At 36.0% G+C, this 72,089-nt stretch overlaps 3 protein-coding genes, 3 long non-coding RNA genes and 1 pseudogene across 6 annotated transcripts; 4 read left to right on the forward strand and 3 right to left on the reverse strand.

The window, feature by feature from the left end:
• Positions 1 to 10,939: 10,939 nt before the first annotated feature.
• LOC136210655 (uncharacterized) lies at positions 10,940 to 14,130 on the reverse strand. The gene is made up of 2 exons (XR_010678138.1): positions 13,678 to 14,130; positions 10,940 to 11,456 (listed from the first exon to the last, which is right to left on the reverse strand). It is a non-coding gene; the product is annotated as an uncharacterized lncRNA (long non-coding RNA).
• A 2,841-nt stretch (positions 14,131 to 16,971) lies between these two features.
• LOC136210654 (uncharacterized) lies at positions 16,972 to 25,454 on the reverse strand. Its single transcript, XR_010678137.1, has 3 exons — positions 25,261 to 25,454; positions 24,814 to 25,018; positions 16,972 to 17,560 (listed from the first exon to the last, which is right to left on the reverse strand). It is a non-coding gene; the product is annotated as an uncharacterized lncRNA (long non-coding RNA).
• On the forward strand, positions 21,007 to 22,170 carry LOC136211149 (PR5-like receptor kinase). Its single transcript, XM_066002698.1, has one exon. It carries the CDS (start codon positions 21,022 to 21,024, stop codon positions 22,168 to 22,170), a length of 1,149 nt encoding a protein of 382 aa, XP_065858770.1. The 5' UTR covers positions 21,007 to 21,021.
• A 6,646-nt stretch (positions 25,455 to 32,100) lies between the features above and the next one.
• On the forward strand, positions 32,101 to 39,393 carry LOC136210656 (LEAF RUST 10 DISEASE-RESISTANCE LOCUS RECEPTOR-LIKE PROTEIN KINASE-like 2.1). Its single transcript, XM_066002019.1, has 2 exons — positions 32,101 to 33,039; positions 38,135 to 39,393. The coding sequence occupies exons 1-2, from the start codon at positions 32,181 to 32,183 to the stop codon at positions 39,322 to 39,324; spliced, it is 2,049 nt and encodes a 682-aa protein (XP_065858091.1). The 5' UTR covers positions 32,101 to 32,180; the 3' UTR covers positions 39,325 to 39,393.
• Positions 39,394 to 46,895: 7,502 nt separating this feature from the next.
• Positions 46,896 to 55,931, reverse strand: LOC136210657 (uncharacterized). The gene is made up of 3 exons (XR_010678139.1): positions 55,741 to 55,931; positions 55,238 to 55,364; positions 46,896 to 46,983 (listed from the first exon to the last, which is right to left on the reverse strand). It is a non-coding gene; the product is annotated as an uncharacterized lncRNA (long non-coding RNA).
• On the forward strand, positions 47,034 to 50,207 carry LOC136210651 (subtilisin-like protease). The gene has a single exon (XM_066002014.1). It carries the CDS (start codon positions 47,692 to 47,694, stop codon positions 49,999 to 50,001), a length of 2,310 nt encoding a protein of 769 aa, XP_065858086.1. The 5' UTR covers positions 47,034 to 47,691; the 3' UTR covers positions 50,002 to 50,207.
• LOC136211150 (subtilisin-like protease 4) lies at positions 52,287 to 54,718 on the forward strand (annotated as a pseudogene).
• Positions 55,932 to 72,089: the final 16,158 nt, after the last annotated feature.

The raw sequence follows: 72,089 nt of genomic DNA on the forward strand, positions 1-72,089 counted from the left end.
ATTAGTCTACACAGTAATATGTATTATATTAATTAGTATATCTGTTTTTAAAAATATATATGAACTCTGAGTTTTGACAAAACTAACTATTAGGTTCATATATTTAAATTTTATATAAATAATGTATTTATCTTTTTACCATTAATTAATATAGATATTAGTTTTAGAATGCAATTGGTTTTTTTAAAACTCAAGGACTTTAAATTGTGTTTTTAAAAATAGAGGAATAAACTACTATAATATAATATGTACAAACCCATAAACTATTAAAATATTCACCTATTAATTTATATAGATGTTTTTTTAATTAAATTTTAATAAAAAAAATGAAGAAAAGTTTTGTATTGAATTTTTTCTTATATTAATGTGAGTACGAAAACTAATATTAATTATAGGATTATATTATTATTTAGTATATTTTAATTAAAAATATGGAATTAAATTTATAATAATATAATATTTTAATTTAAATAATAGTAAATATATTTTTTATATGATATTTTATTTACGGTGTTTGTAATTTATGTATCATTATATAATATCTTAAATTTTTTAATAAATAATTATAAACAAATAATAAATTTATTTATCTATCATAAATTAGTTTAGTATTTTATAATATTCAATAAATCAATATATATTCCACCAAAAAAATAAATCAATATATATATATATATATATATATATATATATATAAAAATAGAAGTAAATACCTTTTATTGAATAGGAAGTTGAATCTCCTTACGAATTACATCAGAGAGCCAATGTGGTGCTTCTGTCGAAAAGAACTCGCTAGCATTGGAACGGGCATGCCTAGCCGTAAGGTGGGCTGCCTCATTCGCTATACGAGGAATAAATGAAATATTGAAATCAGAAAAGCTACTTAAAATAAATTTGCAATCTTGTATTAAAGAGCCAAATTCAGATAGATCTTCAGATGAGAGCTGGTCTTGTCCGTGATGGTTTTCGCATCTGTTTCAAATAGAACCTGCCTGAATCCCATCCCTGCCATCCATAGTAAACTTGTTCTAAGAGCAAGGGCTTCGATAACCTTCGGTTCTTTCATGCCACGGATGAAGCTACTACTGCAACAGATTAGATGACCTATTGAATTTCGAACAACAACACCAACACTACATGATCCTTCTGATTCGAACAGTGCACCATCGACGTTGCATTTTACCCAGCCGTGTGGTGGGGGACTCCAGCAAACTTCGACTCTTCGTAAATCCCGATCTGAGTTTCTGATATGTGTTCCCTTGTTCTGATATGCCTTCCAGTCACGAACCAATTCTCTTGTCCCGTGTACCACCTGTATAGCCGACAATAAGTTTCCCGTCCAGACCAGATGGTTCCTACGATACCATATGGCGTGTAGAGCAATTAACAATGTTTCCTTCACTCCTTTTGCTGCTCGACTCATTTGTGCTAACATCCATTTGCCTACTGTCGTATTAATCAGTTGTGGGGCAGCCATTCCAACTTCGCCCCAAATCTCAGCTGCTGCAGTGCAAGCGGTGAAGAGATGAACATCATTCTCGGTGCTCAACCTACAACATGGACAAACATTAGATAGATTGATTCTTCTCAGCACCAGCCTATCACAAGTTGGAAGACATCCTCTACATATTCGCTATAGGAACGATCTCAATTTAGGAAGGACTAATAGGTTTCACAATTCCCGCCACCCTTCACTGTTAACACCCGGATTTACTCTCTCCCTCCCCGTCTTATATCCTGATTTGACCAAGTACGTTGCCTCCTTAGTCCAATGCCAAACCATTTCATCCTCCTTTGCTTGATAAGGTAAAATAATATCTAAGATGGCTTCAGCTTCCGTTTCATTAAAACAACCCATGATCTTGCCCCTATCCCAAACTTTCGATACTTCACAGATTAGGTCTGCTACTAACATATTCTCCAACCCCGAGATTCGATACGAATTGATACGGAACCCCTCCAAATTCGGGCCCAATCAATATATTAATTTTTTTTTATAATATTTAACTTTTTTTCATTAAACCAATTAATATTGATATTCGGGAAAAAAAAAAAACATCTAAACCTCTTAAATTTCACTTCCTCAACCATGCCTTAAGTCTTCCAAATTAATCATTTCCTCAACCTGAGAAAATTAAAAAAACCTTTCAAGCACTTTTTATTTTGGATTTTTTTTATGGAAAAGTATATACATTTCATTAAAGAAAAATACAGAATGAACATGAGAAATAAAACCTCATATAAATACAAACTAAAGTTAGCATAAGATCCATAAAGAAAATAGAAAAGACCACATAAGACAATAAAACCAAGGGAAAAGTACGAAAAAAATATATGTGGTTTGCCTATTTTACAAACAGAGATATGTGGTTTAAAAGTTTACAAATAAAGGTCTGTGGTATGTTTTATTTACAAAAAAAAAGTATTATAATTACACAATTAAGTTATGATTACAACTAAAGATATTTTTATTTTTAAAAAAATATTATTACATATCAGCAAAACATAACAAAAAAAAGAACTTCCTAAATCGAAATAATAAATAATATGGTGGAATTTTACGTTTTTTACTAAATTGATCTTTAAATTTATTTTACACCGTTTCAATTTGTTTTTGGGATTTTTATTTTGTCAATATATAAATATAATTGAAAAAAACTAAAAAATGCTCTTATTGTCATCAATTACTTAAAAGGAGCGTGGTTTACGACATGTATTTCAGAAAAACCCATGTGGTTTGTTTTTACCAAAAAAAGAGAGCGTGGTTTACGCCGTTACCCGAAAAACGGAAAATGGCTTAATACCGTTAAAAAAGTTGACGTGACACATGGGTAAAATGGCTTAAGAGCGTGTTTTCCTTCTTCTTCTTCTTCTTCTTCTTCTTCTTAGAGAGAGAGAGAAAAAAATAAAAAAATAAAAAAAATCGATTTTTCAATTTTACCCCTGTGCCACGTCAGCTTTTTTAACGGTGTTAAGCCATTTTCCATTTTTCGGGTAACGACGTAAACCACGCTCCTTTTTTTTGGTAAAAACAAACCACATGGGTTTTTTGTGAAATACATGAAACCACAAGGGATTTTTTTGGAATTTACCCTTTTAAATACTTTGTTTTGTAAAAAAAAGCATATCACATACCTCTATTTGAAAACTTTTAAACCACGAACCTCTATTTACAAATAAGGTAAACCACGAGCATTTATTTCGTACTTTGCCCTAAGAACAATAAAAGGAACATCTAAAAAAATTATAAATAGACCACTAACCACGTAGATATGGTCTTCTTTATTTAGGACATTTCAGGCGTGCGGATCTACGTCATTTCTACTACAACCACGTAGATATAATGAACCACTAACAAGATAAAACGTTGCTCTTGCTAAACTCGATATAGGTATAAATAAAAGAATTATAAATAACAAATGCAGTTCAAACAGAAAAAAGAGATTTGATAAAATATATGGATTCACAGGGGCGAAGCCAGCCTAGAGCCCGGAGGGGCTGAAGCCCCCTCGACCACCGACTCTATCATTGAGTTCCGATAGTTTGGCCCCTTATAGCCGCCTTAGTATTAGTTTATATACACTCTATATATTATTATTTCAATATTTTAAAGTAGATTATATGATTTAAAGTGCATGCTTTAATTAAAGAGGCTTAGGTTCAATTCTCATTAAGGACTCTAATAGCCATAATGGATTTCTCTAACCTCTAAGGGATGGGTAATGAACCCGGATCTATCAATAAATAAATCAACAGATTTAGGCTTACCTCTTGCAGTGCAGATCCGTTGAACAACGACGAAAGTAATCAACCTTGACTCTGTATCACCGATCTAGGAAGTCACTACCCCGAATGAGCAATCTCCGTTGTTCCACGAACTAAAAACGCTACCCGATAACAAAGGGGGGAGAGTGGGGGCTAAGAGAGAGGGAACTGCCGAATTACCTTAGTGCAGTCTTTGATATTTTAGTTTAGGGTAAACTAGTATAGGTAGTATATTATGTCTTTGGTGTCGGTTAGGTTTAGCCTCCATAGCTATCTATTTATAGCTAGGCTAAACCTTAACCCTAACCCTAACAAATCAGGTTATAGGGACATAAATGGATTATTAAATGGACCAGACCCCGTTTACTTTATTTATTCCTACACTCATCAACCTAGTTTTATTTTATAATTTTTTTATTTATTTAAATTTTATTTTGCAATAATTATAGAACTACGTTACCATTATTATTTAATTTAATGGACTCTTTATTTTCATACACTTTTTAACTCATTTTTATTATGTATTTTCCATTAAAAAATTGATTTTTTATTTTTAAAACTCAAATAACTTAATTTCTAAATTAAATTTTAATTTATGAAAATATAAAAAATTGAATCGCCGATGGCATTGTTTTTTTCATTAAGTTTTTGGACATCATTTATCTTTTTCGGTGGTTCCATGTTAATGATAGCCTAAATTTTGTTTAGCTCACTTCAATTCCTCTTTGAGAAAGCATAAACCCTAACTATTTGCCCGAACCTACATCAAAGGTGCATTTTTTCAAATTCAGCTTGAGCATGTACTCTCTCTGTCGTAATGCCTTGAATCTGTATATCCTGTTTCCTATTCGGAGTAGTATTGCGTTTCGGATTCCTAGTTGGATTAGGATTCGTGGGGACGTTATGGGATCATGAGTTCCTAGTTGGATTAGGATCATGGGTTCCTAGTTGGATTAGGATCATGGGTTCCAAGTAGGAGTAGCTTAGATTGGGTATTATATATAAATACCCCATTATGTAAACCTAATCATGTAATCTATTTTTCTGCCTCCTAATAAATATTATTCTCCTTTCTGCCCGTGGACTAGCCAACACAATGTTGGTGAACCAAATAAATCTATTTTTTCGATTGTTTATTAGTTATCTTTCGTTAATTCCGCATAACAAACTAGTATCAGAGCTTTCAGTTTCCGATCGGGGTTTTGTTTTTTGGAGAGAAAGATGTGTGCGATGAACGTGAAAATCGAAAAGTTTACTGGGAGAAATAATTTCAGTCTATGACAGATCAAGATGCGGGCTTTGCTAAAACAACAAGGTCTATGGACGTTGTTGAAGAAGTCGACGGGAGAGGTCACTGCTGAGATGGCAATTCTAGAAGAAAAGGCACATTCGACAATTATATTGTGCCTCGCAAATGATATCATCACTGAGGTCTCAGACGAAGAGACTGCTGCCGGTCTGTGGATGAAGTTAGAGAGCTTATACATGATAAAATCTCTAACGAACAAACTTCTTCTGAAAGAACGTCTGTTTGGCATGCGAATGCAGGAAGGTACGCAAATCAGGGATCATTTAGATCAATTGAACGCATTATTACTAGAATTATGTAATATTGATGTGAAAATTGAAGATGAAGATGCTGCTTTGATTCTGTTGGTAAAGATATTGTGACTTTGGAAGAAGTTAGTGTTGGTCCCGTGTAACGTAGTAGGATTAGTTCCAGGGGGGTTAGGAACTAATGTAATTTTTTCGCTTAATAATGCTGACTTAATTAAAGGTTTGATAATTTAACTCAGCTTTAGGTCAGCAAGGCTGAGTGAGGTGTGAGACAGCTTTAATCAGATACTGACTAGAGCTGTTTCAATTGTGAGTTGGGAAATACCACTTTGAGTTAGCTTCCAACTCAGCACTCAGATTACTCAGCGTCGGCTTATACAAATTATTTACTGAGCAATTTAAGCAAGCAACACACACACACACACACATACACATATATATATATATATATATATATATATATATATATATATATATATATATATATATATATCAAGAGAAAGGGTTAGAGATTACTCAGCAGACTTATCCTTCCGAGCTTTTTCAATCCTCTACTGAGCTCTTTAAAGGTAGAGCACAAACCTTTTACAATAGCAACTGAGTATGCAAGAGTATTGTCCTCTATTCGTCTACTCAATCCTATCTACCACTGAACACTATAACCGAGTATTCAGATTTTCTCTACCACTGAGTACTATAACCGAGTACTCAGATTTTCTCTACCACTGAGTACTATAACCGAGTACTCAGCTTCACTCTTCTAACCTTTACAATTGATACAAGATTGTTCTCACAAAACAAAGAACACTTTAGATGAATAAAATTCACTCTAGACTTTTACACAATGATTGGAATTTGGTGTAAGAACTTGCTTTTTCTATTCAGACAGCTTCTCTTTTGGATTTTTCACTTGGTGAAGATTTTGCTTGTCTGTATCTTTCTTGTATGTGTTCGGCAATGATCCAAGTGATGAACTTGTCCATTTATAGTGAATTCTGAAGCTTCAATGATTTGAATTCACACATATCCGTTGAGAGTAAATGGTCTTCTTTTGTCATTGATTGGTCAGCTTCCAGAACCGCAGGCCAATCCTGTCGTCTGTTTTTAGCAGGAGCCAGGTTTGCCAATTTCGTCTTCTTACGCCAGGTTCATCTTCTAGCGCCAGGTTTGTCTTCTTGCCAAACGTCAAATGGTCCATGCGTCTCGAAAAGGTCCTTGAAATGGATTTTTGAGGCTTCTGAAATGTGTCAGACTTTGTCTTACAAGTTGACTGATAATTGGACACTGACTTGATTATCACTCAGCTAGACTTAGCGGCGACTTTGATATCTACTCAGCTTGACCTTAACAGCTTTGCCTTCAAGCTTTTCTGAAGAAGACATTTCTTTCGTAAAGCTGAGTTGTATTCTACTCAGCTCTGCTGTGTGACTTGCTCATGCTGACTTTGTTCTGTCTTTCTTTTAGAGACTTTAAGTTCCTGTTCTCGTTAGTTAATGTACTCAACATTGAACAAACACATTAGTACAATTAAATCAAAGCACTTAAATTTAATTGTTTTAATCATGGGATTAACTTAAATAATTTTGTCAAATCAAAATCATGTGGAAAGGTGTTTCAACAGTTAGGTCGTCTCTTCATAGCAGGGACTTGTGCCATAAGGCGAACAATACAGGTACATATAATCAGCCCTCTAGACTGTTTGCCAGAGGCAGTAAAAGAAAGGGAAATGGTGGAAAGAAGAAGTCTAAGAATCCATTCTCAAAGGGTCCCAAGCCAGACGACACATGTAATTATTGTAAGGAGAAAGGACATTGGAAAACTGATTGTACAAAGAAAGCAGATGGCGACACCAGTTCTGAAAATGATACTGCTCTAATTATTGATGGACACACTCATCACTCTGATGTGTGGGTTCTTGATTCAGGAGCATCTTACCATATTTGTCCAAGGAGAGAGTGGTTTTCAACTTATAATCAGGTAGATGGAGGTAGCATTTCAATGGCTAATAGTCCTGTCTGCAAGGCATTTGGAATAGACTCGATCAAGTTGAGGACACATGATGGTAAGTTCTGCATGTTGAAAGAAGTCAGGCATGTTCCGTTGATGATGAAGAATCTGATATCTCTGAGTCTGCTAGACAGCAGGGGTCTCAGCTGGTCAGGAAAAGATGGAGTTCTGCATGTTTGTAAAGGTTCTGATGTGATTCTGAAAGGTGTGAAGCATGGTACTTTGTATTTCCTGCAAGGTTCCACTGTTATAGGTTCAGCTAATGCTGCATCATTAGAGATTGACCAGGAAGATATGACAAAGCTATGGCATATGAGACTTGGTCATATGGGCGAAAGAGGGATGCCGATTCTATCAAAGGATGATCTTCTTGGTGGTCATAAAATCAAGAGTCTGGAGTTTTGTGAACACCGTGTCTTTGGGAAACTACATCGCAGCAAGTTTTCCAAAGCTATTCATATAACAAAAGGCACACTTGATTACATCCACTCTGATTGTTGGGATCCATCTCGAGTTGAGTCTTTGGGAGGTCACATATATTTTATGTCTCTGATTGATGATTATTCAAGGATGACTTGGGTCATCATGATGAAGCATAAAAGTGAAGCTTTCAAGAATTTCAAGGAGTGGAAAGAATTGGTGGAAAACCAAACAGGAAAGAAGGTAAAGAGGCTGCGAACTGATAATGGTCTAGAATTTTGCTCGTCTAAGTTTGATCAGTTCTGTAAAGATGAAGGGATTACTCGACATCACACAGTCAGGAATACACCGCAATAGAATGGTGTAGCTAAACGAATGAACCGGATATTACTGGAGAGGGCGAGGTGCATGCTCTCTAATGCTGGGTTAGGTAGAAGATTCTAGACTAAAGCGGTGAACACAACATGTTATCTGATTAACCGTGGACCACACACCGGCATACAGCTCAAGACGCCTACAGAAATGTGGTCAGGAAAGGTTGCTAATTACTCAAATTTGAAAGCTTTTGGGTGCACTGTTTACTATCATATTAATGAGGGTAAACTAGAGCCAAGAGCCAAGAAGGGAGTGTTCGTAGGCTATGGAGATGGAGTTAAAGGCTTCAGGATCTGGTCTCCATCAGAGAAAATGGTCATTCTAAGCAGAAATGTAGTATTGAAAGAAAAATATGTGCTTAGGCCCATTATGAAGCCTACAACTGCAACAGAAACTGATAGCATTGATAAACAGGTGGAGCTTTAGGTCATACAGAGTGAGAGTAGCTTGAAGGAACAAGAGTTAGAAACAGAAATAGAGCTACGAGAATCTACACCATCAGTTTCTCAACCATTTGAAGCTACACATCGTAGCTTAGCTCAAGATCGACCAAGGGGGGTTGGAGTTGGGCCACCTAAGAGGTATGGTTTTGAGGATATGGTGGGCTATGCATTACAGGTTGCTGAAGAGGTGGACACTCATGAACCATCAACTTACAAAGGAGCTGTTTCAGGCATCGATTCTGAGAAATGGCTTGCTGCTATGGGAGATGAGATGGAGTCCCTTCACAAGAATCAGACATGGGATTTAGTCACACCACTTCCAGGGAGAAAGATTATAACTTGCAAGTGGGTTCTCAAGATGAAGGAAGGGATATCACTGGCAGAGGGAGAAGTCTGTTCATCTAGCACTGTCATGGGTGCATCTGTTATGTTTTCAGGAGGATTCAAGTCAAGGTGGACATTTGTCGTAATGCCTTGAAACAGTGTATCATGTTTCCTATTCGGAGTAGTATTGTGTTTCGGATTCCTAGTTGGATTAGGATTCGTGGGGACATTGTGGGATCATGGATTCCTAGTTGGATTAGGATCATGGGTTCCAAGTAGGATTAGGTTAGATTGGGTATTATAAATACCTTATTATGTAAACCTAATCATGTAATCTATTTTTCTGCATCCTAATAAATACTATTCTCATTTCTGTCCGTGGACTAGCCAACACAACGTTGGTGAACCACGTAAATCTATTTTTTCGATTATTTATTATGTATCTTTCGTTAGTTCCGCACAACACTCTCAATGTTGCAAAGACTGTTTAGATCTGAAGTATGCTCTGCCACCATTTTATTATTGATTATGATGTCATTTACATATATTTCAATTTTATTATCATTGATGCCATTAAAAATTCTATTCACCATCCTCTAATACGTTGCCCCAACATTTTTTAGATCGAATGTCATGACCGGGTAACAAGAGGTCCTTCATGTGTGGTGAAGCTTGTTTTTCCATATCTCCTAGGTTTATTAGGATTTGATGATATCTAGTCGCAACGTCCAAGAATGAGTATATCATATATCTGGAAGTGGAATCAATTAACATGTCAATGCACGTGAGAGGGTAAGAATCCTTTGGGCAAGCTTAATTCAAGTCTGTGAAGTTAACAGATAACCTACACTTCCCGTTGGACTTCTTTACTAAGACTACATTGGCCATCCACTTTGGATAATGAACTTCCTCAATGTGGCTACAGTCTATTAGCTTTTTCACTTCATCCTTAATCACTTTTTGACATTATACTCCATGGTTCCTCTTTTTATACTTCACACAGATGGCCTTGGGATCCAATGTTAGTGAATGCATCATGAGTTTGGGAGAAATGCCTACTATATGTCGGACACCAGATGAAGATCATGATTTTTTCACTAGCTTATGCACATTTTCCTCTCATTTGCTTCTTTCGGCACTTCACCTAATAGATTTTCCCTCTACAGGCCACACTATTTTAAGATCACCTATTGGTTCACCTCTTTTTCTTGCTTTCTCGATATGATTTGTTGATTGGGGCATCATATTGAGGGAGGCCATATATGTCTCCTCTACAATCACTTGGTTATCATGCACAATAGCCATGCCATTTGTCGTAGGTATTTGTTGGGACAAATGATAGATGGCTAGAGCTCCGGTGGATTTGAATAGTAACAGTCTTCCAACAATATTTGTTGTATGACAAGACTGTATGAACTATGGGGAACACTATTTTAGTATGCCACTTCATTCGGCCATCCCCAATTGTAACCTTCATTCTCATTTTTTCTAAAAAATGGTATCATGTGTTTGTTAATTCCCATTAGCGGAGACAATTTCAACATCAGTCCTTCGGGATCTAGTTGAAGCAGGGCCAACTCCAGTATTTTAGAGGCCCTATGATGTGATATTGGTTATGAAAGAGAAATAATAACCAAATCAATAAGTTTTCCTGATCTATCTTAAGGAATTAACACCATCAAATAACAAGCATAAACTGGTGATAACAAACCAATCCCAAAGAATTAAAGACAATGAAAGGAGATTTAACCTTACACCTTCGAATAATTAAATTGGAACCTGAGTGTTTGGCGATTCACAAGTACCTTACCAAAATACTTGTTCACGATCAAGATAATATTGCAAGAATGATGACCCGGTCTCTCAAGCTCACAATAAAGAATTCAATCCCGGATTGAAAATAATTCCCAAAGGAAAAGAAGAACTTTTGTTCATAAAAATATTGATGTCTGATTGATGAAAATAATGAAGAATACAAGCCTTTATATAGGCTACAAAATAAACCTAAACCTAAACTAAAAAGGAAGTTGAATCCTAGTGCACCAAGGTAAAAGAAATCCTAATTAGACAAGGAAAAACATTAAATTCGTTTTTGTCCTTTAGAGCCCAATTTCAGCCCACTAATTAACATTATTTGGGCCTTTTAATTAGCTAGAAATAAGCCCAATCAAACCTATAAGGTTATAGCATTAATTTTAATGAGTCCCAATGGGTTTTGCACATGCCAAACACATGCAAGTCCAAAGCTTCTCTTAAAACATGATCAACCTTTTTACATATCACTATTATGGGCTTGGGCTTGGATACAACATAAAAACACACCATCTTTAATGACTTCGCTAGAATTCATTCCTTGCTTAAAGAAGCTCAAGATGAGTCCATTAAGCATTTGTTGGTCTTTCTTTGCACGATTCTTCGTCATAGGTCCAATTGACAGCTCCAATGGATCCCTCATGCTTCTACTGGGCTCCTTAACTCCAAGCTCATTTGTTCCATGCTTTTGTGCTTTTGATATCACATCATTCCCTCTCTGTTGAAAAGGATTTGTCCTCAAATCTTCATCTCCTACATCAAACAAAGATAAATCAGCCACATTAAAAGTTGCATGCACACTATACTCACCTGGCACACCTAGCTTTGATTTTCTCTGAGTGGGGAACCTTTCCTTGCGCATATGCAACCACACCCAATCACCGGGTTCAAATAGAACACATTGTCGACCCTTGTTAGCTTGCTTTGCATAATGCTCATTCTTCTTCTCCAGTTGTGGTTTCACTTGTTCATGTAACTTAAGCACCATTTCTGCCTTTTTCTTTCCATCTAAACTTTTCCTTTCATCAACAGGCAAAGGGATCAAGTCTAATGGTGTCAAAGGATTAAAACCATAAACAATTTCAAATGGTGAGAAGTTAGTAGATGAATGTATAGCCCTATTATAAGTGAACTCAATAAATGGTAGGCATTCTTCCCATGACTTAAGATTCTTTTGAATGACTGCCCTAAGAAGTTGTCCTAAAGTTCTATTTACTACTTCGGTTTGACCATCAGTTTGAGGGTGACAAGAAGTAGAAAACAACAGTTTAGTCCCCAATTTATTCCACAAAGTCTTCCAAAAATAGCTTAAAAACTTAGGATCTCTATCACTAACTATACTCTTTGGCATCCCATGCAGACGAATAACATCTCTAAAGAACAAGTTAGCAATATTAATAGCATCATCAGTTTTATGGCATGGTATGAAATGTGCCATCTTAGAAAAGCGATCTACAACCACAAATATGGAATCATTACCTCTCTTAGACCTAGGTAAAGCCATCACAAAATCCATGGATATAACAGTCCAAGGTTCATTCGGCACAGGTAATGGAGTGTACAAACCATGAGGCATAACTCTAGACTTAGCTTTCTTACAATTAATACAACTAGCACATATTCTTTCCACATCATGTTTCATATGAGGCCAAAAGAAATGTTCAGAAATCATGTCCAAAGTCTTAGCAACCCCAAAATGCCCCATCAAGCCTCCACCGTGGGCTTCCCTCACAAGAAATTCTCTATGTGAACATTTAGGCATGCATAATCGATTATCTCTAAATAAGTAGCCATCATGTCTATAAAATTTTCCAAAAGCAGTAAGTTCACAAGCTTTATAAATAGATGCAAAGTCTAGATCATCAACATATAATTCTTTGATATACTCAAATCCTAAACACTTAGCATGCATCACATTCAATAAGCTAACTCTCCTACTTAATGCATTAGCAACTACGTTTTCCTTCACTTGCTTATACTTAATCACATAAGGAAACGTCTCTATAAATTCCACCCACTTGGCATGTCTTCGGTTCAATTTTTGTTGACCCTTAAGATGTTTCAAGGATTCATGATCGGTGTGGATCACAAACTCTTTAGGCCATAAATAATGTTGCCACATTTGCAAAGCCCTAACTAATGCATAGAGTTCTTTATCATAAGTGGGATAGTTTAAGGTTGCACCACTAAGTTTTTCACTAAAGAAGGCTATAGGTCGACCCTCTTGCATTAAAACAGCACCAATCCCTACTCCCGACGCATCACACTCAATTTCAAACGATTTATCAAAGTTTGGAAGTGCTAAAACGGGGGCAGAAGTTAGTCTTGCCTTAAGCATCTCAAAAGCATCCTCTTGTGCTTTGCCCCACTTAAAGCCAACATTCTTTTTTATTACCTCGGTTAGTGGTGCGGCAATGGTACTGAAGTTCTTCACAAACCTCCTATAGAAACTCGCCAAGCCATGAAAGCTCCTCACCTCGGTAACTGAATTTGGCGTTGGCCACTCTTGAATGGCTTTCACCTTTTCAATATCAACAGAAACTCCTTGTGCTGAAACAATAAAACCCAAAAACACAACTTTCTCCATGCAAAATGAGCACTTAGAAAGGTTAGCATATAATTCATGTTCTCTCAAAACATCTAATACAGCCTTAACATGTTCTATGTGTTCTGCCTCAGATTTAGAATAGATAAGAATGTCATCGAAATAAACAACAACAAATTTACCTATAAACTCTCTCAAAACATGATTCATTAATCTCATGAAAGTACTAGGTGCATTTGTTAAACCGAAAGGCATAACTAACCACTCATATAAACCATGCTTAGTCTTAAAAGCCGTTTTCCATTCATCTCCTAATGACATGCGAATCTGATGGTACCCACTCTTAAGATCTATTTTAGTGAAAATAACAGCCCCATTTAGTTCATCCAACATATCATCTAACCTAGGGATAGGATGACGATACTTTACCGTGATTTTATTGACGGCTCTACAATTGATGCACATCCGCCAAGTTCCATCTTTCTTTGGTACTAGGATGACTGGTACAGCACACGGACTCATAGATTCACGAATCAACCCTTTTGCCATTAGTTCCTCGACTTGCCTTTGTAGTTCTTTTGTCTCCTCAGGGTTACTTCTATAGGCTGGTCGATTTGGAATTTGTGCTCCGGGAACAAAGTCAATTTGATGCTCAATTCCTCGAATCTGGGGTAACTTATTAGGCATCTCTTCGGGGAATAAATCCTTGAATTCCTGCAAAAGAGGGGAAATACTAGAAGGAAGGTTAGACTGACTTACAGAAGATAAACAAAAACTCTTACAATAAAATAATAATAAATTTTTGTTTTCAAAATCAGCTTGCTTTACATCCCTCAATTTAGCATATAAAGATAGATTTTGGCTTTTGTTAATGCTCCTCTCTTTTTCTCTCCTCTCACCCTCATTTCTCGACCTCACTAATGCCTTTTCACTCACCTCTTTTCTCTTCACACCCTCACTGGTTTTATCACTCTTATTTTCTCTCGCCTTAACCTTTTCCCTTCTCATAGATTGTTCTTGTAACATTCTTTGCATGTAGAGCTGATCTTCAAACACTTCAGCAGGTGATAAAGGTGGCAAAATATACTTCTTCCCATCCTTAGCAATAGTAAATTTATTTGTTCGACCATGATGTAGTGCTGATCGATCGAATTGCCAAGGCCTCCCCAATAACACATGACATGCTTGCATAGGTACTACATCACATAATACCTCATCAGAAAAAGAACCAATAGAAAAGTTCAGAAGCACCTGTTTAGTAACTTTGAGTTCGTTACTATCATTCAACCATTGTAACCGATAAGGATTGGGATGTGGAATTGTTGATATTCCTAATCGGCTTGCTAACAGATTGCTTACCACGTTGCAACAACTTCCTCCATCAATAATTAGTAAGCATGTTTTTCCAAGTACGTTGCAATGAGCATGAAAGATGTGCTCTCGTTGCTCAATGTCACCACTCACTCCCATCTTCAATGTTCTACGAGTGACTAAGTTAACTCCATGTCCTCCTTTACTATCCACCTCTTCTATATCACTACAATCTTCTAAGGTGGGCATATCATCTGATTCATGTTCGGACTCACTTTCGGATATTAACTCACCATGCTTCATAACCATCGCCTTTTGATTCGAACACTCTCTTGCATAGTGCCCTCTTCCTTGGCACTTAAAACACACAATTTCACGAGTTCTTGTGGGTTTTTCAATAGTTTTGTATTTTGGAGTAGTTCCACCAATTTGCAACTTCCCAAATGCTTTTGAATCAACCTGAGGCTTTTGGTCACTTTTAGAGCTAAATTCAGATTTAGTTTTGAAATTACCTCTTGGATCTGACTTCCATGGAGTGGAAGTAGTGCCTTAGAACTTTGATCTCCCTTTCTCAACCTCTTGAAGTTGTCTCTCAATTTTTATCGCTTTATGGAGCATCTCGTCCATGTGGAAATAAGTTTGTAGCTCAAGAGGGTTGCGAATCTCCCTCTTCATTCCCATGAGAAATCTAACCATGGTAGCTTCCTCATCTTCTTGTATATCAGCTCGGATTAGTGCCATCTCTAATTGTTTGTGATAATCTTCAACAGATTGGTTACCTTGAGACATGGATTGGAGTTCTTTCAACAACTCCTTATAATAGTGAGCCGACACAAATCTCTTTTTCATGACCTTCTTCAATTCACCCCATGTTCTTATGGGTTCATCACCATCTCTTTTTCTTGTGCGCTTTAATTGGTCCCACCAAACAGCCGCATATTCAGTTAGTTCGGATACTACAAGTTTCACCTTCTTCTCCTCGGAATACTCATGTATGTCAAAGATTGTTTCAACCTTTCGTACCCAATCAAGATACGCCTCTGGGTCACTAGCTCCTCGAAAAGTAGGCATTTTAAGTTTGATAGCATTAAGATTATTATCTTTTCGATCGTTACCCCTTTTTCGGTATCCAAACTGCTCCTCCTCTTCAGACTCGGATAGTTCATCATCAAAATTCAATCTCCCCCGCCCTCCTTTCTTTTGGCTTGATTTCTTTTGGTTTGAAACCAAATCGGCCACAATAACCCCTAACCTCCTCATCTCACCTACAATAGCTTGTTGCCATTCTTTAGAATCAACGTTGTTAACGTTGTCCTCTTTAGGTCCGTTAGACATAACAAAATATATAAAGAATGAAAGAGAAATGAAATCTAGTCTAAAGCAGGAAAAGAAGAAAAAGAAAGTAAAAGAAGTACCTCACAATCGGTTCAATCACTCTTTTATATTATCTTGATAGATCACAAGGATTATCTCGGGTAATATAAATGCCAATGAAGCAACAGAATGACAAAATAAAGTAGGGCAGAAACTAGAAGCAAAGAAGACCAATATTGTAACGATAACCAAAGTTTAGCACACTAAGAATAGAATAAAAGACGATTTTCGAAGAAGAGACAAAGGTTTGAAAGAAATTTTAAGAATGTGTGTTTAGCATGCAAATTCTAGAAAACTTGTAACTTTAGTACAAACAATGAGCCGATTTTTTTTTCTCTTTTTTTTCCCTTTTTTTTCTCTTTTTTTTCTTCTTTTTTTCTTCTTTTTTTTCCTTTTTTTTTCTTTTTTTTTTTAAACTAGACTGAAACTAATTAACAAATTAAATTTGCACTAATGATATAGCATGCAAAAACTTGAAGAAATTCACACACACATGAATAGGGTTGGCTAGTAAAAATAGAATCCAAAAATCAATTCGCTTACAACTAAGAACCTAAATAACTAGATACAAAGGTATGAGGAACTCGATCAAGAATTAAAGACACTAGATTGAGGTTTTTTTTTTTTTTAATTTGACAAATTAAACAAAAACAACAAATTCTTTAAGAGCCAAACTCTGATACCAATTGATGTGATATTGGTTATGAAAGAGAAATAATAACCAAATCAACAAGTTTTCCTGATCTATCTTAAGGAATTAACATCATCAAATAACAAGCATAAACTGGTGATAACAAACCAATCCCAAAGAATTAAAGACAATGAAAGGAGATTTAACCTTACACATTCGAATAATTAAATTGGAACCTGAGTGTTTGGCGATTGACAAGTACCTTACCAAAATACTTGTTCACGATCAAGATAATATTGCAAGAATGATGACCCGGTCTCTCAAGCTCACAATAAAGAATTCAATCCCGGATTGAAAATAATTCCCAAAGGAAAAGAAGAACTTTTGTTCATAAAAATATTGATGTCTGATTGATGAAAATAATGAAGAATACAAACCTTTATATATGCTACAAAATAAACCTAAACCTAAACTAAAAAGGAAGTTGAATCCTAGTGCACTAAGGTAAAAGAAGTCCTAATTAGACAAGGAAAAACATTAAATTCGTTTTTGTCTTTTAGAGCCCAATTTCAGCCCACTAATTAACATTATTTGGGCCTTTTAATTAGCTAGAAATAAGCCCAATCAAACCTATAAGGTTATAGCATTAATTTTAATGAGTCCCAATGGGTTTTGCACATGCCAAACACATGCAAGTCCAAAGCTTCTCTTAAAACATGATCAACCTTTTTACATATCACTATTATGGGCTTGGGCTTGGATACAACACAAAAACACACCATCTTTAATGACTCGCTAGAATTCATTCCTTGCTTAAAGAAGCTCAAGATGAGTCCATTAAGCATTTGTTGGTCTTTCTTTGCACGATTCTTCGTCATAGGTCCAATTGACAGCTCCAATGGATCCATCATGCTTCTACTGGGCTCCTTAACTCCAAGCTCATTTGTTCCATGCTTTTGTGCTTTTGATATCACATCACCCTAGGCAGGGCCGGTCCTGACATTTTTATAGGCATTAGGCGAAAAAATAGATAAAAAAACTTTTAATAAAAAAATGTTATACTTAATAGTTTAAAATAGAAATTTGGGCGTATTTTAGACCTAAAATATTATATTATTTGGTCATTTTCTAGGAATAAATAAGTATTATAACTACGTTTAAAAAAAATACTATATATACAGTAAAAAATAATTTGGGTCCTTTTTGGCTCAGGCCCTAGGTGGTCGCACTCATAGCCTATGCTAAGAGCCGGTCCAGAAACATTTAGGTGTTCTTATGAATTATTGTTCTATTAGATTATAATTTTCATTTTGAATTTGTAAAAATACTCAGAATAAAAAATTTGATCGGTACAAGTTGTTATGTAATTAACTCAATATGTTATATTATAGAAAAATCATTTTTTTTATTAAATCACATCATAAAACTCAAATACTGAGCCCAACCCATAGAAGCCCACAAAAAATACGTATATTATTTTTAAGGATAATAAATTATTTGCGGTGATCCATAAATATTCAGGTCTTTTTATAAATTGTTGTTCTACTAGATTATAATTTTTATTTTGATTTTGTAAAAATACTCATCATAAAAAATTTGATCGATACATGTTATTATGTAATTAACTCAATAGTATAAGTAAATTAGTGAAAATTATGTCCTAAAATATATTGTAACAAGTAAATCAATATATATTGATCATTTTAGATTGAATATATATTAATATTTTGGTTTAAGGAAAAAATTAAGATCATAAAAAAATAATTATTAAAAATATATAATAATAATTAAAATAAAAATAAAAAAATATATAAAATGAAGAGAAACGAACTTTATATAATAATAAAAAACATATTCTTCTTATATATTATAAATATATTGAACTCTCACCTTCTCAAACAACTCCACTATGTCTTTACCATTCAGCTTAGCACTACATTTTATTATAAATCCAAGCCTACATAATTTTTAACCATAGCAATCTTAATAATTATCAAATTTTAAAAAAAATCCGATTGGAGGCCCTAGGGGGCCGCCTATGCAGGATGCCCCTAGAGCCGGCCCTAAGTTGAAGGGCCTCAAAGGCTTTCTTAGGGATGATGTTCACTGAGCTTTCCTTAAAGATTTTGAAGTCCTCAATCAAAATTTCAATAATTACAACATCTTCGTAGGACTATCATGGAATGTTTTTCAGGCCTCCAAATGAGAATTCAAAGATGGATTCATACATTCGTTCCTTGCCCTCGAAAATCCATTTTTCATTTTACTGGTCCATCGTCTTATGACCATCCGACAATGAAATTTATGATCCCACTAAGTGTGTGTTCAGTCGGGCGTCTATCTCGCTGCTTGTGTGCTTTCTTTGGGGTTTTCAAGAACTTATCCAACTTGCATTAGTTTGCCAGTTTATTTAATTCCATAACAACCTGTCGAGAGCCTTTTTGTGACGTGGCCTTCACTATTGTGAAACTCAGAGTACATCTTGTCAATGCAACTACCAGAGGTTTTAAGCTTCGGTGGGTATTAAATATATTGTTTGTTCTTTTTAACCCAGTATAATATTTCTTTGTGGGAAGAGTTTAGTGGTATAAAGTCATATTGCACTTGCTTTCATGGTCTTCTTCGGTCTCTGTCTAGGTATTCCTTTGATCTTTTTGAGGTGTTGACCAGATCCAACCTATCTTTCAGCAAAGAATTCAGACGATGCCCATCCCACTTTAGGAAGTCTTTAACTCGTCGCATGAGGTTCGGGAACATTTTGGGCCATCGAGTTATAAGTTCTTTCGATAAGTCTTTGCTTTTATAGGTTGAGGCCATAACATCTTCTGGAACCTTTCAACCCATCCCTAAATATCTTCATAGGGTTCTTCAACCAAATATTTCAATTCTTGCATTGTTTTTCTTTATGGCATGGATGTACTGAAGTGTTCCCCAAATTGGTTTTTCCATTTGGTTGAAAGGCTAGATGGATCTAGGCAAGAGTTGCATGTACCAATATAGCGTTGCTTGTTTAAATGTGGTAGGAAAGAGTATGCTCGCGGGAGCATTATGGTTGTCATAGTCTCAAAGCTCTGTGAAACTTTTCACATTAAAATAGGAAGTATTAGTCCATTATACTGTTTCAATAAGGGATATTTGAACCCCATGCATGGACATGGTCAAAATATTTGCATAGAGTGTGGGCTAGTGTCCATTATTTTGTGTTCCTTGAGTTGATGCCAGCATCCGTCATGGCGTTCTGGAGCTCCTTACAAATAAGGTTCTATGTTTCCTCCTTGATAATAAGAGCTTCACCATCTCTGACCCTTTAATCCGGTTTGTGTTGCCGTTGAACTTTAGATATTAGACCCGAAGCTTTGATTTGATTCTCATTCTGATCTCTCTAGTAAGATTCAGTGGATTTCTGTCAGACATTCCTCTTACGCGTAAGAGATCTGGATTCGTCGGAGTAATTAGGGGTGAACAGAACCGAACCGAAAACCCAAAAACCGATAAAACCGAACTGAATAAACTAAACCAAACCAAATTGTATTTCGGTTTGGTTCGGTTCTTAGTTTTCATACAGTTCGGTTTTCTGTTTGGTTTGGTTCAATTCGGTTTAAAACCGAACAACAAACAATTTAGAATTGATATCCAAATATAATTATACGTATAACAACAAAAAATTTGTTCTAGAGTTTTTTTCTTTTATATTTATTTATTTTACTTTTTCTTTTGGTTTTTGGTTTTAGTTTACTTTAGTTTTTTATATTCTTTGTGTTTTATTTTTTTTAGTTTTTGATAAAGAGTTCCACGACCTAAGAATTTAAGACCATTAATAATTTACTCCTAACCATTTTTAAGTTGTTTAGCTTACCCCTAACCATTATAATTTATATTAATTAATAAGTAAAATAAATATATATATATATATATATATATATATATAATAATATAAACCGTTTAATTAATCGAAACCATCGGTTTTTAAAAATAAAAAATATTTAAATTTGATAAGTTTTGCTCCTGACACCCTGAATTTTTAAAATAACCTATCATACACCTATAGTTGATTTTAAAAATCTATGACACATTTATAGTTTGACTTTAAAAACCTATCACATGCCTATAGTTGGCTCATTTGGACCTCCTACATACAAAATCGTTGGTCTGTCATCTTTGACAAATGAGGTGGCATGTGCGTGTTATAGAAAAAAGAAAAGCGTGTGAGTTCGTTCTGTATGTCACATTGTCTGTCAAAGATGACAGATCAACGATTTTGTATGCAGAAGGTCCGAATGAGCTAATTATATAAGTTTTTAAAATCAAGGTTTTTAAACCCAACTATAAGTGTGTGATAACTTATTTTAAAAATTTAGGTTGCCAATAAAACGTGCCAAGTTTAAGAGTGTAAATATGCATTAAGCCTAAAAAATATAAACCGTTATAATCAACGTATACAAACCTAAACCGTATTCATGATTCAATTAACCGGTGCAGGGAACAAACGTCTTCGCACAAATATCTCAATAGGAGTGAGCATTGCATTTGCCACGCTCATTGCTTCATTGGGATGCTATTATTGTTTCACGAGAAAACGAGGAATCTGGAGAAGCAAAGAGAAAAATAAAGTTGTAGAGGATTTTATTATGAATTATCATTCTCTCATGCCACAACGTTATTCATATTCAGATGTAAAGAAAATGACCAATTCATTCAAACATAAGCTAGGCCAAGGAGGATTCGGAGGTGTTTACCGTGGTAATCTGTCCGATGGCCGACCTGTTGCAGTGAAACTTCTACTCAAATCTACAGATGATGGAGAAGATTTCATTAATGAAGTTGCAAGCATCAGCAGAACTTCACATGTAAATGTAGTTACTCTTTTGGGGTTCTGCTATCAAAGGACTAAAAGAGCTTTGGTATATGAATATATGCCAAATGGATCTCTAGACAAGTTTATCTGCCATCAAGATGAAAAAATGCATCATTTAGATCAGAAAACACAGTTTGAAATTGCAATTGGAATTGCAAGAGGTTTAGAATACTTGCATCGAGGTTGTAACACGAGGATTGTGCATTTCAACATTAAACCTCACAACATACTCTTAGATAAAGACTTGTGCCCTAAGATCTCAGATTTTGGGCTGGCAAAGCTGTGCAAGGGAAAAGAAAGTATAGTGTCAATGTTGGGTGCAAGAGGAACTGCTGGTTATATAGCTCCTGAAGTATTCATGAGAGGGTTTGGAGGTATTTCTTACAAGTCTGATGTGTATAGTTATGGCATGATGATTCTTGAAATGTTTGCTGGAGAAACTGTTGTTGTTAGCGACGGAACGCAGACCAATAGCGACGCTTATTTTCCTGATTTCGTTTATAAGTATCTTGAAAGAGAAGAGATTGATGAGAATATAGGAGATGAAGTGAAAAGAAGGATGATAATAGTAGGACTTTGGTGCATTCAAACAAATCCAGCAAATAGACCATCAATGACAAAAGTAATTGAAATGTTGGAAGGTAATATTGAGTCCTTACATATTCCACCACAACCTCGCCTGTTTCCTTCAACTAAGCCCACTGAATTATCATCATCATCGTCATCAATCTATCTGCATCATAGTTATTAAAGGCGCATGACTCACCAAGGCACTAGGGGTCCTAGAGCGTTGGTGCATGGCGCACGCTATAGCAAGACAAGGCCTACTTACAAAGACAAGATTGGATAAAATGTTTAAAACAATTAGAGGACATGACTTTTGCAGTTTCACACATCTATCAAGAGAGGAACCAAGTGATTGACGTTTTAGTAAATTATGGTAGGTCTGCTTCTTCTCTTTAATGGTGGGACTCTATCCCGGTCTTTTGCCGTTCCTATTTTTTCTGTAATTTACTAGGTCGGACTGTGTACCGATTTACCTAAGTGTTAATATGTGTATGATTTTTATTTTTCTATTTTAATAATATCGGCTCAGAGGTCGTGGGTTAGCTCGGAGGTGCCAACATAGTTGGGATGTTCGCTAATCTGCCTCTCTGCGGGCGGCCTGCCTTTTAATAAAAAAAAAATCAAATGTATAATCTCTCTCTTCCTTTTTAATATTTGTTTTTTTTTTCTCATTTTAGACCCTTCAGAAGACTTGTTCCATATATGTAACTGTAAAAAAAATATAAAACTGCCCCTAACTCACCAAGTAGCACCTTAGTGCGCTTTTAGCAATTGCCCCTAGGCGCAAAATGACGCACCAGGCGAGCGTCATGAGCCATTGGCACACCTTTAATAACTATGATCTGCACTCACAATTAGTTGAAGATGAGATTTTGCCATTATCTCAACCTGATTTTGCATCAAATTAAAATTGTAACATGCTAAAAATTATTATTATTAGACTTCATGTGAGAATGAAACTATCTTCCTCCGCCTTTTGTGTATGTCTAGAACAACCAACTAATCTATAACAAAATTGCAGCCCAAAATTTTGAAGTATAGCATGAGTTTTTTTTTTCTAGTTAGGGAATTTGTAGGATTAGAACATTTTGAGGCAAAAATAAAATGTCCAAATGCTATAGTTACCAGGCTTGCAAAATATATCAAGGAACCAGATGCGATTCTAAATTTGAATGAGCGAAACTCAAGGAAGAAAAACGCGCCTAAATCTACTGATTACAAAATAACAGAAAACATAGAGATCTAATGGTCAATCACTACAAGAAAAAAATGTTATCATCGACATAATTGACGAACAAAAGCTTTTACCAGAATGACCGACGGAACACACGGAAACTATGTTTGGAAATCACTTACACTCTCATCTACACATTCCTAAAACATGTAGGTGATTAGTAGCTGGATTACTTCTGCCCCCATCACCCATAGATAATTATAAATGTTGGTGATGACAGTATATTATGTTGGTGAAGATGGAGACACAATCCCAGTGGCACAACATATTGTTCTAGAGGTTGACACTTTGATTCCCCTAGAAGAAACCAATCACGGAACATAGCCACAAACTCGAACATCTACAAGACTAAAACATCACCCTACCTATTTAAAAAGCCATCACGCAACTTTATCACAAGGTACTACCTTACCCATTGTGCTTGACACACAATATCCAATTTCCACCCACTTGTCATATGCCATTCTTTCTTCTATCATATAGGCTTTCTTATCGTTTATACTTGATGTTCTTTCTTCTGATTTAAGATAATAATAAATTATGTTTTATTAAAAAAAAAAATCAATATAACTTGTCATTCAGAACCTAAAAACTACAACCAAGCTAAAAGCGATCCTAATTGGATGTGATGAATTGTTAGCTTTAGAGACAAATCAAACATGAGATATCGTTGAGTTACCAGCATGGAAGAAACCTATTGGTTGCAGATGGGTGTTCAAGCTTAAAAATAAGGCAGATGGCAATATTCTTAATTCAAAACTCGAATTGTGGCAAAGGGTTTTACACAACAAGAAGTTGTTGATTTCACATCAACATTTTCCCATGTAGCCAAGTTCATTACAATTTGAACTCTGCTACCGACTGCTTCAAAGGATGGTTTGCAGAGCAATTGGATATAAACAATGCATACCTTAGTGGAGATTTGGATGGAGATGTATATATGGATATTATATCATAGTTCCAAGCAACTAAACCTAATCATGTCTACAGATTGAAGAAATCTCTTATGGTCTCTGGCAAAGATGAAGATTGTGGAGCCAACTCTTATTTCACAACACTCCCTGTGAATGTTGACGAAGGCATAGTCGCAGGCCCTATCATCACCCAAATTAATGCAATTAAAAAACATTGTCATCATCTTTTTAGCATAAAGGACCTAGGTCCCCTTGATTACTTCCTTGGTTTTGAGTTTGCTAGAAACTCTAAAACCATTCACATATCACAACACAAGTATATTTTAGAACTATCGAGTTATCAGCATTTCCTTGCCATAAAGCTGTTTCTATACCAGCAATCCCTAATTTTATACCTTCACCCAAATCCACCTACTTAACTAAGATAGCCTCATTCCTTATAAAATTAGTAAAATACCCTCATCTTCTTCCTTCAAACTCTCTCTCCCATTTCTCTCTCTACATCTTCTCTCTCACTCCTCTCTTACCATTTCTCTCTCACTCCTCTCTCTCTCTACCATTTATATTCCAAATTCAGACTTATTCTCTCATGGTAGAAATTCAAGGACATAAACAAAATGCAATGTAATTTACAACTGAAAAGGAATAGCTAATTTTATATAAAAGAGAGAGAAAACACCTGAACTGCTCCAACAAATTTTTCGGCAGAAAGTTCCATAAGGTGTACTTTCTGTTTGATATGCGATTGTCACAGTAAAGTTCGTCTGCTGGCGATTGATCATCATTGATGTATACAAATCGCGTCATTACGATTGAGAAAATCAACGATTCACGATGGGTGCATCAACGGATTCAACAGCTAAGGAATTCACAGGCTCCACACCCTGACCGAAGCAAAAATGAAAAATATAAGGCAGTCAAGCACTAGGATGCGATCATGTTGAGCTAAATCTTAATTGAAATTCTGATACGAATTCCATTCAGATGATTTGAAATTCCTTAACTGTAATTTTGATTTTAGTTTTTCAAAGAAATACGAATCTAATGTGCAATTGAATCTCGTAAATTAGTACTTAAGGAATATAATAAGCAATTAAATGATGTTTGATTGAAGGATAGATCGTACCTTGTAGTTTTCTCCATTTCCGGTTCTACTTAGGTTGCGTACGCCGTACACTCTCTCTACTCTTCCTTCTCCGTTTGAAGGCGAGGTACGGTGGTCAGATGAAGCCGTTACCCATCCGTTTTGACTTTAGGAAGGTGACGAGCAGATGAAGCCGTTACCCATCCCTTTTGAATTTCTATAACTTTTGCATTTTGTTTATAAGGAACGAGGTTATAATAAAGAATGTGTTCCACTTTTATTAATTCTATTTAAAATGTTGATATGGTACAGTTGATCGGTCACAACAACCGGCTGTACACTTTAGTGAAGGTCACCTAAAGTTTGTACAATTTAGTGTGACAAAATTTTGATTATACACCAAATTGTGATTTTGGATAAAAGTTGTACATTACATATATAATTTACCCATAATAGGCTTTCTCTAACTCGAATTGGGCTTCGTGTTAGACTCTCGCCGATCAATCATAAGGTATGCTATTTTTTTGGACACCTCCTTAACTTCCTAGCGATCTAAAAATAGAGCATGATTTCACGCTCTTCTTCAAAAGATGAGTATAGAGACCTCTTTCGAATTGCATTGGTCTTTCAACCTTTTAAAATTTCTCACCTTGTTACATCCCACTGTGAGCATGAATTTTTCCGACTCTCGTGATGAAATTATATTTGCATTTGCTCAATAAGTTGCAGGTGGGCTCCACGTTGCAACGTACGGAATCATGGACTAGAATCCAATGAGAAAAGCTAGAAACGGCTCATTGTGTCAGTAATCCGAAAATATGGAAAAACCGAACAAAAAAACAGACTGGCCTCAATCTCTATCATTTTCATTATGGTTTCATAATTTATTATTAGTATTAGTATAATAATTATTATTATTTTTTTTTTGAAAACAATTATTATTATTATTATTATTGACTATTAATATTTATTATTATTAAAGGGGCAGACAGAAAACGTATTAGGGGGGAGTGGGGTGAAATCAAAATCAAGAAAAGGTATATGAAGTGAGGGCCAGATTGTTTTTTCAGGGAAAAGAACAGGAAAGAGCAGGAAGTGAGAAATAGATGAGCTGAATCTGAAAAAGAAAAAAAAAAGAGTTTGAGAAATAAATGAGAAAAGAGAGTGATGAAAAGGATTTTGGCGTAAATTAAAGAGGGGGTCCGAATTTTTTGAAGAAAAAATCGAAAAGAAAATACAAAGGAAAAAAGAGAAATAGACTTAGGATTTAAGGGATAAATTTGAGCCAATGAAAGAAGAGAGAAAAAATAGAGTGATTTTTATTTTGATTCCGAACCACAAAAATCATTATTTTGTTCCGGATTCTATTGAAATATCAACATTGATTTTTTATGTGAAAGTATCTAGCAAATTAGACTAATTTAAGTTCTATATTAATCTATTTGAAATATCTAAGATTAGTCATAAAAAAATCTTTAAAATGTGATTCTAATTTATACAAGTTTAAGGCTATGATTTGTACAAGTTTGTGGATGAGATTTGTACAAGTTTGTGGTTTAAATTGGTTCCATCTTAGTATAAATAGGTAGTGAGGTTGTGAGTTTTGTGTGTGGAAAAATTGAGTTAAAGCTATATAGTTAAGTGATGTGAGTGAGTTCTTGATGAGAGTTGTGAAGAGTTATATATTCTTGTAAAATCATCTTTCAATAAATCTTATTTTTATTAAAATTAAGTCTTCCATTATTAACAAGTGGTATCAGAGCGGGCGGTCAGGGACCGGTACGTGGTCGAGTGCAAGCAAGCGGTCAGGGACCGGGAGTCAGGTGCTTCAAAAGTTCGCGATCCGGGATCGTGGTGGTACGAGGTATTTTTAGCGCGCAGTCCGGGACTGTAAAAAAAAAAAAAAATTATTGGTCGGTGTTACTTGGTTAATTAAAGGAGATAACCAAGTCGTGATGGCAGACATGTCTACCTCGGTAAGCACTCTTGAAAAACTCAATAATAATAATTATAGTACTTGGAGTACTCGTATGCAATTTTATTTGCTCGACCAAGATTTGTGGGAGACTGTTGGAGGAAACGAAACAGCGCCTCCGACGGAACAAAATGACCTTAAGAAATGGAAGGTCAAGTGTGGTAAAGCTATGTATGCTTTATCAATTTCAGTGGAGGACGATTTAATACAACGCATCAAGGATGCTAAAAACCCCAAAGAAGCATGGGACACTCTTGCCGGATTATTTGCAAGAACGAACGATGCCAAGCTCCAACAACTCGAGAACGAGTTACTGTCGGTCTCGCAAAACGACATGACGGTGAGTCAATACTTTACTAAAGTTAAAATTTTATGTAAAGAAATTTCAAAATTGGATCCTGAAAATAAAATTACTGAAACAAGAATGAGAAGAATAATAGTCCATGGGTTGCGTCCCGAATTTAACGCGCTTGTTACGGCAACCCGTGGATGGGCTAAAGAGCCAAGTTTAAATGAATTAGAAAATACCTTGGCTAATCAAGAGGCTCTAGACAAGCAAATGTCTAAAGTCTCAGTCAATGACGAAGATAAAGCTCTTTTTATCAATAAAAAGAGCAATGATCCAAAAATCACGAGATCGAGAAATGGTGAAAGATTCAAACAAGGATGGTAGAAAAGGCAACAAGGAGGGAGTTGGCAACAAGGGGGAGCTCACCACAACCACAAGCAAACACACGAGAAGACACATCGGCACAAGAATGACCATTGCTATAATTGTGGCAAAAGAGGCCACTATGCTCGAGACTGCAGATACAAGAAAGCAGAAGGAAACGCTGCAACATCCTCACATGCTCAAGATGAAAGAGAAGAAGATTGGGACTTCGAGGCTTCGTGTGCAATTACAGAGCCAGTGACATGTGACACAGTCATGCCCTCCAAAGCAGATGCACATGATGAGCTAGCACTTACCGCTGTAAGTAATAAATTTATCAATTATCATAATGATTGGATAGTAGACTCTGGATGCTCTAACCATATGACTGGAGACAAGGAAAAATTATCAAGCATGACAGAGTACAAAGGGGAGCGAGTTGTTGTCACCGCGAACAACTCAAAACTACCAATCACACATGTTGGCAAGACGATGGTTGTGCCTCGATACAACTCTAGGGCAGTGCAATTAGAGAATGTATTCCATGTACCTGGGGTGACAAAGAACTTGATATCAGTGTCCCAGTTGACATCCTCGGGCAACTACGTGGTATTTGGCCCAAACGACGTGAAGGTGTATCGAAGTTTGAAGCTGACAAGCACACCGCTTATGGAGGGAAGAAAACTTGAGTCTGTCTACGTAATGTCAGCACAAACAGCCTATGTAGACAAAGCCAGAAAGAACGAGACATCCGATCTGTGGCATGCATGCTTGGGACACGTGAGCTATCATAAGTTGAAGGTGATGATGAAGAAGTCGATGCTCAATGGACTTCCACAACTTGATGTTCGAGATGACATAGTATGTGCCGGATGCCAATTCGGGAAAGCACACCAGTTGCCGTATGAAGATTCTCAGTATCGAGCAAAGGAGCCGCTCGAGTTGGTGCACTCGGATGTATTTGGTCGTGTGAAGTAGCCATCAGTCAGTGGTCATCAGTCTATGATAACCTTTATTGATGATTTCTCAAGGTATGTGTGGGTGTACTTTATGAAAAACAAATCAGAAGCATTTAGCAAGTTCCAAGAGTTCAAGGAGAAGGTCGAGAAGGAACTTGATAGGAAGATCCAATGTCTTCGCACTGACAATGGAGGAGAGTATACTTCGTACGAGTTCTCAAGATACTTACAAGATTGCAAGATTCGACGACAGTTGACTTGTCCTAATACTCCACAACAAAATGGGGTAGCAGAAAGGAAAAATAGACACCTTGCGGAGATATGCAGAAGTATGTTACATGCGAAGAACGTTCCACCTCGGTTCTGGGCAGAGTGTATGAAGACAGCTGCAGATGTTATCAACAAACTTCCACAAGCACCACTTGGATTCATTTCACCCTTTGAGAAGATATGGAAGATCAAACCCACTGTAAGTCACTTTCGAGTATTTGGTTGTATATGTTATGTTTTCGTTCCTGATCATTTACGCAGCAAATTTGATAAGAAAGCTATAAGATGCATCTTCGTGGGTTATGATAATCAAAGAAAGGGGTGGAAGTGTTGTGACCCAACAACAGGAAGGTGTTATACGTCAAGAAATGTGGTGTTTGACGAAGCTTCATCCTGGTGGTCCCCCCATGAAGTTGTACTACCCGATTCAAAAGAAATCGAGGGGAAATTACAGGAAAGACTTGAAAGGGACGAGGCGGCTAAAGAAATCATTCCAGAAGTGGAACCGGTAGAAGAAAACCTTGGGACCAAGTCACCTGAGAAGACTCAATCTCCATGGCGTACAGGAGTACATCATCAAACACCTGAAGAAGAACGACCAAGTCAGCTCGAGGAGATCGTTGATGATAAAACAACAGAAGAACAACAATCACCGGTGCGAAGGTTAACAAGAAAAAGGAGACCAAATCCTAAGTATGCTAATGCAGCAGTGATTGAAGAATCAATTAAGGAGCCTGAGACGTACGAAGAAGCATCCTCAATTAAGGAGTGGAGAAAGGCTATGCAAGAAGAAATAGATGCCTTGAAGCATAACGAGACTTGGGATTTAGTTCCCAAACCCAAAGATGTGAAGCCTATTTCCTGCAAATGGGTTTATAAAGTAAAGCAGCGCCCTGACGGTTCAATTGAGAGATATAAAGCTCGATTGGTGGCTCGAGGATTCTCACAGAAGTATGGTCTGGACTATGACGAGACATTTAGTCCAGTTGCAAAGATCACTACAGTACGAGTTCTACTAGCACTTGCAGCTAGTAAAGATTGGAAGCTCTGGCAGATGGATGTGAAGAATGCTTTCTTACATGGCGAATTGGATCGAGAGATATACATGGACCAGCCTCAAGGGTTCGAGAGCAAGGCTCAACCAAACTATGTATGCAAGCTGAAGAAAGCATTGTACGGATTGAAGCAAGCACCAAGAGCATGGTATGGGAAAATAGCAGAGTTTCTGATTCAAAGTGGCTACATGATGGCACCAGCTGATTCCAGTTTGTTCGTGAAGGTCCAAGGTGAGAAGTTGGCTATAGTATTAGTTTATGTTGATGATCTAATCATTACAGGTGATGATGTTGCTGAGATCAATCAAGTCAGAGCCAACTTATCAGTGCGATTTCAAATGAAATCACTGGGAGAGTTAAATCATTTCCTTGGTCTTGAAGTTGAGCGCACGAAGGAAGGGATTTTCTTGTGTCAACATAAGTATGCTAAAGATCTTTTGGAGAAGTTTGGGATGCTCGAATGCAAGCCTATTACAACTCCAGTAGAAGTACACGTAAAGTTATGTTCCGCTGAAGGAAATGACTTAGAAGATGCTACGATGTACAGACAGCTAGTTGGAAGCCTGATCTATCTCACTATAACGAGGCCAGATATATCATATGCAGTAAGTATGGTAAGTCGATTTATGCAGAATCCGAAGAAGCCTCATTTAGAAGCTATTCGAAGAATTCTTCGATATGTTCGAGGTACGATGGACTATGGTATTTTATACAAGAAAGGAGGAAAGAGTGAGGTGCGCGGATATTGTGATGCTGATTACGCTGGAGATCATGACACAAGACGTTCGACAACAAGTTATGTGTTTAGTCTTGGATCGGGACCTATATCTTGGTGCTGCAAGAGACAGCCTACAGTTTCATTATCAAGTACCGAAGCAGAGTACACTGAATGGGTAACCTAAAACGGACTATGGAATGTACTTTATTGGGTTACGGGCGGGCATTTTACCAGAGGTTTCGGCAGCAGCAACAGCAGCTCAAGAATGTACTTGGCTAATACAGCTTATGAAAGATCTTCATCAGTCAGTCGATTACTCGGTACAGTTATATTGTGATAATCAGTCAGCGATACACTTGACTGAAAATCCAATGTTCCACGCAAGAACTAAACATGTGGAGGTGCATTATCATTTTGTACGAGAGAAAGTCCTACGTGGAGATATCAAGATGCAATATGTGAAGACTGACGATCAGGTTGCTGACATCTTTACGAAAGGACTAAACGGTCCAAAATTCGAAGACTTCAGAAAGCAACTTGGGATGACTAGCAAGTGCGACGTATTAAAAATCAATGTTGAGGGGGAGTATTGAAATATCAACATTGATTTTTTACGTGGAAGTATCTAGCAAATTAGACTAATCTAAGTTCTAGATTAATCTATTTGAAATATCTAAGATTAGTCATAAAAAAATCTTTAAAATGTGGTTCTAATATGATTTGTACAAGTTTGTGGATGAGATTTGTACAAGTTTGTGGTTTAAATTGGTTCCATCTTAGTATAAATAGGTAGTGAGGTTGTGAGTTTTGTGTGTGGAAAAATTGAGTTAAAGCTATATAAGTGATGTGAGTGAGTTCTTGATGAGAGTTGTGAAGAGTTATATATTCTTGTAAAATCATCTTTCAATAAATCTTATTTTTATTAAAATTAAGTCTTCCATTATTAACAGATTCTAATGACCACGTAAATTTGGTCATTCACCATTAGATCTAAACGGATTAAAATTCTAAAGTGAAGATTCAAAACATCGTAAGACTTATATTTAATCCGTCTAAATTTAATGGTGAATAACCAAATTTACGTGGTCATTAGGGTCCATGTGAACGCAACTGAGTGTAACGCGGGATATACCCTTAGATTGTAGAAGTGACCAAGGTAACAAGATTCAGCGTATTGAAACCTATTGTTGTGAAGCTTTAAATGAAAGTTGAACAGGTATAGTCAACAAAGACGTGTGAAGTCTCCTTTCAAGACTGATATAAAGAATCTGGAAAGCTTGTTATTTAAAAACTTGCCAATTATACCAAAATTCCCATCTCATATCAATGAAAAATGCAAACCAATCTTCTCTGTATCATATCTTTCTTCATTCTTCTTTCTCCAGATCTCCAATTTGTACACCCGCAGTCACAGAACCGCGACCCATATCAAAGCTGCAGCGCAACATTTAACTGCGGAAACATCACAGAAATAGGATATCCTTTCTGGGGATCAAACCGCCCGGAGTATTGCGGCCATCCAAAATTCCACCTTAATTGCAGTAATCAAACAGCAAAAATCAAAATCCAGGAATTGAATTACAGAGTTCTTGACATCAACACCAACTCCAAGAATCTCAAGGTCGTAAGAGAAGATTATATAGGAAACATATGTCCTGAACCCCATGTGAATACCACTTTAGATTGGAAATTCTTAAGTTACGCATCGGATATTCATAATATAACTTTATACTACGGTTGTCCAACGAGTCAATCTACAAATTTTACCTGCAATGATAGCAACGGCGGTTTAGTTGTGACACGAGATTTGGGTAATTCGAGTATATCCTATGGTTGTGTCACCACCACGGCGCCATCTACAAGTCCAAAAAGGGAACTTACAATGTTTACCTGCAATGACAGCAGCAGCGGTTTCGTTACGAGGGGTAATTCGACTCCGATAAGCTACGTTGGATCTTGCACAACAAAGGTGTTAGTTCCGGCTACTGAATCAGCTATTGAGCCATTGGGGACATTGACAGTGGATAATTTGGTGGGAGCTCTAGATCAAGGTTTTGGGTTGCAATGGGATGTAGATAATTCGATTTGTGAGGCATGTTCTTTATCTGGTGGAGTTTGTGGTTACAACAACTCATCGTTCACTTGTTACAACAACAACTCATCAAATCAGACTCGGAATCAACCCCAATCAGGTTCTGTCCTTTTCTTTCATTCAACTTGTTCTTCAGCTATCTCAACTTACTTAGGTTTATGCTATTCTTCTATCCAATCACTCCTCAATTTGTCCACAGACCAACCATTCTTTATCTATGTTTATTTTTTAGTTAATTATTTATATAAAAAATTTACACCTTAAAATATAAACACACCACATCACTCTCCAAATCAGAATTTACTTACAATTTTGCTCTTTGAAAGAAAAAAAAAAAACTAATTTTTAAAAAAAAATGGGCTTTTGTAAAATGTCATTTTGTAAGGGTAAAAGATAAATTTGAGGTCACTAACCAAACACTTAAAACTCTCCTTTTTAAACTGAAAAGACAAATATGAGCATGAAAAGGAGCTACCAAACGCACCTTACTTTTTAAATTTGTGTAAATCTGCTTATTAACCCATAAAATGTATATAGGTTAAGAAAGTTTGAAGGGTTAATAGATAAATTTTGAAAGAGGATTTTAGAAAAGTTAAAATATAGATTTTAAAAGATTTTAGAAAATTAAAATGTATATATTTAAAAATGTTTAAAGGTTAATAGAAAGTTTAACAAAGTTTGAAGGGTTAATAGATAAATTTGAAAACGATTTTAGAAAAGTTAAAAAGTTAAAATGTATATATTTAAGAAAGTTTAAAGTGATTCAAAAAAAAAGTTTAAAGGTTAATAAATACATTTTAGAAACTCCATAAAGGGGTAAATAAAAGTTTTTTCAAAGATTATATGACCTATTTTTTTTAACACAAGTACATGATTAAAAATATATTAAACCAAAAATAATATTTGGGGTTGGAAATACATAGTGTTTTTAGTGAATTTTGACGGGTTGGTAGACTTTTGACATGTTTGATTCAGTTGTTAGCTAATAACTATTGCTGTTTCTGTTAGCTATTTGCAGTTGCAGTAAGCTGTTTGCTGTTTGTTATTAGCTATTTAATTATTAGTGTATGGTAAAATTATATTGAACGGCTGCTGTTAGTATTTAAAATGTCTAATATAGACATGTTTTAAATTAATCAATAAATAAATTATAAAATAAAAAATTTATAACGCAACAAAATCTTGTTTTTTCAGTAATTATGTTCTAAAAATAGAAACAATATTATAGAATTATAAAAAAAAGAAATAATGTTAAAGAAGAAACATATTTTGTAGAAATAAGATGGATAATTTCGTCAATAACAAACAACTACAAACAACTGTTTATGAAAAGCTCCAAAAAAATGAGCTTTTCGTGAAAAGTTTCAAAACGCCGTGGTTATATAAACCTAACCAAACACTATATTTTCTATGGTTTGGAGTGAAATGTTAAACATTCATCCGAAAAGTTGAAACAAACACCCACTTAAAATGGAATGAGTAGAAGTCTTTGTAAAAAAAAATATTAAAAAATTAAATAAATAAATAAAAGATTTTATTTTTTGAACAAAGAGTTGAAAAGTCTAATTGTCTTTTCAAAAAAGAAAAAGTCTCTCTATACATATATATATTAGATAATATTTATTTTCACTAAAACCTTTTAAGTTTCACTTTGGTGCTGTTTGATAAAACTGAAAATTTAGTGCTGGAAAAATAACTACTGAATTTTCAGTACTGAATATTATAAGTGATGAAAATTTTGAGTGATATAATTATTATAAAAATATTAGTTGATAATGTTTAACTTAAAATATTAAGTTAAATATTAAAGACTTACTAAAATAAGTGCTTTTTAACTTAATTTACTAATTTAAGTGGTGGAGAAATAATTGTTATCAAACACACTTAAATTAAATAAGTACTTAATATTTTAATATAAGTTATTAAGTGAGTTATCAAACAAGGTTTTCCTCAACCATCCCTTAAATCTTCCAAATTAATCATTTATTTCCTCAACCAGAGAAAAATTAAAAAAAAAAAACCTTGTAAGCGCTTTTTTTTTTTGGATTTTTTTATGGAAAAGCGTACATTTCATTAAAGAAAAAATACAGAATGAACACGAGAAATAAAACCTCATATAAATATAGATTAAAGTTAGCATAAGAATCAGATCCATAAAAAAAAGTAGAAAAGACCACATAAGACAATAAAAGGAACATCTAAAAAAATTATAAATCACTTACTGCTCGTAAATCCACATATAGAAAAGTACCTGCAATCTAGTCTTCTTTATTTAAGACATTTCGGGCATGTGGATCTAAGTCATTTCTACTGCAACCACGTAGATTTAATGAACCACTAAACCTTAATCCTAACATTTCGGGTTATAGGGACATAAATGGATCAGTAAATGGGTCAAACCCCGTTTACTCTATTTACTCCTACACTCATCAACCTAGTTTTATTTTATAAATTTTTTTATTTATTTGAATTTTATTTTGCAATAATTATAAAACTACGTTACAATTATTATTTAATTTAATGGATTCTTTATTTTCATACACTTTTTAACTCATTTTTATTATGTCTTTTCCATTAAAAAATAATTTCTTATTTTTGAAACTCAAATAACTTAATGTCTAAATTAAATTTTAATTTATAAAAAATATAAAAAATTTAAAACTAAAAATAAATAAATAAAATATTATAATTTTTTTTAGAAACTAATGTTTAACCTATATAAAATTAAATATATCTACTATTTTTACGATGGACACTTTTAATCTTTTAGCAGGCCCATCAAAATGACGATATTTTAACGTGCTGGAGGTTAAATTTTTTTTAATGGGCTGTACTTTGAAAAATTACCCAAATCACACGATTAAAATTAATGGTTTTTAACCATTATTTCAATGGTTAACAAAAAAACAACGGTTAACCATATTTTTTTTATCAAACCTAATATAATAGTTAACCAAAAACAACAATTAACCATATTTTTATCCAAAATATAATAGTTAACCAAAACAATAGTTAACTGTAATTTTTTTTATCTAAATCTTTAAACCAAAATAATTTCTCAATACATCCCTAACCCCATTATATTTGTCCATGAAAGTAAATTGCCTCCTATACTTTTAAAATGTTCAATTTACCACTGAACTTGTTTAGGAGGTGTTTGGCTACTCATTTTTTTTCTTTCTCATATTTATCTTTTCACTTTAAAATTGATTGCCTTTTATAGCTAAAAAGTAGCTTTAAAAGCAGAGAATCTCTGCTTTTTGAAAAAAAAAACGGTTTTTTCCAACAGCAAACAGCAACAATAAATATTAGGTAAACCAAACGGACGTTGATGTGACCTATTAACCCTCTTAAATCCATGTGAAAGAATAAGTATATATTTTGAAAAAAAATGAAATGTTTATAATTTAAACAAGTTTGGATGCTAATAAATCATATTAAGAAAGTTCAAGAGTTAATAATACTTTTTTATAAGTCAATTGATCATTTTAAGCAAGTTTTTAAGTTAAATAGAATTATTTTTTAAAGTATAAGAAAGCAATTGACTTTTTTTAAACAAGTATATAAGCTAAGATGTATTAAACTTTTTAAATATCAAAATAAAATTAATTCTTCCAACATAATTAAAATTTATATTCAAACATAACTTAATTGAATAAATATTCATAATTGATATCCAAACATAATTATTTTTTTTGGTAATTAAAAGTTTAGGTAAGGGTAGTTCTACCCACTCTTAAAGTTAGAGCAAACCACAGACCTCGATAAAGATTTACATTGGAATTTACAAATTACAACAACAAAAAATTTGTTCTAGAGTCTTTTTTTTCTTTTATATATATTTATTTTACTTTCTCTTTTGGTTTACTTTAAGGGGTGTTTGGTTGGGTTAAAATACACCATGGAATGGGAATAGAAATGAGATAATCCCATTCCTAATGTTTGGTTTACTAATCCTAATCATGGAATAGGAATTGATTCCAATAAATCATGGAATCAACCATTCCCTCTCTCACCCATGATAATCAAGTTGATTCCTACATTTATTTCCCATTTTATTGGTTTTTTTTTATCTTTCATTTTATCCATCACGTTTTTTCAATATATTAGTTACTATTTTTTTTGGAACAATTAGTTACTATTTACTAGTTATTTTATTTATTTTTTTAAGTTCGATCTTCTTATATTTTACTGGAAGTTATATTAATAATATGTTTTTAATTAAAAAAATTTCATTACAAATTTTCAATGTTTTTTATATTAAATTGATTTTTTTATTTTTTTAGTTTCTTTATTATGAATGATATTTCTAATTTTATCTAATAAATTCGTCTCATTTCGATCCCGATATCAAAATTCGAACCAAACACTTTTGGTAGTTGGATTCCGATTCTGGATTAAACCAAACAAAAGAAATAAATATGCATTCCGATTTCAATTCCGTAACATTCCAATTCCGATTCCAATTCCGATTCCGCAGTTTGAACCAAACGCCCCCTTAGTTTTTTATATTCTGTGTTTTATTTTTTTTAGTTTTTGATAGAGTTCCACGCGTCTTAAGACCATTAATAATTTACTCCTAACCATTTTTAAGTTGTTTAGCTTAACCCTAACCATTATAATTTATATTAATTAATAAGTAAAATAAAAATATAATATATATAATAATATAAATGGTTCAATTAAACGAAACCGTCAGTTTTTTAAAATAAAAAATAGGCTTAATGTATATTCATACTCTTAAATTTGGTAAGTTTTGCCCACTGACACCCTGAATTTTTAAAATGAATTTAAAAACCTATCACATATCTATAGTTGGCTCATTTAAACCTCCTGCATACAAAATCGTTGATATGTTATCTTTTGATAGATGAGGTGGCATGTGCGTGTTATAAAAAAATAAAAAAAAAAAACGTGTGAGTTCGTTCTGTATGTCACATTGTCTGTCATAGATGACAGATCAATGATTTGTGTGTAGGGGTCTGAATGAGCTAACTATATAGGTTTTTAAAAATCAAGGCTTTTAAAGCTAACTATAAGTGTGTTATATGTTATTTTAAAAATTTAGTATGCCAATAGGCAAAACGTGCCAAGTTTAAAGGTGTAAATATACATTAAGCTTAAAAAATATAAACCGTTATAATCAACATATACAAACCTAAAACCGTATTCATCGATTCAATTAACCGGTGCAGGGAACAAACGTCTTCGCACAAACGTCTCAATAGGAGTGAGCATTGCATTTGCCACACTCATTGCTTCATTGGGATGCTATTATTGTTTCACGAGAAAACGAGGAATCTGGAGAAGCAACGACAAAAATAAGGTTGTAGAGGATTTTATTATGAATTATCATTCTCTCATGCCACAACGTTACTCATATTCAGATGTAAAGAAAATAACCAATTCATTCAAACATAAGCTAGGCCAAGGAGGATTCGGAGGTGTTTACCGTGGTAATCTGTCCGATGGCCGGCCTGTTGCAGTGAAACTTCTACTAAAATCTACAGATGATGGAGAAGATTTCATTAATGAAGTTGCAAGCATCAGCAGAACTTCACATGTAAATGTAGTTACTCTCTTGGGGTTCTGCTACCAAAGGACTAAAAGAGCTTTGGTATATGAATATATGCCAAATGGATCTCTAGACAAGTTCATCGGCCATCAGGATGAAAAAATGTCTCATTTAGATCAGAAAACACTGTTTGAAATTGCAATTGGAATTGCAAGAGGTTTAGAATACTTGCATCGAGGTTGTAACACGAGGATTGTGCATTTCGACATTAAACCTCACAACATACTTCTAGACAAAGACTTGTGCCCTAAGATCTCAGATTTTGGGCTTGCTAAGCTGTGCAAGGGAAAAGAAAGTATAGTCTCAACGTTCGGTGCAAGAGGAACTGCTGGGTATATAGCTCCTGAAGTGTTCATGAGAGGGTATGGAGGAGTTTCTTACAAGTCTGATGTGTATAGTTATGGTATGATGATTCTTGAGATGTTTGCTGGAAAAAGTGTTGTTGATAGCGAGGGAACGCAAACCAATAGCGACGCTTATTTTCCTGATTGTGTTTATAAGTATCTTAAAAGAGAAGAGATTGATGAGAATATGAGTGATGAAGAAGAGAAAACAGTGAAAAGAAGGATGATAATAGTAGGACTTTGGTGCATCCAAACAAATCCAACAAATAGACCATCAATGACTAAAGTAATTGAAATGTTGGAAGGTAATATTGAGTCCTTACAGATTCCACCACAGCCTCGCCTATTTCCTTCAACTAAGCCCACTGAATTATTATCATCATCATCATCAAGCTATCTGCACTCACAATTAGCTTATGAAGATGAGATTTTGCCATTATCTCGACCTGAATTGGCATCAAATTAAAATTGTAAGAAAGTAGCCAAAGTTATTATTAGACTTCATTTGAAAATGAAACTATCTTTCTCTGCCTTCTGCCTTTTGTGTATGCCCAGAACAACCAACCAATCATATAAAAATGCAGCACAAAATTTTGAAATATAGCATGAGTTTTGTTTAGCTGTGGAATTTGTAGGATTAAAACATTTTGAGGCAAAAATAAAATGTCCAAATGCTATAGGTAAGAAAAAAAGAAGAGAACGTTTAAGAATGGTGAGGTAGGAAGAGAGAAGAGAAGAATAAAGTAAGAGAGAGAATAGTAGATTTCATTAATTCTCAAGATGATCTGGTAGTACAGATTTCCTTCTCCATATTGCAGGAGAGCAAAACAGTTACAAGTTGTACTATGACAGCTGGCATAAGATGCCAAAATTAGTTAGCTCATATCCTAACCTCTGGCTATTAGGGAAAAGAAGAAACAACTAACTGCATAAAACAATAATAACAAACATAATAATAATAACTCTTAAAAGAAAATAACTAACTGAATGGATAATAACCACTTCAGTCCTGCAACTTTAATTCTTCTTATTTCTACGTTTGTATGTGACAATACCTCCTCCTTTACTACATTCTTGTCCCCAAGAATGAAAAAAGTCAGGAAATTGAGCTGCAACCGTAGCTTGATCTTCCCATGTAGCATCTATGACTGGCATGCCTTCCCAATGAATTAGCAACTGAGGAACTGCTTGATCATTAATGATTGCATTTCTGGTGTTAAGAACCTTAGCTGGCTGAATGATGAACTCACCAGAATTAGTAGGAGGTAGTGTGGTTAGGCAAGTGGTAGGAGAAGAAGGTTTCTTCTTCAATAGAGAGATGTGAAAAACATCATGAATTTTGCAAGTAATAGGCAATTTTTTTTTTTTGAAACGCAAGTAATAGGCAATTTGAGTTTGTAAGCCACTTTGCCTATGCGTGCAGTGATCTGAAAAGGACCATAATAACGAGCACTGAGCTTGAGTGAGCTACGTAGGGCCACTGTAACCTGTCTGTAAGGTTGCAACTTCAAATAGACCCAGTCTCCAACTGCAAATTCTCTATCTGTGCGATGGAGATCAGCATTTTGCTTCATTCTGTTCTGAGCAGTTGTTAAGCACTCTTTAAGATAGCTATTCATAGTATCCCTCTCCTGGAGCAAGTCAGCCACAGCTGGAACTTGTGTAGTGATCTGAGGCAGTATAGGAAGTCTGGGAATGGTTCCATACAGGGCTTGGTAAGGGGACATCTTGATGGCACTGTGATAAGTGGAATTATACCAAAATTCTGCTAGGCTCAACCACTTAGACCATGTTTTAGGTTTCAAAAAACACATGCCTCTAAGGTAATTTTCTAAGCATTGATTCAACCTTTCTGACTGACCATCGGTCTGAGGATGGTAGGCACTGCTAAAGTGTAGTTGAGTGCCCAAGAGTTTCAGCAGTTCTTTCCAGAAGATCCCAGTGAATATCCTGTCCCTGTCTGAGATAATGGAGCATGGCATCCCATGTAATTTGAAAATATTGTCAATGAAGACCTGAGCCACTGTAGCAGCATTGAATGGATGAGAGAGCTTTATGAAATGTGCTCCTTTTGAGAATCTATCCACCACAACTAGGATAGTATCATAACCATAGGACTTAGGTAATTTCTCAATGATGTCCATGGCAATATCCTGCCAAGCACCTGATGGAATTGGAAGGGGTTGCAAAAGACCAGGATAAGCTGAGTTATCCACCTTGCACCTTTGGCAAGTGTCACAATTAGAAACCCACTCTGTCACTGCCTTAGATAAGTGAGGCCAGTAGAAGTGTTGTTGAACCCTTGTCAAAGTGCCTTTGATTCCTGAATGCCCCCCAATTGGTGAATTGTGACACTCAATCAAGATCTTGGCCCTTAAGTCGGTATGAGTTCCAATGTAGAGCTTGGAATGGTATCTGAGTAGGCCATTGGTGAAAGTGAAACCAGAATGAGATGTTGGGGCAATAGTCAATTGTTGAATTAGAGAATCAGCATAGGCATCTCCATTGTAGGATTCCTGAACCTCATGTAGCTAAGTAGGCAAGACCATGGTGATTGCCATCACCTGTTGATTACTCTCCAATTTCCCTTCTTGTTGGCGAGAAAGGGCATCTGCCACCTTATTTTCACTTCCCTTCTTATACTGGATAGTATAGTCTAGCCCTAAGAGCTTGGATATGCCTTTATGTTGTAAATAAGTGTGGAGTTTCTGCTCAAGCAGATGCTTGATGCTTTCATGATCTGTCTTTATGATGAACACTGAATGCTCTAAGTAATGTCTCCAGCTTGTGCAAGCCTGCAAAATGGCTAGCAATTCCCTCTCATAGGCTGACAGTCTTTGATTTCTAGGCCTTAGTGTCTTGGAGAGAAAACACAGGGGTCTCCCATGTTGCATTAAGACTGCTCCTATGCCAGTGCCACTGGCATCACATTCAATGACAAATGGTTGAGTGAAATCTGGCAAGGCCAGCACTGGTGCCTTAGTCATTAGGAGTTTCAGTTGATTGAAAGCATCTTGAGCTGCAGGATTCCAGAGAAAATTGTCTTTCTTTAGAAGATCTGTAAGAGGCCTACTAATGGTCCCATAGCCTTGAATGAATCTCCTGTAGTAGCCAGTAAGGCCTAGGAATCCCCTGAGTTGCTTTAGGGTAGTAGGAGTTGGCCATTGCTGCATTGTAGATATCTTTGCAGGATCTGTTGCCACCCCTTCAGCTGAGATGATATGCCCCAGATAAGCTACACTTGAAGTACCAAAATCACATTTGGACCCCTTGGCATACAACTGATGTTCTCTAAGGACTTGAAAGACTAAGTCAAGGTGAATGAGATGTTCTGCTTCACTATTGTTGTAGATGAGTATATCATCAAAGAACACAAGCACAAACTTCCTTAGGTAAGGAGCAAAGATAGTATTCATAAGAGATTGGAAGGTGGCAGGTGCATTTGTGAGGCCAAAAGGCATGACCAAGAAGTCATAATGCCATGTGTGCGTCCTGAAGGCTGTTTTTGGTATGTCATCAAGCTTCATTCTAATTTGATGATACCCTGCTCTCAAGTCTATCTTAGAGAAGAGCTTAGCTCCTTGTAATTCATCAATGAGCTCTTGTATGATAGAGATAGGAAATTTATGCTTAACAGTAGCCTTGTTTAATTCCCTATAATCAACACAAAACCTCCAGGTTCCTTCTTTCTTCTTGACTAAGAGAACTGGCGAAGCATATGGACTGTGGCTAGGTTGAATGATACCATTTGTCAACATTTCAGTAATGAGTTTCTCAGTCTCATTCTTTTGATGATGTGAATACCTATAGGGTCTTACATTGATAGGTTCAGTACCTGGTTTGAGAGGTATGGAGTGGTCATGAGATCTTTTGGGAGGTAAGGTAGTTGGTGGTTGAAATAGGTCTTGGTAAGACTGAATCAGGTTTTGGTAGGCTTTAGGAACCTTAAGAAGGTGAGAATTAGGTAAAACAAGATCTTGATCTTGCACAGATATCAAAAACAACCTAGAGAGGTTACCCCTTTCCAGCCCTTAGATAGAAGGTGATTAATGGATTTGAGTGACATGGCTTTAAGCTTCACTTCACCAGTTAAACCATGTAACTCAAGTGGTTGTTGATCCTTATAGATTATGAGTTTGTTGTTATCAAAATCAAAGGTTATAGGAGTATGACCTCTCATCCAATCCACCCCAAGAATTAGATCATAATCTCCTAAGTCTAATATTCTAACAGGAAAGGAAAACTTAGTGTTTCTCATGGACCATTGAAAATCATCACATTTAGTACTTACAGTCAATTGCCTTCCATCTGCTACAGCTACAGCAGTTGGTTTGACTTGCAACAAGGGTAGCTTAGCCTCCTCAGCCAACTTCTGGTCCACAAAACTGTGTGTGCTTCCTGAATCGATGAGGATCATGATAGGTTTCTTGTGCACAATTCCCTTCAACCTGATTGTGTTGTGAGTGACCCCTCCATCTAGAGCATTCACTGACAGAGATATGGGCTCTACTTGATCATTGCTTGTCTCCAGGTTGGAAACTTGCTCCTCTTCTGTGATGTCTCCACCTTCTTCATTCTCTTCAGGATCCAGATGCATCACATTAAGCTTCTTAGTAGTGCACTGGTGGCCTGGGAAATACTTCTCCCCACATTTCCAACAGGCCCCTGGAACCTTTTTATAATTCTGAGTGTTGTTTGTAGGTTTAGGTTCATTACCCTTGACAACAATGGCTGTTGAAGTAGTGGCTGTTTGGCTTGGTTTGAATGAAGCTATAGGAGTTGGGTTCCATGGTTTGTTGGTGATGGTAGGTTTATATTGGGACTTGGGTTTTACCACCTCAATCAACTCCTTAATGTGGATTTCTCCCTGTTTTGCTGCCTTAATTACTGAATAAATTTCAGTGTCTTGGTCATACCTCAAGGCAGATCTGATTTCAGGTTTGAGGCCTGTGAGGAAGCTGCTCACATAGAATGAAGGGTTCATAGTTGGAAATCTACGTTCCATTTTAAGTTTTAATACCTCAAATTCTTCCTGGTATTGTAATACAGTTGAAGATTGCCTGAGATTGGCCATCTCTGCCACCACATCTTTGATCTCATTTTCCTGGAACCTCTTAGTGATTTCCTCAATAAACTCCTCCCAACTGGCCTCTTCATTGGCCTGGCTCCAGTTCTTATACCAGGTGTCTGCCTTCCCTTGCAAGTAGATGCCTGCTAGCTCCTTCCTCTTCTCCTTTGCTACTTCAAATAACTGGAAATACTTATGGCATTTACTAACCCAGTTTTCCACTTCAGTACCATCAAAAAAGGGTAACTCACATTTGGGTATCATTTTGTTAGAATAGGGAGGTTTAGGTGGTACTTCTGGTATATGGAGGGTGTTTGGATTTGGCAATATGCCTTTGGTGGGATTCATCGTTCCAGAGGAAGATGGGAATGAGATATGCTGAGTTTGAATCACCTTAGCTATGGCAGAAACAGACTTAGTGAGTTCTACCAGGGTCTGTTGAGTTTGGAGTTGTTCTAGACGGGATTGCGATTGTATTTCTTTAGATGAGGCATGTTCATGACGCAGCTCATCCCATCTGGTTTGCTGGTGTGTTTGAAGATCCAGCATCTGATTCTGTAGAGCTTGAAGTTGGTTGGTGGTGGAATCAGTAACCAGTTTGAGTTGTGCTTGGAGATTCTTGAATTGCTGCTCCAGATTTTCCATGGCTGTGTTTTGTGCTTTAATGGCTGCTCTAGTTTTCTTTTCTGTGTTATTTACCATATAGAAATGGCCAGAGGAAAGAAGAATCTCTGATACCAATGTCAGAACTCAGTTCTGGAGTAAGAAAAAAAGAAGAGAATGTTTAAGAATGGTGAGAATGTTTAAGAATGGTGAGGTAGGAAGAGAGAAGAGAAGAATAAAGTAAGAGAGAGAATAGTAGATTTCATTAATTCTCAAGATGATCTGGTAGTACAGATTTCCTTCTCCATATAGTAGGAGAGCAAAACAGTGACAAGCTGTACTATGACAGCTGGCATAAGATGCCAAAATTAGTTAGCTCATATCCTAACCTCTGGCTATTAGGGAAAAGAAGAAACAACTAACTGCATAAAACAATAATAACAAACATAATAATAATAACTCTTAAAAGAAAATAACTAACTGAATGGATAATAACCACTTCAGTCCTGCAACTTTAATTCTTCTTATTTCTGCGTTTGCATGTAACATTTACCAGTCTTGCAAAATATACCAAGCAACTAGATGCGGTTATACATTTCAATGAGTGAAGAATTTCTAACTTTAAAACGCCTAAATTCACTATTTACAAAATAACAGAAAACATGAAGATCTACTGCTAAATGATTGCGCTCATGATTACATGATTTACTTACGTAATATTTTTTACTAAATCTTAACAGACTGAAATTAAATGAATGATGAAACACAACCCTTTCTCATTAAGCAAAAACAGATTATAACTTTGCTATTTATACCCCTACTATGTATCAGCCTGGTCCACTGGCGGAGTCAGGGCCCAAATCTCAAGGGTTTGACCATGTAAGAAAAAACAAATGAAATGGTACTTAAACATATTAATAAAAATAAAAAATATTACAAAATACAAATTGTATCAGTACATAGTTTTTTTTTTTTAAACTAATGGCTAACAAGTGGCAAGTTACCCCTTCGCAATTTCATATTTTGAAAATTTTGCACAATCACTTCATTTTTTATACGGATAAAAATTATTTTCTCAACGTAACATATTAGACAATCTGTGAGAAAGTCATCACCCATTTTATTCCGCAAATCAGTCTTAATAAGTTTACAAGTTTTAATAAGTTTTTAATAAGTTTTAATAAGGTTACAAGATTTAATAAGTTTACAAGTTTTAACTTCAATTAAAATCTCTAAACTAAATATCATCAATTCAATTGAACTCCCAAAACTAAAATGTAACATATTACCTATTAAATTTAAAATCCTTAAACTAAATATCTTAAATTCAATTGAACCCTCAAAATATCTCATTCAATTCAATAAGCAAATTTAGGAGACTTACCAGACACACTTAAAGTTGAGGAAATCATGACTGTGATGCATTCAACCTATTTTATTCTATAAATTTACGGGGGATTATTCAAATTTGATTAGTTTGGGAAACAAAAATCAACGATCTTTAATTTGTATTTCAGCAACTAATCTTTTCAGTAATCTCTGAGAACAGGAATTGGTTTATGGTAGTTTCCCTGCTACTCATCTATGAATCTGTCAAATTAAGTTATTCCACTGATTGTAGATTGCTGCTGTAAAGAGTCTATATATAATCTCCATGTCTCACATTATGATGTTCTTTCTGAATTAATTATAATTAAAAAAGTCAAAGAAATCTACATTTCTACACACACACACAAAAAAAATATCAACAATAATAATATGATCAAGCAGTCAGCAAATTAAGCATATGACTTTCCATGAAAGGTGTAATATCACATATATGATAAGCCATTACTACCCAAAACATAAATGTCAACAATTTTAAACTGTGGATTAGGTGCAATGGATTTGACTAAAGAAAAAGTAGACAATACCACCACTTGATCGAGAAATGATGGAGTAATGAACTAAATTGTATAAATTGTCAAATTTTTAAGATAAAAGACCAGTGACGAATTCAAAATTCACTAATATGGATGCTTTGAAATGTTCACTTGTAATTTACGAGTGCTCAATGGACATTTTTAGGTATTTTTTATAGAAAATTAGAGCTTCACACAGTTTCTACGGAATTTTTGACGTTTTAAGGGCTTTATACTTTATTTTTGCTTTCATAAGGTGTATGGCCATATGTCAGTTGTCAAAAAAAAAAAATGAAATAAAATAAAAGGATTGCAGGTTTAAGTATTAAAGGGTTTGAGAATCCTAAGATACAGCTTTCAGTACATATATACCAGCAATGTAATATCGATCTTACATTAATTAATATCTAACATAAGTTGCATCGCAAGTAACGAAATCAGCAATTAAGATTGATTTGAGTGATTAAGAGCTTCAAGTACTTGGAACTAGACATCTCGAATTAAATCCTAGTGTACGGATAAGGGTGGCGATGGGGCGGGAAATCTCCCAAACCTGTAAGAATCTGAACCAATGTGGATGAAATCCGCGAAATATTTGGGGATGGGGATGGGGACAGGGGATACATCCATGTAAACAGAAAAATGATAATTGTAAGATGATATTTTCCATATATATAATGATTTCATTTCCGTATGTAGAAGTATATATTGAAATCATCTCTCTTATTTGCAAGAACTATATCACACAATTATACGATTTATTATTTCCTTTTATGGTTGGTGTACAGATACCTCATCTTCATGTAAACAAATGCAATTGCTTAGTGAACAAATTGACAAGCATTGTAAGCATTCTTGAAGTAGTAACTATGTTGCACATATTGATGTCAGAAACATTCCAACATTAATAATTAATTTTTTTTGGAATGGAGATTCTCCGTCACCTGCAACGACCCGTGCTAGCCGGGGATGAGGACGAATAAATCTCGGGGATTCTCCCAATCCATCCCCGCAAGTGCCAGGGGCGGAATGGGGAATACATTGCATCCCTCCTCGCTCCGTTACCCCCCTATGTACGGATAAAATGACTGAAGAGTCTCGATTAATAAGATAAATTATCAAAAGAAAAATAATGGACGGCATTTCCACTCTAGGTACGTCCAAATGATAACTTCAATGTATTTACTCTATGTTTGTAAATGAAGCCACCAATGGTCAAACAAGAAAGACAAATTAATAACCACAATTCCAATCTGTCTGTATGGATGCCGGCCATAGCCATTTCTATTTAAACAGCTACACAACATCTTACTACCTCAAACAAACCCTTCTAGTTTTTCTAGTAATTACTATGGAAAACACAAGTTCCAAAACATTAGCAACTATGTTGCTAGCAATCCTTGTTACTCTTACTTTCATGTTTACCTCCTCTCTAGCCAGTACAGACGAAAAAACATATATTGTTCTTCTAAACAAACCAGAAGGTGTATTGTTCACACAATCCGAAGATTTAGATAGCTGGTATCAATCATTTTTACCAGTTACTACATTCGGCTCAGAGCAGTCGCGGCTAGTGCATTCTTACCAACATGTTGTGACAGGCTTTGCTGCAAAACTTACAGCAAACGATGTTGCAGAAATGCAGAACAAGGATGGGTTTGTTTCGGCCCGCCCCGCAAGGATGGTTCCTCTACACACAACACACACACCTATTCTTTTGGGTCTACAAAAAGATTTAGGATTGTGGAACCCTTCGAATTCCGGCAAGGGAGTGATTGTTGGACTTATTGATAGCGGAATAACAGCTGATCATCCTTCTTTTAGTGGTGAAGTAATGCCTCCTCCACCGGCGAGATGGAAAGGAAAATGTGATAACGCAACATTGTGCAACAATAAACTTATTGGGGCGAGAAACTTCGCTCTTAATAGTAATAACACAGCGGATGACTTCAGACATGGGACTCATACAGCTAGTACCGCAGCAGGAAGTGCTGTTCAAGGTGTTAGTAACTTCGGGGAGGCGAATGGCACTGCTATTGGCATGGCACCACTCGCTCACTTGGCGATGTATAAAGTTTCTGGCAGAGGTAGTGAGGCTGGTGAGAGTGAAATATTGGCTGCAATGGATGCTGCAATTGAGGACGGTGTTGATGTGCTTTCGCTTTCACTTGGAATTGGTTCTCAGCCGTTTTATGATGATGTGATTGCATTAGGTGCATTTGCAGCTATTAGAAAGGGAATCTTTGTGAGTTGTTCAGCAGGGAATTCGGGGCCTGATAATAGTTCGTTATCGAATGAGGCACCATGGATTCTAACCGTCGGAGCAAGCACAGTTGACAGAGCTATTAGAGCAACTGTATTACTTGGAAACAATGCAGAGTTCAACGGCGAATCTCTTTACCAGCCGACCGATTTTCCAAAAACATTGATGCCACTTGTTTATGCAGGTGCAGTCACTAATCCATCATACTCATCATGTGAGCCAGGATCATTGAAAAACGCTGATATCAAAGGGAAAATAGTATTATGTGAGGGAGGAGGGTTTGATGATATTTCTAAAGGCCAAGAAGTGAAAGACAATGGCGGAGCTGCGATGATTGTAATGAATGATGAGTTCGCGGGCTTCATTACAACACCAAGGCTCCATGTTCTCCCCGCTTCACAAGTGAACTACGTTTTAGGATCAGCAATAAAAGATTACATAAACTCGACATCGTCTCCAACAGCTACACTCTTGTTTCAAAGAACTGTAGTAGGAGCTGCAGTGCCTGAGGCTCCACAAGTTACTGATTTTTCATCAAGAGGTCCTAGTCTAGCAAGCCCCGGGATCCTGAAGCCTGACATTATTGGTCCTGGATTTAGAGTTTTAGCAGCTTGGCCAGTTTCAGTTGACAATACCACCAACAAATTTGCAATGATCTCAGGCACATCAATGTCTTGTCCTCATTTAGCAGGCGTTGGAGCTTTGCTTAAAAACGCGCACCCTGATTGGTCGCCTGCTGCTATAAAATCTGCCATCATGACCACTGCTCATTTGACCAACATTGGAGGCAAGCCTATTTCTGATCAAGAGTTCGTTGTATCTACAGTCTTTGACATGGGTGCAGGCCATGTGAATGCAAATGCAGCAAATGATCCGGGTCTTGTCTATGATATCCAACCTGAAGACTACATTCCATATCTATGTGGGTTGGGGTATACCGACAAAGAAGTCGGACTTATCATTCAAGGCAATGTTGTATGCTCAAACGATTCGAGCATACCTGAAGCTCAACTTAATTACCCTTCATTTTCTATCAAATTGGGATCCACATCAAGAACTTACACTAGAACAGTGACAAACGTTGGGCAGGCTAGCTCAGCTTATGCCCTCGAGATGTCAGCACCACAAGGGGTAGATGTTCAGGTAAACCCTGATACAATTTCTTTCACTGGGGTGAATCAGACAGCTACATATTCAGTAACATTCAGCAGAAATGCAAATTCAAGTGGAACATTCTCTCAGGGATACTTAAATTGGGTGGCTGAGGGACACAATGTTCGTAGCCCAATTGCTGTTCTTTTTGAATGAGCAGGCACATAACTTCAAGATTGATTGAAAATTAAATTGTATTGCTGAACCTTATGGTTCCATCTTCTTACTAATTTATTGTTATCAAGGTGTATTATTTAATTTCAACAAGGCAAAATGCATTTCTTTTGCCCGGTGCACGAATAACATTGTACTTCCGACGTCTCGGATGGATACCATATTATTACTAATGATATCTCCATGCCTCTTCATATATATGTATGATGTTTTTCCTGAATTACTTATGCCCAACAGATTATAATGTGATATGCATTTATTAATTTACATAAAAATGTCAACAAGAATAATGGTGAAGCAGTCAACAAATTGAACAAAGCAACCATTTATCTTGCCATGACAGCTTGATTCCGACATATAAATTTCATACAATCGAGCCATTACCATCCAAAACTTCTCAGATATACAGCTTGACGCATTAAGTCTTTACTTTGCTTTCAAAAGGTCTACGTTGTATGTCATGATTTGTGTAAAAAGACAAATATTAAGGAACTTTTGTATAAAAATACCAAAAATTTGCTAAAATGACAAACACAGTAAATGTTGAAGCAAAATAGAGAAATTTCTTTTCTTTTTTCCTTTTTTTCAGATCTATTTTGCTACAGAGATACTGTCGCTAAAATAAAATGCAATGCAAGTCGCTAAAATGGGCGTCAATTTTGCCGCCACCTTTCGCGACAGGAAAAAACCATTAGTGACCAAATTTGTTAATGAGGATACATGTAATCTGGACCAAAATAAATAAATAGAAAAAAACAAAAACAATTTGAACTGGTATTAATTATATATTTAAAATAATTACGAATTAACTAATACTCCTTTCATTCCTTTTACTTTGTTACTTTTGTTATTTTAAACATTAATTAGTTCTAAAGTTAAAACTAAATATAGTAGAAAATGATTGAATTGCCTTTGTTTTGAAATTTGAGAATTCTAGTAACATTAATAATTATAGAATGAAGAGATAATGGTAAAATTAGGAAAAATAATAATAAATGTCAATAGAAATCTAAAACATACAAATATAAAGAAATTTGGATTTTTTCTCAAAAATGACAAGGAAAAAGGTTTCCGTGCTTCGCTTTTGGAAAATATAAACATATAAAAGAAACTTCAAAAATTAAAATAAGCAGATTGTAACAGTCTGATCCAATACCATGCAAATATAGTCCGTTTTAGAATCTCATACTTTGAGCCTTACGGTTTTAAAATGTGTTTGCATGTATTAAAAACACACCATATTAACGTAACCCTAAATAAAGAATAAAAAAAACCTACTTGTTGGCAGACTTTCAGTTTTCCAATTTCCGGACCAACATGACAATTCTCAGGGATCGAAAAGAATCAAAGAAAATCCATTTTAGCATTGTGAAGAACAAAGCAAAGCATATTTCAATTGAATGGAAGGACATGATCCGTCCTTCCATTCTTTTTTTTTAAGTGGGCTCAAACAAAACCACGTCTCGTTTTGGATCCACTTAAAAAAAATTAAGTTGAAGAGATGAGGGCATTGTTGGAGGAGCCATGGCAGAAAGAAGGGGGTCGGGGGGTGGGAAAACTCCTCCCTGGAGTTTATTTGGCAGGCCGGAGGATCAACCGACCCCTCTGACCCTGATCGTAACAGTCTGGTCTAATACCATATAAATATTGTCCGCTTTACTCTAAAACCAACAGTTTAGGCCTCACGATTTTAGTATTGGACAGACTGTTACAATTGGGGATGAAAATGTCTAGTTTTTATTATTATTAAAGACTTTAGCTAAAAACTCTCTAAAAGATGCAACTTTTCATACAAAATCAGCAAAGGGAATAATAGCATTCAGTAATCAGAGAAGGGGGGCGGCCCGGTGCATTACGCGTCCCCGCTAAGCGAGGGTCCGGAGAGGGGTCCCACCACAAGGGTGTACTGGGGCAAGCCTTCCCTTGCCAAATTTTTTTTTGGCAAGAGGCCGCTCCTAAGACTCGAACCCATGACCTTCGGTCACACGACATTACCAAGTACCTCCAGATGATAACTTTTATGCATGTACCATCTGTTTGTAAATGAAGTCACTAATAATGCTCATTCAAGAGAAGAAAAAAATATATATTAAGGGCAATTCAATCCGTATATTACAACTTCGATGAATGCCGGCTGTCAATACTTACAATTTACATTAGTCTCCTCTAGCCATTTCTATATTAAATAGGTAACAGCTCAAAAAGAACCATCACCATTCTAGTTTTCAAATTATATGGAAAACATAAGTTGCAAAACATTCACAAGTATGTTGCTTGTGTTTCTTGTTACAGCTAATTTCATTTTCAGCTCGTCTCTCGCAATCACAGAGGCATCAGTTGCTTCGCCCAAGAATGAAAACTTGGAGACCTACATTGTTCTTCTAAAGAACCAGAAGGCGTATTGTTCTCACAGTCTGAAGATGTAAATAGCTGGTATCAATCATTTTTGCCAGTTACAACGACCTTTGGCTCACAGCAGTTGAGTTTAATACATTCTTATCAACACGTGGTGACTGGGTTTGCTGCAAAACTTACAGCAGCAGATGTGACAGAAATGGAGAAAAAGGATGGGTTTATTTCAGCCCGCCTCAGAAGGATGGTTCCCCTGCACACAACAGAAACGCCAAGTTTTTTGGGTCTAGAGAAAAATGTAGGATTGTGGAACCCCTCAAATTCTGGCAAGGGAGTAATTGTCGGCCTTATTGATAGCGGAATAGCACCTGATCATCCATCTTTTAGCGGTGAAGGAATGCCTCCTCCACCTGCCAAACGGGAAGGAAAATGTGACAATGTAACATTATGCAATAACAAACTTACTGGGGCAAGAAATTTTGCTCTTGACAGCAATAACACATCAGATGAGTTTAGACATGGGACTCACACAGCTAGCACTGCAGCTGGAAGTCCTGTTGAAGGTGTGAGTTACTTTGGGCAAGCCAATAGAACTTCTATTGGCATGGCACCACTAGCTCACTTAGCGATGTATAGCTAGTGAGGCTGGTGACAGTGAAATACTGGCTGCAATTGATGCTGCAATCGAAGATGGTGTTGACGTGCTTTCGCTTTCGCTTGGTTGGTTCCCATCCATTTTATGATGAGGTAATTGCATTAGGTGCATTTGCAGCTATTCAAAGGGGAATTTTCGTAAGTTGCTCAGCAGGAAATTCTGGACCTTATAATAATTAATTATCAAATGAGGCACCATGGATTCTAACTGTGGGAGCAAGCACTGTTGATAGAGCTATAAGAACTAAGTATTACCTGGAAACAATGCAGAGTTAACGGCGAATCTCTTTTCCAGCCAAATGATTTTTCTTCAACATTGATGCCACTTGTTTATGCAGGTGCAAATGGTAATCCATCCTCCGGATCTTGCAGATCATTGAGCAATGTTAATGTGAATGGCAAGATAGTGTTGTGTGAGGGAGGAGGGTTTGATGATATTTCCAAGGGCCAACAAGTGAAGGATAATGGTGGTGTTGGCATGATTGTCATGAATGGTGAGGCTGCACTTCATTACAACACCAAGGCTTCATGTTCTCCCAGCATCGCAAGTGAGCTACGTTTTAGGATCAACAATAAAAGTTTATATAAACTCGACATCACCTCCAACAGCTACAATCTTGTTTAAAGGAACTGTAGTAGGATCAGAATTGCCAGACACTCCTCAAGTTGCCGTGTTTTCATCAAGAGGTCCAAGTGTATCAAGTCCCGGGATCTTGAAGCCTGACATTATTGGACCTGGAGTGAGAGTTTTAGCAGCTTGGCCAATTTCAGTTGACAATACCACCAATAAGTTTGCCATGATCTCAGGTACATCAATATCCTGCCCTCATCTAGCAGGTATTGGAGCTTTGCTTAAAAACGCCCACCCTGATTGGTCGCCTGCTGCCATAAAATCCGCCATCATGACCATGCTAATTTGAATAATCTTGGAGGCAAGTCCATTTCTGATCAAGAGTTTGTTGTATCTACAGTCTTTGACATGGGTGCAGGCCATGTGAATCCAAATAGAGCAAGTGATCCGGGACTTATCTATGATATCCAACCTGAAGACTACATTCCTTACTTATGTGGGTAGGGATATTCTGATAAAGAGGTCGGCCTTATCATTCAAGGCAATGTTGTATGCTCGAACGATTTGAGCATTCCTGAAGCTCAGCTTAATTACCCTTCATTTTCTATCAAATTGTGATCTACACCAAAAACTTATTCCAGAACAGTGACAAATGTTGGACAAGTTAATTCCATTTACGCCCTTGAGATCTTGGCACCACAAGGGGTAGATATTCAGGTAAAGCCTGAGAAAATTTCTTTCACTGGGGTGAATAAAGAAGCCACATACTCAATAACATTCAGCAAAAATTCAAATGCAAGTGGAACCTTTACTCAGGGATACCTAAATTGGGTGGCTGAGGGACACAATGTTCGTAGCCCAATTGCTGTCCTTTTTGAATGAGCAAGCAACTAGCTAGATTACGATTGGTTAAATAACAAAAATCTCTGCTAACCCTTATGGTTTCTTCTATTTGCTAATTAATTTATTGTACTGAAGGAGTAAATGATTTCATATGTATTATTTCAATAAGCAAAATACATTGATTCTTTAGTGCCTTTCCTGTCTTATTTTATTGAATCCCTTAGTAGCAAAAACATTTAGTGCCCCGTCTTTTTTAAATTTGAACATATGTAGCCTCTTTTTCACCTCAATTAACAGTCAAATTTTACAATAATTTTATTCCGAAGTATATGTACTCTTTGCAAAAATAAGATTTAAAAATAAAAATTATACCTCATTATCATGCCTACAAAATTCATAAATTTCACCTTTTTATATATACCTAGGCAGGCACGGATCCATGATTCAATGATATGGGGTGCTTCATATGATTTACAATATATCATATTGTAAGTGAATTTGGTTGAAAAATTCAAATATAAATTCATTAAAAATAACAAGGTTAAAAAAAAAAAAAAAAAAAAAGTTAACAACTATTTCTTATTAACACTGATGCTATATGTTTGAGAGCGAGAGCGATTAAATGACAATAGCAATCAGAACCATCACTACATCAACTCATAGAGACAATACTAAAGTTGCAAGTTGCAACCACAAAAATGTGTTGTTGACAGTTATCAACAATGAGGCAAGAAGCAATCCTAAGCCAAAGACATTAAACTAAAAGCAATTCATAGGTAAAATTGTTCGATGCCTTACTTGCAGTGGCAGAAACCTGATAAGATTTATTGTCTATCTGTAAAACGATTGACTTGGTGCTTAACGAACTAGCTCTACACAAGTCAATACTTATTGGAGCCTGAGTAGCACCATTTTCACCAGTTGGCTGCAAGACAGAAATCAAAAGAAAAGAAAAAGGATTGTCAACAACAGTAGTTCATACAGTACAAGAAAAAGGATTGAGCATATAAATGGAATTAGTTTTTAGTTGTAATAACTAAACATTTCGATCAAATTTGAAGGAATTCAGCCTTTAGTCGTTTTGAATGCCTTGGAAATTCTCTTTAGGGGAATGCTTGCAAAAGCAATTAAGATGTCGATGCGGTCCTAATCCTACTTAACTTAACCTAACCATGAGAAAGCAACTCATTAAAACTAACTCTATCCATTAATTAATTCCCAACAAATTTGAGTTGAGTAGGTTTCCGAGAGTTCAAACAACTGAACAAAATAAAGAAAAGTGAAAGTAAAATTTGGCGTACCGAAAAACACAGAGAGTCTGACGGAGAAGATAGTAAGTACCTGAGGAAGTAGAACAAATTGGAAGAAGGATTTTGAAGCTTCAATTCGATTTGGTGCGTTCAGCGTTTGGAATATTGATTTGTGTTTGGACATAGGAGGTGGGATAGGGATAAAAAAACACCACATAAGTTATCCCGTCTTTGTTTGGAAGATAGAAGAGCGAGACAGACGAGGGATAAGCTTCTTATATACTGAGTGTTATAAGAAGGTATGATAAACTTCTGTGATTTTAATAGAATGGAAAAGTCTATTTTATCCCTCAAATTAATGTTATGTAGTTTAAAATAGGGTTAAAATAATAAAATGTATTATTTTATCCATATTCCTATAGTTAAAAAAAAATAATTTTTTTTATAATTATATTACCCATTACGGCCGTAGTGGGTATGTTCACAGGAATCCCTGGGATTCCTGTCAACAACAAAATTTATATAAAATAAATTTTAAATTTTATTTTTATAATAATTATTTTTAAACTTATATAATAAAAATTTTAAAATTGATTATATTATAAAAATAAAATTATATCTGTAATGTTAGAGTTAAATTTGTATAATTTCATACATTATGACTAAATCTATATTTCGTTTGAAATGTTACGGTTAAATATTTAGTGCATTATTAACGTATACAATTGTGCAAATTTAACCCTAACGCTTCAAGGGAAGTGCAGATTTAGCCCTAATGTATAAAATTGTATAAATTTAACCCTAACATTTTAAGCAAAGTGTAGATTTAGCTCTACCGTATGAAATTATACAAATTTAACTTTAACGTTTCAAATATTTATTTATATGTAGCAGATTTAGTTTTTTTTAAATTGTCTAAAATATTTTACTGTGTTATTAATATAGTTAAAAAAAATATATGAAACTGCTTCAATTTACCGACAAACTGGTTTAGAATGTCCGATGTAGCTAAATAATAGTCAAACAAGTCTTTTCAAATTTTCGGTAGCGCGTGATTAAGATTTATTTTGCTTAAAAATGTTACGGTTAAATTTGGACAATTTCATATGTTAGGCTAAATCTGTACTTCGCTTAAAACGTTAAGGTTAAATTTATACAAGGGCTAAATTTGTATTTCTCTTGAAACGTTAGGGTTAAATTTACACAATTTCATACGTTAATAATGCACTAAATATTTAATCATAACGTTTCAAACAAAGCGTAGATTTAATCCTAATTTACATTTTAATTAAATTTCTATAAAATAAATAATTTATATATATTTTTATTTTTATTTTAATAATATAATAAAAAAATATTATATATTTTGGGCAGTGGCGTGAAGCCACTGCCCAAAATATATTAGTTGACAGGAATTGATTCCTGTCAACATAGATGCTCATTAGGCGCGGTAGACGCCGTAATGAGTATTATATTAAAAAAAAAATTATTCTTTTTAACTGTGGTTGGAAAACAGCCCCTTTGGGCGAAATATTTTCCAACCACAGCCAATTGAATATTTTTTTATTAAAATTATCCCCTTTAAGGGATTAATCCCAAACTTACTGCACATCTGTCAAGGTTCTGACAACACCATCATGCATTTTGATTTTGACGGTACCAATACCAACAACTTTATAAGGAGAACTCTTGTCCATCAACACAACTCCTCTGTTTACTAATTCATAAGAAGAGAACCAACATTTGTCAAGGCAAATGTGAAATGAGCAAGCAGAGTCAATGATCTATCTTTATCTAGTTCTAGCTGTTGGATTTTCCATAATTTATATCAAGTTAGAATATGGTCCTAGTATATTATATACTTATGTAGTTTGATAAAATAAAACAATAAATGCTATTGGTCAGTTCACGTAAGGGTACGATCAATCATCATGTTTGATTAACCAAAGGGTACGTTGAATCCTATTGGTTCATTAATGAAAAGGTACCTTATGGATGAAGAGATACCTTGATGGAAGGTATATTTATAGAACATAATCAGAATTGGTCCTCTCTCTAACTTATCTAAAAGTCGTTTTCTCTCCATCTAGAAAATCTGTAAAGTCTAAAGGGTTAAGTGAGAGAAACACAATTCTCGTGATTCCAGAAGAACTCGATTATAATTATCATGGATCAAGGTACGCTCTTCTGACTGTTATTAAGTGTTTGTGAAAATCATCTTATTCAAACATCTGGGCAATTATGTTTGTCTAATATTATGATGAAATCTAAGATTTCTAACATGTGGTATCAGAGCCTGGTTTTGAATGGATGATTTTCCAATTATGTTTAATATGTTTATCCGCTGCTTTAATAGTTAAATTTTTTTTATGAACTCTGTTCTACAAATAATCTGATTAACAATTTTTTTTCCTTTTATAAGAATGGAGATGTTAACTCCGCCTGTGAGGGTCACTTGGTGGCCTTTACAGCCGGTCCCAAGCCCGGACAAAGGAGGAGGGTTGCGGTAGGTTTGTGGCGACCAGCGTAAAACTTAGCCACATCTTATGACATGAACCATAATATAAATACCGTTGGGGCGTTCCCTACTCAGCGACGCGCTGCACTTCCTAGACCCGGGTGTAGTGATAAATGTGCAAGGGTTGCTAGGTCGTCGCCCCGAAGCGGCGCGCCACCCCAGGACCCGGGGGTGGTGTCAAATATGCAAGGGTTGCGGGTAAATAAGCTAGTCCACGGTAATGGTAGGGGTAGGGGTAAGGGTAGTAGGTTACGCTTTGGGACATGGAACATAGGTTCTTTGACAGGAAGATTAGCTGAAATTGTAGATGTTATGAAGAGGAGGAGAATAAATATATTATGCCTACAAGAAACCAAGTGGGTTGGAGCCAAGGCTAGAGAGATAGCTCCTTGGGGTTATAAGCTTTGGTACTCAGGAAAGTATAAGGGTAGAAATGGAGTAGGTATTCTTATTGATAGGGAGTATATTGATGAGGTAGTAGCAGTGTCTAGGAAGAGCGATAGAATTATGAGTGTTAAGCTAGTGATAGGGGATGAGGTTGTGAATGTCATTAGTGCATATGCGCCACAAATAGGATTAGATGTGTCTATAAGACAAGCTTTTTGGGATGACTTAGAGGAAGTGGTGCAACAGGTTCCTAGGGATGAAAAAATGGTACTAGGGGGTGATCTCAATGGACACATGGGTTCTAGGCGAGATGGGTTTGAGAGTGTTCATGGAGGGTATGGTTTTGGAGATAAGAATGAAGCAGGAAATGATATTTTGGAATTCGCATCAGCCTATGACTTGAGTATCATGAACACATGGTTTATGAAGAGAACATCCCACTTAGTGACTTATCGGAGTGGCGGTAATGCGAGCCAAATTAACTTCTTCTTAGTAAGGAGTGCTTGGAGAAAGAGTTATATTGATTGTAAGGTGATCCCTGGTGAGAGTACGACAACCCAACATAGAGTAGTGGTGCTAGATTTTCGAAGTAGGAAATGTATAAGAAAACAAACACCTCAAGTAGAGACTAAGATTAAGTGGTGGAAATTGCAAGGGGAGAATCAACAAAAATTGGTGGATGAGATGACCAAAAAAGATATTTGGACTTGCAATATGGATTCAGATATAGATTCGATATGGAATAAGATGGAGCATAGTATAAGGGAAGTAGCGAAGGAAGTTCTAGGGGAATCTAAAGGTAGCATGCCACCGGGTAAGGACACATCTTGGTGGACAAAAGAAGTACGACAAGCAGTAAAGAGTAAGAGAGAATCCTATAAACTATTGGGGAAATGTAGGAGTGACGAGAACTACGAAAAATACAAAGAGGCTAAAAGGGAAGTAAAGAAGGTCATACGAGATGCTAGAGCAAAGGTGAATCGGGATCTGTATACAAGATTGGATACGAAAGAAGGGGAAAGAGACATATATAGAATTGCTCGGATGAGAGATAGGAAGACGTGAGATCTCGGAAAAGTTAAATGTGTGAAGGATGTGGACCAGAAAGTCCTAGTTGGAGATAAGGATATCAAGGAACGATGGAGGTCCTATTTTGATGACTTATTTAATGGAGATCGCCAACAAGATGTTGGAGATATAAGTATCCATCACGATATGATAAATCATGAATGCCTGCGGAGAATTCAAAAGGGTGAAGTCAAAATGGCATTCAGTAAGATGAAGTTGAAGAAAGCAGTAGGACCTGATGGCATTCCTATTGAGATTTGGAGATGTTTGGGAGAAAGAGGAATCGAATGGTTGACGACGTTCTTCAACAAAATTTGGAGAAACAATAAGATGTCATCAGAATGGAGGAAAAGTACCTTAATCCCTTTGTATAAGAACAAAGGCGATGTCCAAGATTGTGCCAACTATCGGGGAATCAAATTAATGAGTCACACTATGAAACTTTGGGAGCGAGTGATTGAACAAAGGATAAGGAGGACGGTGAAGATCTCGGAAAACCAGTTTGGCTTTATGCCGGGAAGATCAACTATGGAAGCCATCCATCTAATGAGACAATTAATGGAGCACTATCGAAATAAGAAGAAAGACTTGCATATGGTTTTCATTGACTTGGAGAAAGCATATGATAAGGTACCAAGGGAAGTACTTTGGTGGGCCTTGATAAGGAAAGGCATTTTGCGGAAATATATTGACATCATAAAGGACATGTATGAGGGAGTATGCACGAGTGTACGTACTAGTGTTGGGAAGACTGAAGAGTTTCCTATTACGATTGGAGTGCATCAAGGTTCCGCACTAAGCCCATTTCTGTTTGCCATCGTTATGGATGAACTAACAAGTTCACTTCAAGATGGTATACCATGGTGCATGCTGTTTGCAGATGATATTATGTTGGTTGATGAGACGAAAGAAGGAGTGGAGATGAAGTTGGAACTATGGAGGCAAACTCTAGAATCTAGAGGCTTTAAGTTGAGTCGAAGTAAGACAGAATATTTGGAGTGTAAGTTTAGCGGCCGTAGGAGTAGGGAGGCAGGGACAATCACCCTAGATGGGAGAGTTGTTCAGGCCTCGGATTGCTTCCAGTATTTAGGATCTATTATCCAAACGGATGGAGAAGTAGATGGAGATGTTGCTCATAGGATTAAAGCTGGTTGGTCGAAGTGGAAGAGTGCTACGGGTTTCCTTTGTGATCCCGGCATGCCTAATAGATTGAAGGGAAAATTCTACCGGACGACAATTAGACCAGCATTGTTATATGGTACGGAGTGTTGGGCAGTGAAACACTGCCACATCCATAAGATGTCGGTGGCGGAGATGCGTATGTTGAGATGGATGTGTGGTCACACAAGAAAGGACCGGGTGCGTAATGAAATAATTAGGACAAAAGTAGGGGTCACATCTATTGAGAATAAAATGAGAGAAAACCGACTAAGGTGGTTTGGCCATGTGAGACGTAGAGCGCTTGATGCGCCGGTTAGGAGAACCGAAGAGTGGCAAAGGGATGTAGTGGTGAGGGGTAGGGGAAGACCTAAGCAAACTTGGAGGAGGGTGATCGAGAGTGATATGAGTTTATTGGGAATTGAGGAAAATATGGTAGTGGATAGGACGGAGTGGAGGGAGCGAATCTGTGTCGCTGACACGACTTGATTTTCACGGTTTTATATGATGGTTCATGTTAGCCGACCCCGAACCATTTCGGGACTAAGGCTTTGTTGTTGTTGTTGTATAAGAATGGAGATGTTCTATTTTAATCATGGTTTCTTATTACAGAAACCAATTTTGTTTTAAATGGTTGTGTCATATGCTTTAACCAAAATCTATTTCCTGTAATTGTTTTGATTTGTTGAATCATGAATATTGATTATGAAAGTTTATAATGTTATGCGAGATTTTGATTACTTGTTATTAAAAGAAAGATGAAACCATTAATTTGATTTCTTTTATCTCTGATTGTTTTGGGAAACCCATTAATCAGATTTTCTTATCTCTGTTTGTTTTCCATTATGTTTTATTCTATTCAAATGTTAATGACTACCTTAATTATGAATTAATGTTTAGTGGGCAAATCGGTTTGTGAAGGGCAATTATATTTTCTAGTTTTGCAAAGCCTTATGGATTAAATCAGTTTTTATTCTACTTTTATGTTTACTGTCCATATTTGTTTTGTGTATATTACAATATCTATATACATGATGTATACATGAAGTGGAGTATATATATAATTTAAAATTCAGTAACGAATTTAATCACCAAAGTGATTAAAATATTAAAGTCTTATACAAATTGTATATTATTATTTCTATTTGATATCTATATTATGTGTAATTTGTTAGTCATCAAAATGGCCAAATTAGAAAGATTTCATAGATATCATGTTAAAATAATTTTAATTACTCATGTATACGATGATGCTTATAAGTGAGATGATATTATGATATATCAAAATATTTTATCATGAGTATATACGTTCATTGTTATAAAATATTATGGATCGCCCAAAGGCTGATTAGTTATTTTATAATTTATAAACATTACATGGTTAATTAATATATATTTGAGTAGACATGTTTAGTATATCCAAAGATAGCAAATATGTCTAATTGGAGTATATTAATTACAAATTATGTGTAATTAAATTAATGAAGCATCAATTATGTTTTGTTTCATTGTTGTATATTGTTGTTTTACCCAAAGGTGAATTTCAATGTACATTTGATGATGATATAAAATTCTGAATCTTTATTACTGAAACTAAATTTTACTCAAGACATTAATGGATGAGTTATATATTTGCAGCATCTGTTCCTGTCTCTCTTCATTCGCAAGCAACGTCTGTAATTAAATTCAATGGGCTTAATTTCTCTGAATGGTGTGAACAAATCCAGTTTCACCTTGGTGTTTTAGATCTTGATTTGGCACTCTTAATTGATGCACCTAATGCACTTACTGCTACTAGTAGTGCCGAACAGAGATCTGCCTATAAAGCATGGGAAAAATCTAACAGACTAAGCTTAATGTTTATGCGAATGACAGTAGCAAACAACATCAAGTCCACAATAAATAAAACCGAAAGTGCAAGGGAATTTATGAAATTTGTGGAAGAATGTTCCCAGTCTGAGTCTGCTGATAAGTCTCTTGCTGGGACACTAATGGGTACTTTAACCACTATTAAGTTTGATGGTTCTCGTACCATGCACCGGCATATTATTGAAATGTCTAATATTGCTGCAAGACTGAAGTCTATGGGAATGGAAGTGAATGAAAATTTCCTAATAACGTTTATTCTTAATTCCTTACCTTCTGAGTATGGTCCATTTCATATGAACTACAATACTCTAAAGGACAAATGGAATGTGCATGAATTGCAAAGTATGCTCATTCAAGAGGAGGCAAGGCTTAAGAAACCAGGAATTCATTCAATTAATCTCATGGGTAATAAAGGAGTTGGAAAGAAACCAGGAAAGAGGTATGGAAAGGGCAAGAAAGGACTATCAAAAATGAATCAGTCATCAGCCCAAATCCACAAAAAGGAACCAAACAAGGATGTGTGTCATTTTTGTAAAAAACATGGACACTATCAGAAAGACTGCCTGAAACGTAAGGCATGGTTCGAAAAGAAAGGTAAGCTTAAGGCTTTAGTATGTTTCGAATCAAATTTAGCTGAAGTTCCTTATAATACTTGGTGGATTGATTTTGGTTGTACCACTCATGTTTCAAATACGATGCAGGGATTCCTTTCAACCCAGACCATAAGCCTAAATGAAAAGTTCATCTTTATGGGAAATCGGGTCAAAGTTCCAGTTGAAGCCATTGGCACTTACCGTTTGATTTTAGACACTGGACATCATTTAGATCTTTTTCAGACCTTTTATGTTCCTTCTATTTCTCGTAATTTGATTTCTTTGTCCAAACTTGATAATTCTGGGTATACATTTAAATTTGGGAATAGTTGTTTTAGTTTGTTCAATCAAAATCTCTTTATTGGTTCTGTTATTCTTTATGATGGCTTATACAAATTAAATCTTGATTCTAATTTTGCCGAAACTTTGTTAACCTTGCATCAAAACGTTGGAACTAAACGTGGTTTAAGTAATGAATCGTCTGCTAACTTGTGGCATAAACGTTTGGGTCATATATCCAAAGCAAGAATGGAGGCATTAATAAAGAATCAAATCCTACCTGATTTGGATTTTACTGATCTTGGAATATGTGTGGATTGTATTAAGGGAAAACACACAATTAAGAAAGCAGCCACAAGAAGTTCACAGCTCCTTGAAATTATACACACTGATATTTGTGGGCCTTTTGATGTTCCATCTTTTGGTGGGGAACGATATTTCATCACTTTTATTGATGATTTTTCACGTTATGGATATGTCTATTTATTGCATGAAAAATCTCAATCAGTAGATATCCTTGAGGTGTTTATCAATGAGGTTGAAAGGCAACTAGATAAAAAGGTGAAAATTGTCAGATCTGATAGAGGTGGTGAATATTATGGAAGGTATGATGAAAATGGACAGCACCCTGGTCCATTTGCTAAATTCCTAGAAATTCGTGGTATTTGTGCTCAATACACAATGCCAGGAACACCGCAACAAAACGGTGTTGCAGAAAGGCGTAATCGTACATTAATGGATATGGTTAGAAGTATGTTAAGCAATTCATCTTTACCCAAATCATTGTGGATGCATGTTTTAAAAACCGCTGTGTATTTATTAAATAGGGTTCCTAGTAAGGCAGTTCCAAAGACTCCTTTTGAACTGTGGATAGGAAGGAAACCCAATTTAAGGCACCTGCATGTTTGGGGTTGCCCAGCGGAAGTAAGAATTTATAATCCACAAGAAAAGAAACTGGATTCAAGAACAATCAGTGGTTTTTTCATTGGTTATCCAGAAAAATCTAAAGGGTGTATATTCTATTGTCCTAACCATAGTACAAGAATTGTTGAAACTGGAAATGCTAGGTTCATTGAGAATGATGAAGTCAGTGGGATTTTGGAACCACGAAATGTGGAAATTCAAGAAGTTAGAGTGCAAGTTCCCTTGCCTGTAGCTTCCTCTCAAGTTGTTGTTCCTATACATGTTGATCATGTTAATGAATTACAAGAACAACAAATTAATGATCCAACTCCACTAAATGAAGTTTCCATGAATGAACCTATCATAAGTGAAGCACAAGAAACTACATTAAGGAGATCTGTAAGGGAAAAGAGATCTGCTATTTCTGATGATTATGTGGTTTATCTGCAAGAGACAGAATTTGATGAAGGAATCGACAATGATCCAGTTTCATTTTCACAAGCTATAAAAAGTAATAATTCTACTAAGTGGTTAGATGCCATGAATGAAGAAATGAAATCAATGGACCACAACAAAGTTTGGGACCTTGTTGAATTGCCAGAAGGTTGTAAACGAGTTGGGTGTAGGTGGGTCTTTAAGACTAAACGTGACTCGAAAGGCAATATCGAACGTTACAAGGCTAGACTTGTTGCCAAGGGTTTTACTCAAAAAGAGGGTATTGATTTTAAAGAAACTTTTTCACCTGTTTCTAGAAAAGACTCTTTTAGAATTATTATGGCATTGGTAGCGCATTATGATTTAGAGCTCCACCAAATGGATGTGAAAACCGCTTTTTTAAATGGGAATTTAGATGAGGATGTTTATATGGTTCAACCAGAAGGATTTGTGGTTGAAGGAAAGAAAAATATGGTGTGTAAACTGAAAAAGTCAATATATGGGCTAAAACAAGCTTCCCGACAATGGTATCTTAAGTTCAATGATACCATCACATCTTTTGGATTTAAGGAAAACATTGTTGATCGATGTATATATCTAAAGATCGGTGGGAGTAAGCTTATAATTCTAGTTCTGTATGTTGATGATATCTTGCTTGCAACTAATGATCTTGGTTTATTACGTCAAACCAAAGAATTTCTCTCTAAATGCTTTGAAATGAAAGATATGGGTGAGGCATCCTATGTGATTGGAATAGAAATATTTCGTGACAGATCACAAGGATTATTGGGATTGTCTCAGAAAGCATATATTAAAAGGATTCTAGAGAGATTCAAGATGGAAAAATGCTCTGCAAGTGTTGTTCCAATTCAGAAAGGAGATAAATTTAGTCTCGATCAATGTCCAAAGAATGAATTGGAACGTAGTCAAATGGAAAATATTCCTTATGCATCTATTGTTGGGAGTTTGATGTATGCACAGACTTGTACCAGGCCAGACATCAGTTTTGCTGTTGGAATGTTGGGCAGGTATCAAAGTAACCCAGGATTAGATCATTGGAAAGCTGCAAAGAAAGTGTTGCGATATCTTCAAGGAACAAAAGATCATATGCTCACTTATAAAAGATCTGATCATCTTAAAGTGATTGGATATTCAGATTCAGATTATGGAGGATGTGTGGATACTAGAAAATGCACATTTGGTTATTTGTTCCAATTAGCTGGAGGAGCAATTTCATGGAAGAGTGCAAAAGAATCAATAATTGCTACATCCACTATGGAAGCTGAGTTCGTGGCATGTTTTCAGGCCACAATTGAAGGATTATGGTTGCGGAACTTTATTTTAGGACTTGAAATTGTCGACAGTATTGCCAAGCCGCTGAAAATTTACTGTGATAATTCTGCAGCAGTCTTCTTTTCTAAAAACGACAAGTATTCGCAAGGTGCTAAACATATGGAAATTAAATACCTTGTTGTTAAAGAAGAAGTTCAGAAACAAAGAGTGTCAATAGAACACATTAGCACAAATGTTATGGTTGCGGATCCGTTGACAAAAGGATTATCCCCTAAGGTGTTTAGTGAACATGTTGAAAGAATGGGGATTATCAAATATCATTAATGATGATGTTATAATTATATTTTATGATATAATGTATTTGACACTCTGAGCTCATTTACATATTGTTTCTGATATAAATTTTTATATCTTGTTTCTTATAAATAGTATATATACATGAATGCATAATGGGCATTAAACAGGATATAGTCTCTAACAAAGACATTATTGTTGGACCATCATGAAAAACTTATTATAATTCATTTTGAGTATAAGATTTATATTGTGATACATGGAAGGGACTATGTCGATGAACTGACATACAACCGCTATGATCCTTATTAGTCTTATTGCTTAACAATGACTTTATGTTTGACCAGTATGGTAATGGGTTTATTTTTTAATGTGCGCCTTATGTTTGTTATTAAACTGTATATATATAATTTCACACGGACCAAGTGGGAGAATGTTGGATTTTCCATAATTTATATCAAGTTAGAATATGGTCCTAGTATATTATATACTTATGTAGTTTGATAAAATAAAACAATAAATGCTATTGGTCAGTTCACGTAAGGGTACGATCAATCATCATGTTTGATTAACCAAAGGGTACGTTGAATCCTATTGGTTCATTAATGAAAAGGTACCTTATGGATGAAGAGATACCTTGATGGAAGGTATATTTATAGAACATAATCAGAATTGGTCCTCTCTCTAACTTATCTAAAAGTCGTTTTCTCTCCATCTAGAAAATCTGTAAAGTCTAAAGGGTTAAGTGAGAGAAACACAATTCTCGTGATTCCAGAAGAACTCGATTATAATTATCATGGATCAAGGTACGCTCTTCTGACTGTTATTAAGTGTTTGTGAAAATCATCTTATTCAAACATCTGGGCAATTATGTTTGTCTAATATTATGATGAAATCTAAGATTTCTAACACTAGCACCATCATCAGACACGTCATAGACTTCACAATCTACTTCATCTTCAGTGATCACTCGCTTCGGCATGGTTGTCTTCTTTATGAACCTTTTTTTATTTTTCTTTTATAGCTTGAAACATTCAGCTTTGATATGCCCTTTCTTTTTACAGCAATTGCATGTCAAATTACTTTGTCTAGATTTTGATTTTGATCTGGATCGATTGTTGTTGTTGCTGCTGTTACTATTAGGATCTCTTGTAGCAGATAACGACCAGACTATCTGTAGGGCCATTTCTATCACCAGAAAGCTCTTTGTCTATCAAATCTTTTGAAAATAGACACTCTTTAACCTCATCCACAGTGAGAGTGCTTTTGCTGTAGATCATGATCTCCTAGAATTTTTTGAAAGACGGAGGTAGAGATCGTAACAACATAAGAGCTTTGTCTTCTTCTTCATATTTAATATCTAGATTTTCCAGATCTAGCAAAATGGAACTAAAATTATCAAGGTGTGACTTTAGGGATATACCTCCGCTATATTGAGCATGTGAAGACGATGTTTCACAACAAGCTTGTTGGTGAGGTTTTTGGACATGTACAGAGACTCAAGTTTCTCCCATAAACCGGGTAAATTTAATCAATGGTGCACAACCTTTGTCTCATTTCATGTTTTGGTGTACAACCTTCAATTTGTCTTACTAATATGTACGAACTTATATGTGACCTCCCACTTTGGTATACAGCAGGTAAAAATGATCGGTCAACGTCCGATCAATACGCCATCTCAGCATTTTTCATCTACCCATTTAAAAAGTGGGATCCACCTCTTATACCATTACTAAAATAACCTTATCCCCTTCCTTGCAATCCCTCACTCTCTGTCTCCCTTTCCATTTCTCTCTCTAAAAACCAAAATGAAAACATGCTTATAAAATCTGGTGGGTGGTAGAATGGCAGCTAGAACTTTCTCCTCCAATTCTTGTTTCTTCTCCTTTGTTACCGTGGGAGGTAACTTGTCTACTAACACATTGTGCAATCCGTTCTGTGTCAAAATGGCTTTCATCTTGACTTGCCATAAGGCAAAGTTGATAGTACGATCATACTTCTCGATATCAAATTTTGTTATCACCATAATAGATACCAAAATAAACATTAATTGGATCTTATACCAATTTGTTAAGAAAAACCCGCAGCGGAACTAAATATTTAATTCGGGCAAATAAATTAACAACAAAATAAAAGAGGACAATACAGTAAATGACACAAGGATTTACGTGGTTCAGCAGTGTCCTACTCCACTGGTGAAGGAGACCGAAAATTATTCCACTAGAGAAACGAAAGTGGTACAAAAGAAATGAGAAAATAACACTCAAAACCCTTAACTCCAATACACCCGAAACCTCACATTAAAGAAAATTTTTGAATGTGAATGGAAGAAATTAATGTAAAAAATTATGATACAGATCGGTTTCGGGACGTGTTAGTTTTAATCGTAAACTAACAAAGATGTTCTTCTCTAGCTAAACTAGAAGGAGTGAATCCCGGGTTTCACAGACTAAATCCGTAGGAAATCAAAGATCCCCCATTGTTGAAGGTGAAAACCTTAACAAACACTTCTTGAAGAAGATGATATAATTTTGATTGATAAAAAGTTAAGTTCAATTACAAAGAAAGAGATGTATTTATACAATCTCAAAACCCTAAAACAAATTACATAAAAGGGTAAATCAAATAACTAATTAAAATGATAAAGATGAGGGTAACTTGGGTTAATGGTAAAGAGGTGGCATGATTGTAAATAAGGAGTGGTAGGGTTGTAATTAGAGAATGGCAAAGGTGTAATTAAGGAGTGGTCCATAGCATGAAGAACTTGGTGAAGAAGTATCCTACAGACGGGACACGCCCTGCGTAGGTCTGGCTACGCCCCACGTGGTGCAGCTCATGATCCTGGTGCGTCTTGTTGATGGGGTTTACGCGTGGCGTCTCTGGTGTTACGCCCCGCGTAGTTGACCTCCTAGAACTGGTTCTCTTTGAAGGTTCGATCCACGCCCCGCGCACTGGACAACACGCTCCGCGTGGAATGCCCTAGTGACCCCCTTCCCGCGTGGTTTTCTTCCTTTCTCTCGGCTCCGGATTCATGCTCCACGTGTTCTTTCTTACGCCCCGCGTCTGAGTGCAAGATGCCCTCATCATACTCCTCTTCTTCAAAAGAGTTGGTCCCTAACTCAACTATAGGATAAGAATGGTGCTCGGTAGGTGCGATCCACTCCATATGTTGTCGATTTCCCCTTCTCTTCATGAACTCTCCGCACACCCCAACTTGTGTCTTGTCCCCGGTGCTCATCCCCCTTAATGCTCGCCTCAATATCCGACCGACATCAAATGGAATATCTCGACGAAGTTGATCAAACCAATTCTCCACAATATCTTGGAAGCTCCTCCACACTCCCACGACATGTTGAACCGACCAACCTCGGATCTCCCTGTTCTCCACTTCACGAACATGGACATTGGTCACAACGTCATTCCGCTCATGGCCGACATCCTCACCATCATCGATCTCCTCATTTTGGCTCCACCCGTCATCCTCTAACTCATCATCACGATAGAACCTTTCCTCCTCATCTCCATAAGGAGCCTCATGTTGACCCCACTCAACGTGTCGAAGCTCACCCTCATCATAGTAACCTCCATCTTCGTCTTCTTCATAAGCGGCCCCATACCGGGTCCACTCAACGTTTCGGCGCTCATCCTCCTCATTCCCTTCTCTATCTCATCTTCTTCATGGTCATAAGCAATCTCACTCTCCTCTTCGTCCTCAATCCGTTTTCTCCCCTGACCTATCGCTTCCATTTGCTTCTCTCTATAGCTCAAGCCGACTAATTCACGTACTAAGCCGCTTGACTCAAAAAACATGCAACCACCCAACATGGTTGAACCACCAACATCTCTCCCATCTCCATAGTCATCAATCTCCACACATAATAAAATTTCTTCATCCTCCTCAAAGAGATTAATAAGCCCAATGTCACTCTCCCCTTCCTCAAGAATAATACCCCCACTTTCCTCACACACACAAGTAAAGTTATGATTAAGGGGTATTTTATCAAAACATGGGAAGCATCCCTTGCAACATGGGTTTCCCCAACATCCTCACCTACAAACAACCTCTCCTCCTCATCCACACATACATTTAAATCCTCATTCACAAATTCATTATCAACAACCCCACAATGAGAATTTAAATCTACTTCATCATCACAAACAACCAAATCCTCACTAATAGTAGGCATACCCACAACTTCCACATCAAGAATTGAAAGCTTTGGATTTACCTCTTCAATGTGTAAAGGAGAAAAGATTGGTGATGGATCTTCAAGAGGAACTTCTATGGCTGGTTGGGAGCTATTTCGGTATTCTTGCTTGAGGCTCTTTACGGATGTCGCAAGCTCCCTCGTTAGCTCATTTATCACTCGGAAATCCTCCTTAGTACTCTCTCTATACCTCCTCACGATGGCTTCGAGATTTTCCAACCCCTTGTTGAAAGTTTCTTCATATCTTGGAGATAAATTTGGTTGAACCATAATCGAAAGAAGTCTCCATTCAAGGGAAACGATCGGCTCTGATACCAATTGATACAGATCGGTTTCGGGACGTGTTAGTTTTAATCGTAAACTAACAAAGATGTTCTTCTCTAGCTAAACTAAAAGGAGTGAATCCCGGATTTCACGGACTAAATCCGTAGGAAATCAAAAATCCCCCATTGTTGAAGGTGAAAACCTTAACAAACACTTCTTGAAGAAGATGATATAATTTTGATTGATAAAAAGTTAAGTTCAATTACAAAGAAAGAGATGTATTTATACAATCTCAAAACCCTAAAACAAATTACATAAAAGGGTAAATCAAATAACTAATTAAAATGATAAAGATGAGGGTAACTTGGGTTAATGGTAAAGGGGTGGCATGATTGTAAATAAGGAGTGGTAGGGTTGTAATTAGAGAATGGCAAATGTGTAATTAAGGAGTGGTCTATAGCATGAAGAACTTGGTGAAGAAGTATCCTACAAACGGGACACGCCCCGCGTAGGTCTGGCTACGCCCCGCGTGGTGCAGCTCCTGATCCTGGTGCGTCTTGTTGATGGGGTTTACGCGTGGCGTCTCTGGTGTTATGCCCCGCGTAGTTGACCTTCTGGAACTGGTTCTCTTTGAAGGTTCGATCCACGCCCCGCGTACTGGACAACACGCTCCGCGTGGAATGCCCTAATGACCCCCTTCCCGTGTGGTTTTCTTCCTTTCTCTCGGCTCCGGATTCACGCTCCACGTGTTCTTTCTTACGCCCCGCGTCTGAGTGCAAGATGCCCTCATCAAATTAGATGTGAATAAACGAAAATAAAAGGGGTTAAAGTTGATATTGACTCACACTAGTTTGAATTTGACTTGAATTTGGATGGTGAAATTTAAAATGCATAAAATAATAATAACAAATGATAAAATTTATAGATTTCTCCATTGGATTTAAAATCATTTAGACAAAATTAAAATAAAAAGTATGACTTTTTGGTATATTTATTAAAAAACTTTATGTGGTGATAAAATAAAAGTCGAGAGATTAGTTACTGTAAAATAAAAATAAAATGTGATTTTTAACGTAATTTCCTCTATTATTAACAGTAAATGGATTGCAAAGCATTTGTTTAATTGCGATT

Source organism: Euphorbia lathyris, chromosome 1 (assembly GCF_963576675.1).
Source record: "Euphorbia lathyris chromosome 1, ddEupLath1.1, whole genome shotgun sequence".
NCBI lineage: Eukaryota > Viridiplantae > Streptophyta > Magnoliopsida > Malpighiales > Euphorbiaceae > Euphorbia > Euphorbia lathyris.

Excerpts from the sequence above, each read along its gene's own strand:
- LOC136210651 (XM_066002014.1), top strand. The coding sequence starts at position 47,692 with ATGGATGCCGGCCATAGCCATTTCTATTTAAACAGCTACACAACATCT.
- LOC136210656 (XM_066002019.1), top strand. The coding sequence starts at position 32,181 with ATGCAAACCAATCTTCTCTGTATCATATCTTTCTTCATTCTTCTTTCT. Across the intron at positions 33,040-38,134 it reads TCGGAATCAACCCCAATCAG|GGAACAAACGTCTTCGCACA; the intron begins GTTCTGTCCTTT and ends TAACCGGTGCAG.
- LOC136211149 (XM_066002698.1), top strand. The coding sequence starts at position 21,022 with ATGATTCAATTAACCGGTGCAGGGAACAAACGTCTTCGCACAAATATC.